Source organism: Wolffia australiana, chromosome 19 (assembly GCF_029677425.1).
Source record: "Wolffia australiana isolate 7733 chromosome 19, ASM2967742v1".
Taxonomy (NCBI): Eukaryota; Viridiplantae; Streptophyta; class Magnoliopsida; order Alismatales; family Araceae; genus Wolffia; species Wolffia australiana.
In genome coordinates, this window is record NC_135853.1 from 7,303,361 (window position 1) to 7,374,545 (window position 71,185).

Consider the following 71,185-nt stretch of genomic DNA (forward strand, 5'->3'; position numbering starts at 1 on the left):
AAGTGTTTCCGACATCTAGTGTCGCCAACACTTAGGAGGACATCATGGAAAATCCTGCACTGTGGTTCCTCAACTACGGCATTGGTTCTGAGTTTCAATTATCAGTTCGTCGGCAATTGACATGGGGACTGGGCTATGAGTCTCCTCCTCTGTCAATCATTGTTGGGAACAAGTCGTAGGGCGGTAATGTCAAGAACCAGGGCAGTTATCAGTTCAAGAATGGCCCCTAGGGAACATACTTTATGACCATCCCTCTCTCTCTTTGTTGGATTCTGTCTTGGTTCAATCATGGAAAGCATGGTTTCAATGATGTGAAAGCGTGAAATCAATTCTTAATCAATCAAGAAAACAATACATCAAATGTGTCTTTTGTGGAACTTGTTCCACCCTTGACCCGCTCACGTTGAGAGCATTCTAAAGCAGTTCATGTGTCCGGCCTCTAGAAGTATCCACGCAATCATTTGACGCTTGGATCCCCACATCTTTTTCTTCAACTTTCCTTGAAAATCTTGAAGATCTTCTCACCACGAAGACAAAGTGGAGAAAGGGGGCTTTCAAATCTGGCTGGCTTAGGTGCTTGAAATGAGTGCTCCTTCCCTATTTATTTTTTATCTAAGTTTTTCTTAAAAACCCATAAAGTGAAATATATTCACCAATGCCCTTATGATCTTATGGGTGTGACCCTCTACGCCAATGTATCATTCTAGTTAATAACTTTACTGTCCCAATAATAATTATTGGCCAACCTTATTAATTAATTATATGAACATATATATTAATTAACTAAGGATCAATTTAACCTAATGGATAGGTTAAGTTTTCAGCCTGTGAGGTCCCAAGCCACACCTCATGCTCTAGAAGATGTCGAGTAGTGTTTGAACTCTCTCATTGAACCTTTATCATCCTCAGTTACCGTTTATGTATAATCCATCATGTGCACGAGACTCTCGAACGACTTAAGGTATGGTTGATCATCAAACCCTAATCCATCATTCCATTAGTACTGATGCATAATGTGGATCATTGGATAACTCCTCCAATATCTTCTTTACCCTGTATATGGATTTTCTGCATCGTCTTCCTTAAAACAATCTCCTCTTATATCAAGGGCAGATGACACCCGTCTTGACCACTCAATCATCTCCATGAGCTTCTCACTACATCCGAGCTATGAATTGTTTGAATCCCATGATTAGATGCTCATAAGTCGTTGTCAAAATGTAGTTTTCTATCCACAAGATGTCCTTGGTGTCTCAGTTCAATGGATCACTTATACAACCGTGACATGAATCAACCTGATTGACGTTTAGGTATAATACCATTTAGGGATTCTTATGGATCAATTTAGTGAACTCTTTCTCCTAAAAGCACTCACTATCTGCCCTTAGCTTTGCCACACTAATAGCCATAAGATCAGCTATACTTATCGTATAAGTAGGATAAGTTAGTGTTATTGTATCTGGATAATTCGATGTCCATCTCGACTATCCATCGAATAGGAATATTTGGAATACATGTTTAAAGACTAGTGATCATTGTATTATGATCTCATCATAATTCACTAGGTCACTGCATGTATTCATGGACTTCATTATAATCATCACACTGGAATAATAATGAACATAACATTTAATTTAATGAACTTAAATAAACATGGTAGTGTGATTGCCGTAACGACCACATAATATCCATCACTCCCCCATGCATTCCCTTTCACACTTCTTATCGAAGGTCTCTCCGATGCAGAACAATGGGTCGAGATCGAATGACTCTTCTGGCGTCAATTGGAGGTGTAATGCATGTGGATGCTGATGCGGACACGTGTGTCAAATTAACAAGAATCACAAGCAGCTCATTGATGACACCGACGACCAATCTATCACAATAAGAGGATCATGTGTATGCCACTAGGCTCCTAATGACCTAGATGTCGGGTTGAAGACCGACAGTGTGAGAACGTCTATTGCCCGCTAGAGCACCCACCCTCGACGGGTCCAACCAAGGATGTACCGTTAGAAAACCCTAGCTCTCTAGTGGTACCCTATTTATCCCTAACCTAACCTAGGTGGTGGAGACAAGTTCAAGAGGCATTGAAGGAAATAATGAATGGATAAATTGGGAGGGTGAGAGCGTATCAGATTAGATGAAACCCAGTCATCTGTGTTAGTGACAACGGGGGGCTAGCGGGCCACTCACCGGTGATGTGGACGGTGTTCATCGACAACGTGGGCGGTGCATGCAAAGCTAGTGGTGACAACGTGGATGATGACACACATATTGGGTAGAGGTTTCACGACGACGACGTTGGCCGAAGTATGGCCAATGGCTCATGAGGTAGCCAGATGGAAGCAAAGATGTTGATGTCAATAGCATAACGACACGAGCAAAAAGGTGGTGATGGCACAATTGACGGTGATGTAGCCAGTGACAATGGCGATATGGATAGCATTGACCAGGCGATGGGACCACGCACGAAGACATCAAGGGCGATGTGCAACGATGGGAGCATCGGCGGGCAACATGGGTGGAGCAGGCGCCGACGATGCGTGCAGTGGGAGAGGTGCACACATGGATGTCAACGATGACAAGGATGGCACGGCATGTGTGGGTGGTGACCAACGACGCAGTGGCAATTGCAACATCGGTAGTGGCAGCGGTGGTATTAACAGCGTCCGCCGTGGTAATGGGCACGATGTTGGCAATGACCATGATGACAACAACAAAGGCGCGATACGTGGTGGCTTGTGAGGGCACGACGTTAGCCTGTGCAAGCAAGTGGCGGCACGTTATGTGAAGCCTGAGTGAGCCTAGAAAATGGCTTGTGCGAGCGGGGCTGCGGGCGAGGGCGGTGGCATGTGCAAGCAGGTGGTGGTGCGATACGCAGCAGCATGAGCAGGCGCACATGGTGGCTTCTACAGGCACGAGTGGTAACCTGTACAAGCAGGGAGCAGTGCGATATGTGGTGGCTTGAAAATGTGCGTAGAGCAGCCTATGTAGGAGTGGGGGGTAGCATGTGCTAGTAGGTGGTGATGCAATACATGACGGCCTAAACAGGTGCAGATGGCGGCATGTGCGAGAGCTAGTGGTGACCTGTGCAAGCGGGCAGCAGCACGATACGCAGTGACCTGAGTGGACGCGGACGGTGGCAGCGAGAACGGGCTAGAGTTTCACAAAGGAAAACCCAAACTCATAATGGAAAAATCATAAATATGCCTAAAGATGAAACTGATAATAAAAATAAAAACAGTTTTTTTCCCATCCTTTTATTCTCATCTAACGAGGGTACCACCCACCCCCCTCCCTTACAAGATAAGGGCCCCCCTTTAGGAAAAAGGGAGAAGGCCCACATAAAGGGTCCTCAGGGCCCCCATAAGAGATAGGCCCACACATGGGCCCAAACACGTCTGCCCAAATACAATACTATGGCCCACCCACAAAGCCTACAAATGAAAAGAGGTCATAAAAGCACGACGAAGATAACATCAAAACGTCAACTTTGGGGGCCATTGACTAGGCCGCATACCTGAAGGTTGGGGCTTTCACCTCAGCCCTGGCTCCTCGAGCTTGTTGAGACCAGTATTTGGAGCTAGATGGTCCCCATCACTCCTTCCAATATACTAGTGGTCTATCACACCACCAGTACATTGATGCAACCATTGGGAGCTGTGATCACAAGCGATATCTCCAACTCATGTATTAATCTGATATATATAGTGTATCTTCCTAATCCAACCAACATATTTGAGGTGTACTTTTACTTTGTTAACAAAGATGTCCTGACAATGAAAAATAATTTATAGAGATGTGTGGGATCTACAAATGGCTATGGCATTTTCTATAACCTAATTATTTGTGTATTGAAGTAAGTGCATAAGATTATCGAGAAATTAATTTGGATTCCAGTTTGTGTCTACTGTATGTCGATCATTTATTTTAAGGTGTGGTGGTTTTGTGAGTATTTGAATTAAAAGTGCATTATCATCCATTTGTGTATGCGGCCTAAGAAATTCAGTTCAAACTTCACCCATTAAATTTCATTAGTATTAGAAAAATCTCTCTTGCCCTTTTATTTCCACTCCGTATTATGATAATATCAAATTTCCTAATTCATATTGTATATTCATGGACTTCGTTATATGTATCATAGGTACATTATAACATATGTATATCTATCAATGAATATTTAAAGAGATATGGACTTTGTGATTGGTTTGTTTTCCACATTTCCATCAGTTTTTAAACATTTATTCCAAATATTCCTATTCAAAGGATACTCATATCAAAACATTTATATATAATTGTATAATATAGTCCCAATCATATGATGTGTATGTTTGATCTTGAAGCCATTAGTGTGGAGGCATTAATGATGGATAGTTGGTGTTGTTTAAGGAAACAATTTATTGAATTGATCAGATTATGAATGTATTATTCCAAACCCTCAACTAAGTTGATTTTCATCAAGGTTGTGAAAGTAGTATTCAGATTTGAGACACCAATTTCTATGCTTTGATTATGACGTATGAGTTATTGTACAAATAATTCTTAACCATCTAATAAAATTTGAATGCAACAAGAAGTTCACAAAGATGATAGTGAAATCAACATGGAATTATATGCCCTCGGAATGAAAGGATACAAACTCAAGGTAGATGATGTGATGAAGTCCTTGGCCCAAGGTAGTGGAATATCAAAGAAGGGATCTTTGATGATTTCCCAATACATGAGTACTAAATGGGATGACATATCAGGGTTTGATAATTGACCATACCCTAACATGTCCTAGGGGTGGCAAGTAAACAAAGAACTAGCCATTGATAGCAAGGTAATATGAGAGAATTAAAATACCCATTTGTTTCTTCTGGAGCACGAGGTGTAGATTGGTAATCAACATGACGCAAACTTGACCTACAGATTGAACTAAATTGATCATTTAGTAATTAATTTATATATTTATGCGGATAATTAATTAGGCCAACCAATAAAGGTAGTTGGATGACTAGAGTCATTAACTAGACTAATACATGGGCCTAGAAAGTCACATGCAAATGGTCCTTTAGATGTCAAAAGATATAATTTGATTTTTATTTTTTAATAAAAAACCACATTAAATATAATTAGAAGAAGGCCCTAATTGGAATTCACCTAAGACAGAATTATTTAAATTTCCATCATACTCTTCATTTCTCCTGTTTGCTACACTCTCAAAGTGATTGGAATGACTTAACAACGACAAATAACTGATGAACTCAAATTTGGCTGACTAATATATCATTTTTATTTGAGTTATCAATAAAAATGTATAAACCTCCAAGGGGGAATAATTTGGAAGATAATTTGACTAGTTATGAGCAAGGTTCATCTCCATGAGGGTGTAAAATATGATTTAAAATGCATTTTGTATGGAGATTAAGGGATGAGATGATATATTTATAAACTAATAATATGATGAGATGAGGAAGATGATAAATAAATATATAAATGTGTAATAATGAATGAATCTAAATGAATGCAATAAAGTGGGCATGGTGAATGACACTAGTGTGTAAAATTTTAGATGAACAATGCATATGGATGTGATGGATGGGGTGGAAGTGATGGACTCAAATTGACAGACAATGTCTAAGAAGAAGATGAAAATGTAAGAGCAATAAGAATTACTGTAGATCCTAATATTTTTCCAGCATCAAGGTGATTTATGATAATAAGAGAGTCTCTCCATTTCTCTTTCGCCTTATAACTTTACTTGAAGACAAACACCAAGAAAACTCGATGGATCTTGAAATCACTTTATTTCAACCACTCTATTAAAGCATAAAAATTATTGAATTATTTTTACATTAATAGATGGGGTTATTTATATATCCAACCATAAGGATGGATAGAGGGGAGAGAGAGAGAGGAAGGTATGCTAAAAAATGCAACTATAAAATCCTTCTGGATCGTTAGCTATAGCAATGTCAAGTTAAATCATTCTTGGCCATCCAATTTTCCATCTTTTACTTAATTAATGTGGCAGATTGTTAGCATGCCACAATTTTTAAAAAAAATCTGGAAAAACTCATAAATCCAATTAATTCCAGAAAATATATTTTAACTCTTGAGAAATACTGAAGATATATAAATTGACTTAAAAGCAATATATTCCAGTATAGTTTGAAAAAATCTGCATATATTTGTTGACATAGAAAATTATTTTGTTACTAAATATTATGTCAAAAAATAAATAAATAACCTAAAAATAAAGAAAACCCATAGTCTCATTCCAAAAAGCAATAAGACCATTTTAAGCTTGATAAAAATTCACATGTAATAATTTTTAATGAAAATAGAAATGAAATTTTGATATTAATCCAATAATTAATATGTCATCGATTATGGAGATCATCAAGATGGAGTAGAATTGATGTGTTGGGGATGGAGTGAATATATGTAGAGACTACATATTTGAATAGCTCAACCCATCTCAACTGAGAAACAGAGAAATCACAGATCTGATCTATTTGCAAGGTGATTAGAACATCAAATTTTAAAGTACATAAAGATTTTATTTTAAGTCTCACACTATGAGAATTGTCTTAATTTCCTGTCAGTTGCGGCCCTAGGTACCAAAAATTTTCACTCCGATTTAAAACATCAAAGAGATAGTATAAATATGGAAATTTTACCCTAGTATCATTTCTCTGTGTCATTCAAATTCATTGAGATTTTTATCCATAGTTTCACACTATTAACACTCTGATTGGCATTGAAAATTAGTTCAGACTTTCACGGTAAAATAGAGCAACGCATTGAGGGAGAAAAAATGGTTAAATGGATGCCACACAGTGTACCTTGACATTCACTATTTAAATAATGCTTAAACTTTATGGGTAATATTATTATAATACACATTTTAGTCCTTCCTGTTTATTCATAACTCATACACATATGCACATAAACAAATTCAGAGGCAAAAATGTACAAATTTGCGTAAATTTCTAATTTATCTCTCTCCAGTCTATGAATGGATATTTTTATGACTAACTAGAAACAAGTCTTTTGAATTATTAAGACAGGGTGCCTTTGGTAAGCATAACCCAGTATTTCTTTTGGCATTTTCTTATAGAATACAGAAGAACTTGTCGTTAATTTCCACAACAAAGGGCGCAAGCTATATCAGAGGAATCCTTGTTATCATGTATGGATTTTATAACTTTCACAAATGATGGATAAAATATAATTTTTCCTTGATCTTATTTACTCAACACATCCTATGAACTATTGAACACAACTTATGTTATGTTCCCAACATTGGTAGAATCCTTTGTTTCTTGCTTTGCCATGTGACCAGGTCCTTGGAAAGGAAGGTAAGCTATCAATGATTTACTTATGGCCAAATAAATAATGAATGTAATTAGAGTCAATAATTGTGTATACTTGATCCAAGTATCTTATATATGGGGATCTATATCATAGTTCCATTTAAATACCCATAGTTGATACCCGCCTACAACTGAGTAATTTTAAGGAAAACATCAAAATTATTGATGAATATAAATAGTGATATATTTTGATAAAATCATTGGCATAAAAAAGAATTACTTACTTTTGGAACTACATATTGAATAGTATCAGAATAGTGAAATAGTTATAGTAAGTGAATATTATACATATTGTTTCACTTAATTGTATCCAAATTTTATAGAATAATTTTATGTATTTTAATGAATTTCATAATGAGAAAGTGTTATTTATAACTTACTTGCATTAACATGCTCTCCAATTATGCCAGTGGACAGGGGAGTTGAGGCGAGTGTATGCAACATTAGTGAGTGAAGTGATTTTAGTGTCATGATTTGTGGCATAGATGATAGCATACACACCAAAGAGTTCCAGAGTTGGTGGGAGATACATGAAAGTGATCATCTGAGTTGTTAGAGGAAAGCGTGATGGTGAAAGCCTTGGATATCCTAGATGGCGATAACCTCGGAAAAAAGACAAAAATGTGATTCTGAAGAAGATGAAGATTATACTAACCATGTTGTCATGTGTCCAATATGCTGAGTGGTGCTCTCTTCAAAAACCCTGAGTAGAGCATTGGTCCTTCAATTCTTTGCTCCTCAGACTCATGGGCATACCAAAAATATACTTTAGATGAGTAAATCACTATTTGAATCTGTCTTATGAATAAAATCAAATAGTTCCTTCTTACAAAGATGATGGTGTCTGATAGACCCAAAATGTGGCATGTAAACGTACACATTTTAAGGTCATTTTGGGTACATATCATGTGTATTATCTTCAATTTCACAAGATTTTTGCATTTCATGCTCTCAATAGAGCAAATGATAAAATAGTGCATTTTAATGTCATTTTTATGCATGTTTTACAACTTTAAATATTTCTTAGTAAAAATGTATTCACGACATTTTTTAATTTTCTAATGCATCTATGGTATTGCAGTGGTGAAGCCAATATAGACATTGAAGAAAGAAATAAAAAAATAAGAAGAAAACAAATTAAATGCATATATATAAATATAAAAAAGGGTCTATTGGGCCGGCTAAGAACCCGACCAGGCGCTTAAAGCCCAAGCCAGTGGCAGGCCAACGAGTGCAAGGCTCAAGCCAGTCCACATCCGACAAGGGGCAGCGCCTGGCAGGCACGCCCAGCCAGCCACAAGGAGAACATGCCAACAGAGAAGCCTACACAAGTCAAGTCGCGCGCATGAGAGGTATGGCTTTGTTTTTTATTCAGTTGATAATACAATCTGACATTTATATAGCTCTTCACGGTATGGGATTTACAGCCCATAGTCTATTTTATCGCCGCTCGGGCCGGGCCACCGGGTGACCAAGCGATCGCAACCCGATGGGCTGCGATATCAAGAAACAAAATAAAAAAAGGAGAGCGGGCTTCGAGCCAGCCTGGCCCAAAGACCGAGCTTCGAGTATTTTATATAGACTTAACCACAGCCATTGGACATTTATAAAGAGGATCAAACGGCCAGGGGCAGTTTCATCCATTCGTGCCCCTGTCTGTCGATGCCGCCGGTCAGAGACAGTTGTAGGCCGGTGAGGGGGACCGCTAAGCAATCTAATGGCCTGGGAGGACCCTCAAGGTTATCCCCCGCCATCAGACAGCCTGGGAGGCCCCTCCTAGGCCATTAAAAAGGGCCGAGAACCCCCAATTTGAGATTTCTTTCGACCGAGGTTCTTAGAGACGGTGGAAGACCCGTCTAAGGCTGGTGGAGCAAGAGGAAGGGTGTGACAACCCCCTGATAGCTCCTAGAGCTCAGAAGGCGCTAGACGATCTGAAGAAGATGAAGACTTAGAGAAGCAAGGGAGAATTTGCATACTGAAGCTAGGCGGCGGCGATCGGTGCCACCTCCCCCTTATCTTTGATTCAGGGTGAGTTTGTAATTTTCTTTCGCTTTATCTGGATGAGAAACGGTTATGGTTTTGTTAATTTGAATATTTCTAGTTTAATGTAGATATTGCTGAAGTTTCATATCAAAAATTCGTATTGCAATTTGGTTTGGGCATTTCATCGAACACCTCATGTGTTCAATGAACATTATTCGAACTATATAAGTTCGATTTCATCAACTTTATATAAATTGAAAAAAAAATATAAAGATAGATAACCCGACCTCTTTCGGGCATTCTGTCGAACACCTCACGGTTGTTCGGCAGAAATACCCCTTACCTTCGATTTTCCTTTATAAAAACCTATATAAAATACTCATAAAAATTATATTATAGTTAATTAGACTATACATCTATCTTATTCCGACAATCTCTTGGGAATTTGGTCGAACACCTCTCGGCTGTTCGACTAAACCACCCTTTTATTTCATTGAATCAACTATAACTATATATATATAACATATAAAAATACATATACTAATTCTATGGAGTATTCGATACCTAGAATTCTTTTTATATTACTATAAGTACTTATTAATTTCTATTACTCCTTCTTTACTCCTTAATATTTCTCTATACTTATACTTAGTATATTATACTTAAATAATTACTTAATACTCTCTCTTTACCTATCTTCTTAGTATATAAATACTACTCTAACCCTTTCTTTCTCTCTTAATATATCTATCTGGCTACTTAATCATGTCATTATTAGGTAATTATTAAGTCTTTCCCTATCTATCTAACTTCTTCTTCTTCTTCTAATTTACTCTTTTTAAACTACTTATTCTTATTAAATTCTTATCTATCTTTTAACTAGCTATATTACTATCATTCTTAAATATAATATCTAATATATTAAGTCTTTATTATTCTTAGTATCTCTACTACATATATAAATAATCTCATATATTTTCTCTTTAAACTAATATTCTCTATACTTTCTTATTACTTGTCTCTTCTTCTTATTATTATCTTTAGTATTATTACTATATCTTAATAAATAACAACTCGATTATTGAATATATACCTAAACTCCAGTCCCTGTGGAGACTACCTTACGCTATACACTTGAGTAAGTTTATATATTGTATCAAATTTATTTGATTTAGGCAAATTAATTTACAACGACATTTAAAATTAACACACAATTTGCCTCCGTCAATGTCTATTTATTGATCAAAGGAAATGGATTGTTTGAGGGGATGGAGACAAAGGTGTCCTTTAAATTTCAGCTTGACACCCTTCCAGATGTTAGATATTGTGATTTGAAGTTGGATCATTCTAAACCATATAATTTTTTTTCTCTTCTCCTATTCCATGCAAAGGATACTAGCGCAAGATAAAATTTTTGGAAGACTGTAAAAAAAAGTACCGAAAAATATTTCTAAAAATCCAAAATTCTATATTCATACTTAAAAAAATCTTATTCATGAATTTAATTTAAGAAAATTCCATATAATGCCACAAAACTGAAAAATCAGAATATTGTTTTAAACATATAATAAAGTATTTTTAGCTTAAATTACACACATTTATGTTCATTTCAAATAAAATAAACATATAAATTACATAAATTGGTATCAAAATAACAGTTTATTTGTGATTATCAACATATAACTAAGATTCATGCTCTATTCTGTACTCTTTGAGAAAAGGTCTCATAATTCCAAAATAAAAAAAAATATTAAAAGTATCTTCAGACTATCAGATACAAAAAACGTTTTCAATATGCAAACATCCCTTCATTCATTTTTTTTGTACAATGTGAGAAAGTGGACCAGCATTTAGCTGTCCCAAATAAAAGTGTGGACATAAGTAAAATACCAAATTCGAGGTATCTTCTGACTTTTGGAAGATATAAAGTTTTATCTTATAAACATTGCCATCATTTTTGTACAATGTAAATGATAGAGATGAAAAAAACAATGATAGAGATGAAAAAAATATTTTGAGGTCTCTTCTGACTTTAGGAAGAAATAAACACTTAACTTTGCTTATCTCCGAAATTTTGGCAGTTGCCAAGCACCGCAACCTACATAGCCCGTTAGCAATAAACATCTACATTGAGACGCTCTTGCGATGACCTTTGACAAAGGTGATGACAGCCCCTACTCTCATCCATGCACCAACGCCGTCCAGGGACAACAACCCAGTTTTGGCATCTGACGCATACTCAACGGTCTGTCAAGGTACAACTGTTGTCTGCTGATAGGATTCCCTTGGGACGGCAGCCGACATCTGCACCTCACACGTCACGGTGACGGCAACATGACAGATGACGTGATGGTGACGGTAACAAAATTAGGGGGCCTGTGACGGTGGCGGTGACGGTGATGGTGACGGTGACGGATGACAAACTGGGCGTGACGGTGACGTGACGGGACGTCCGTCACGGCCATCAGCTCTGACGGATTTAAAAAATGACCCAAAAAGCTTTAAATTGTTAGATTTAAGCTTTTGGACGGCTGAGATTTTGCCATGTGGTGTCGCTAACTAGATTTCTTGGCATTTTGCAGAAAAGTCCCTACATTAATTCACCCGCGGAAAAGGATGTTGCCCAAAGATAATTAGAGATATGCCCCTCCAATTCTCTCTCCTCCACATGTTTTTTTCCCATCACACGTGACGGTGATGCCGTCCGGTGACGGGGACGTGACGGGGACGCCGCAAACCATGAAGGTGACGCAAACGTGATGGATTTTTCCGAATCCTAAGACGTGTGACGGGACGGTGACATGACGAAACTTTCATCATGTCACCATCCGCCAGGGATCATCATCTGTCCCATCACATCCGGGGCGTCACATCCCAGACATGCCGTTCCCTACCCTGAGCCCTCATTGGGGGTATTTTTGTCTTTTTTCTTTTAATGGTAGCCAGGCCCCTCCCCTCCATGTTTCCTTTAAATAGCACAACCCTCCTAGGAGGGCAGACTGGAAGTTGTTTCTTAAGTGACTGTTAGTTTTCCCTCCCCTCTCGTCTCTTCTTATATCCATGCTCTGTCTCCCTTTACGATCCCCGTCCTCATGATCGTCTCTACATCACCGTGTCTTCAGGTGGCTCGTCACGGGCTGATCCCTACCCCCTCTGCACAGCCTCCTCTCGGATCCTTCCTGTTTCACCTCTCCTACCCCAGGAACGTGTACCTCGCCTCGCCCTCTACCCTCCTTCCATCACGAACCTAGATCAAGGTTCGTATCATCTGCCTTTCCTTAGTGTCTCGGTGGGCAGGATGAGTGGGATCCATGTGTATATTGGGATATTTACGCTCACTCAAGCCTACAAACTCTTGCAAACAGTAAATCTTAACATAGTGGACGAGCCCAGGGTCGGTCGTGTCCGACACTAGGGAACGACATGTTTGGGACGTGACGCGATGGATGACAATCCGTGACGGAAGGTGACGTGACAAAAGTTTTGTCACATCACTATCCCGTCACACGTCCTACGATTTCTGAAAAATCCGTCACGTTTGTGTCACCGTCATGGTTTGCAACATCCCCGTCAAGTCCCCGTCACCGGACGGCGTCACTGTCACGTGTGACGGGAATAACAACCATGCGGAGGAGAGAGAATTAGAGGGCATATCTCTAATTATCTATGAACATCATCCTTTTGCGCGCGCAAATTAATGCAGGGACTTTTCTGCAAAATGCCAAGAAATCGAGTCAGCGACACCACATGGCGAAATCTCGGTCGTCGAAACGCTTAAATCTAACGATTTTTAAGCTTTTTTGGTCATTTTTAAAAATCCATCACGGCCGCCATCCGTGACGGCCATCCCGTCACGTCACGATCACCCCCAGTTCATCATCAGTCACCGTCACCGTCACGGGGCCCAAATTCCGTCACTGTCACCGTCACATCATCCACCACGTTGCCGTCACCGTGACGTGTGACGTAACGACGGCTGCCGTTCCCTCGCGGCACCGTGTTTTTGCCAACAAAAAATAAATAAATTAAATGCCAATTTTTTTTTATACGAGTGGATTATTGATATGGTAAGATTGCTGACGTGGCGCGGTTGGGGATGTATTCGCACGGGAAGCGTGGAAAGCGAAGAACACTTGAGGGCTTTGTACTGAGATAGCCTCCTTCATCAGCAACTCCGCCGGTTCTTCATCGGCCTCTCCGCCATCTCCTCCGACGCCTGCCGAGCTCCTCCGCGTATAAAGAGTAAGCTTCAGATCTCTCTCGCTTGTTCAGCGCCTTCAGCATTCGGGTAATGGCGGCGGCGGCGGCGTCGATCGTACTGAATCCGGGGTCCGGCAAGGCGCATGTTGTTGCCAATGGTAATCTTTGAGCTTTTTTCTTGAAATTCAGATCATGATTTTTTTGGTGTTTTTTTTCGCCTGATTTGAGTTTGGGTTTTATTTTGCTTCTTGCGTGGTTGGTGCTGGTTTCGCTGTTTGTGAAGAGTGTGATTTTATTCTCGTGAAGCTGTTGGTATTGGTCATCTCTGGCTTTTTCTTTTCATATTAGATCCTGAATTTACCTAAAGTCGTTCATTTTTTATGTTCTTTTGCCGGATTCGAGTTCTGAGATGTTTTGATGGTTTTTATGTTATTTTTTGTGCTATTTGAGTTTGGATTTTATTTTGCTCCTTGCCTGGTTGGTGCTGTTTTCGCTGTTTGGAAAGAGTGTGATTTTAGTCCCTTGAAGCTGTTGGTATTGGTCATCTCTAGCTTTTTCCTTTCACATTAGATCTTTAATTCACCTAAAGTCGTTCATTTTTTATGTTCTTTTGCCTGATTCGAGTTCTGAGATGTTATGATGGTTTTTATGTTATTTTCGTGTTTTTGTCGCCTGATTTGAGTTTAGATTTCATTTTGCCCGCTCCCTAGTCGGTGCTGGTTTCGCGCTGTTTGGTTAAAGTGTGATTTAGTCCCTTGAAACTGTTGGGATTAGTAATCTCTGATTTTTTCCTTTCACATTAGATCTTTAATTCACCTAAAGTTGTTCATTTCTTAATTTCTTTCGCCTGATTTGAGTTCTGAGATGTTATGTTGGCTTTTATGTTATTTTGGCATTTTTGTCGCCTGATTTGAGTTCTGAGATCTCATGTTGGGTTTATTTTGCTCGTAATTGCTGGTTTCTCTGTTTGGAAAAGGGTGATAGGAGTCCCTTGAAGCTGTTGGTATTGGTCATCTCTGATTTCTTTTCTTTTACACGGGATCCTTATTTTACTTGAATTTGTTCAATTTGAGTTCTGCGATCTCATGTTGGTTTTTCTTTTGTTCGTTTGTGCTGTTTTCTCAATTTGGGACTTTTTTTGCTGTTTTTAATCAAATGGCGGCATCTTGACGAGATTTTTCTTCTTCCTTGGATCATAATTTTACCTAAATCCGTTCATTTTTTTTGGTGCTTTTCTTGCCTGATTTGAGTTTTGAGATCTCATGTTGGCTTTTATTTTGTTGGTTTGTGCTGGTTTCTCTCTTTTGGGAGAAGTGTTGCTGTCGTCCCTTGAAGCTGTTTTATTCAAATTAGTGATGTCTTGATGAGATTTTTTGGCAGTGTTCTCTTGCAAAACTGTTACCCCCGTCCCTTTAAGATGTTTTTGTTCAAATTTGTGACTTCACGATCCTTTTGTCTGTGATAATTTCTTATCCTTGCGTCTACATCATATTCGTATGTACCAATATCCCTTCGTTTCGTGCGTTATTACGTTATTTTTCTCAGGCTGATCACTGTTCTCCGGTGATCTTCCTGTTTTTTAAAAAAATTGTGTTATTTTTCTCGTCAGATTTGAGTTCTGAGAACTCGTGTCTTCTTTTATTTTGTTTGTTGGTGCTGGTTTCTCTCCTTGGGAAAAGTGTCAGTGTTGTTCTATGAAGCTGTTTTATTCAAATTTGTGGTGTCTTGACAAGATTTTTCGACGGTGTTCTCTTGATTGTAACCCCCACCCCATGAAGCTGGTTTTGTTCAAATTTGCAACTTCATGATGATATTTTTTGTGTTTATTTTGCAATTTGCATGTGGATGTAGGGAGGCTCGGATCTATGAAGGCACTCAGATCCGACTCTATGTTGAATTTTCGGGTGGACCAAAGGAAGATCCGTGCTGGCACAGTATTCGCTCTTCGTGCTGTCACGGTAGGTTTAAATATTTATAATATTCGAATTTCTTTTTTTTCCGGCGCTTCACCTTCTTCCATCCAGTGATTATGTTGCATTCGACAACTATTTCTTCTATGGATTTTTTTTCTACTCTGAATACGGATGGTTATCCTTTCTCAGGGCAATGCAGAGTCAACCACAGCTCCTGCCTCATCTAAACCAGGGTGATGTTCTATTTGCCTCCAACATTTTTTAGTTATCATAGTGAAATTTCTCTTTATCAGAGTGAAAAAATTGACCCATATTTTTGTATGTTTGCGAATACGCTTCTGGAAACTTCAATCTAATCTTATATTTGGTCACTTCACCCCATAATTTCCATGATTTTTATGATGCACCTAGTTGGTTTGATGGGATTCTTCTAAGATGAGTTCATAATCTCTTTTTGTCTTTCTTCAGAAAAAATATATCTTTTATCTTAGCGTGTTGTAAGACTTGTACACTTGAATTTATTTCCGGATTGATTGGCTAGAGGATTACAAAATTACAACCGATTATTGGAGCAACTGTTCTTTTCGCTAAATTGGTTAGGGTTTTCTCAATAATCTCTCTTGGGAATAGATTCCAGAACTATCTGATCAACTTTCTGATAATCTATTTGGGCTCTTGACCCTCTCTGAAGAGTCCGTATAAACTCATGCAGTTCATTGTTTCTTGCACACTAGGTGGACCACCGGTTTCCGGGTGGTCTGCCCTACTTTTCTTTCAAAAAAAATTTTGTTTCTTGCACACTGTAATCTTGAGCAACTGTTTTTGGCATATTGGACTGAAGAAGCTCTGAAGGGAAATGGAGCTTCGAGTAGAGAGAAGATGACAGTGAAAAGAATAGTTCTCCCTCAATTTAGCTTCTTGCGAGAAGATACATATATAGGAGAGATACAAAAAAGGATATAAAAAAAGAAAGAAAAAGGATATAAAAGTAACGCATTCAACAGTCGCCCTCAAACTGGTGAGTGGATATTATCCATTCCCAGTTTGCCACATAATTCTCGAAAACGTGGGACAGATAGTCCTTTGGTGAGAATATCAGGTCGTTGATGGGCGGATGGAATGTATGAAAGGCAAAAATGTCCTGACTCCAGCTTTTCTTTTATAAAGTGTCGATCAACTTCAACATGTTTAGTGCGGTCGTGTTGCACTGGATCATGGGCGATGCTGATAGCCGACTTATTATCACAAAACATTTGAGTTGGCTGAGGACACGATAGTTTCAGCTCTGTAAGGAGATTAGTGATCCATAATGCCTCGCAGAGACCTTGTGCCAGGGCACGAAATTCAGCTTCGGCACTGGATCGAGATACGACAGCTTGCGTCTTACTGCGCCATGTAATAAGATTGCCACCAAGAAAAGTACAGTAGCCCGTTGTTGAGCGACGATCAACGTGAGAACCAGCATAATCAGCATCTGTGTAGACATCAAGTTGAAGACCACCTTTACGCTTGAACTGAAGACCAAGTCCAACAGTACCCTTGAGATAGTGAAGTACACGATTGACAGCATGCATATGACACACCTTTGGACAGTGCATAAATTGACTCAACACGCCCACTGTATAAGCAATATCAGGGCAAGTGTGAGTGAGATATATCAGTTTACCCACTAATCTTTGGTACCTTCCTTGATCAACAGCCTCCTCATGCTCTGCCAGGGATAATCGATGATTCACTTCAACAAGAGTAGATAGAGGTTGTGAGTCTTCCTTACCAAGTTCTTGAAGGAGATCAACAACATATTTCCGTTGACAAAGGAAAATACCAGCTGCAGAATATGCCACTTCAATTCCAAGGAAGTAGCGAAGTAAGCCAAGATGTTTAATAACGAATTCCCTGGCAAGATGAGATGCCAATTTTGCCGCTGCCTGGGAATCATTCCCTGTAATAATAATGTCATCCACGTACACAAGAAGTAGGGTGACTCCCCCGGACGTGGAATGATGGTAGAAAAGGGTATGGTCTCCATTGCACTGAGAGTAGCCAAATAATTTCATCCAGTGCGTGAAGCGACCAAACCAAGCGCGAGGAGACTGCTTTAAACCATAAAGAGATTTCTTAAGGCGACATACCAAGGGAAGCGCCGAAGAAGAAGCCACATAACCAGGAGGCAGGGCCATATAAACCTCTTCATGGAGATCACCATGAAGAAAGGCATTCTTGACGTCAAATTGTTGAAGAGGCCAGTCATGATGAGCAGCAAGTGCGATAAGAAGACGCACAATGTTCATTTTTGCAACTGGGGCAAACGTCTTTAGATAGTCAACACCGAATTGTTGAGTATAGCCTTTAGCAAAAGACGGGCTTTATACCGCTCGAGGGAGCCATCAGACTGGTGTTTGACAGTATAGACCCACCGACAGCCAACTAAATATTTCCCCGAAGGTAAAGGAACAAGATCCCATGTCTAATTTTTATCCAAGGCAGCCAACTCCTCTTCCATAGCACGTCGCCATTCAGGGGAACCTAATGCTTCAGCCACAGTCTTCGGTATGACAATAGAATCAAGTCGGGTGAAAAGGGCACGGTAAGACGAGGAGAGCCGATGGGAGGAAAGGTAATTTGCCAAAGGGTACAAGGGGGTGGAAGTGCAAGAACGAGGGGCTTTCCGGAGAGCAATAGGGAGGTCGTCATGGGATGAAAGGAGGGGTGGTGTTGTAGGTTGTGGTGCGGAGACAATTAGAGTAGGGCGTGGACGGCGATGATACGTGGTCCCATCAAATCTTTGTGGAGGAGCCAAGGAAGTCGGAATGGGTGAAGGAGACAACGATGGGGTCGTAAGTGGAACCAAGAAATCAAGGGACTCATCAAGTGAAGTAGAGGAGGAAGGGGTGGACAATGATTCAACGGGATAAAATGGAGTGGACTCGTCAAATGTGACATTTTTACTGACAATGAAGCGGTGAGTAGAAGGGTGGTAGCATTTATAACCTTTTTGGTGAGAGGAGTAACCGACAAAGACACATCGGAGTGCTTTAGCATCAAGTTTGTCTCGAGAAGGATGATGTTTAGTTACGTAGCAGATGCAACCAAAGACACGGGGAGTGAGATTAGTTTTCAGGGAAACCATGGGGTAGGCCTTATGGAGAGCGTCAAGAGGGGAAAGGTGGAATAGAACTCGAGAGGGAAGTCGGTTGATGAGATGGATTGCGGTGAGAGTGGCTTCCCCCCAGAAGTATTTTGGCATGTTCATATGAAGAAGAAGAGAGCGTGTGGTGTCAAAGATGTGACGAAACTTGCGTTCTGCAAGGCCATTTTGTTGGGGTGTGTATGGACAGGATGTTTCATGAACAATGCCATGAGAGGTGAAGAAGGTAGAAATGGTAGGATTGATATAGATATACGGGCATTATCGGAGCGGAAGCGTTTGAGGGAGGTAGCAAACTGATTTTGGATAAGCGAATAAAATGAAATTATTATTTGGGAAAGGTCTGATTTGGGCTTGAGGAGATAGGCCCATGTAACACGTATAAAATCATCGACGAAGATCACTAACCATCGGGCACCCGACGCTCTATGAACAGGAGCAGGTCCCCATATATCACTATGAATGAGAGAGAAAGGGGAGGAGGGACGAGAAGAGGGATCAGAAAGAGGATACGTTGTCCGAGTATGTTTAGCTAACTGACATGGTTCACAAACAAACCCTTCCACAGGACGTCCATGAAACAAACGAGGGAACATGAATTTCAAAGTAGAGAAAGAAGGATGTCCCAAGCGACGGTGAAGAAGCCAAAGAGGGCCCGGCGCCACAGTGGAGAGAGCAATGCCGAGAGCAGGGGCCAAAGGAGAGACGGATGTAGAACGGTGAAGGATGTAAAGGCCCCCTCGTTCCTCAGAAAGTGTAGTCATCTGCCCCGACACCTTATCACAATAGAAGCAAGAATTAGGGGTAAAAAATACGTCTTGACCAAGGTCTTGAACGAGGTGATGGAGGGAGAGGAGACTCAGGGTGAGACTGGGACATGAAGAACATGGGTGAGAGTGAGATTGGGGGTGATTTGAATAGATCCCATACCGGCCACGGGAATGAAGTCCCCAGCGGCAGTGCTAACTGTATGAGAACTAGGAGAAGGGGCGTAGGTAAGGAAGCATTGGGATATAGGAGTCATATGGGCTGTGGCACCTGAGTCAACTATCCATTGCATAGTGGAAGAGTAGGAGGGTGTACCTTGATGAACGAAGGAGGTAGAGTCCACCAATTTTGACTGTAGAAGCTGCCTGAGTTGGTCAATTTCATCACGTCGAAGCTGGTCTCCTAGTGAAGATGTGGCTTCGGCAATTGGTTGAGATGGCTCAGGAAGAGACATAGGAGTAGTCATGGATGGCCCGCCGGCAGATGAAATATGAGTCACCAAGTGACTTTGATGAGCATTTTTCCTCAGTAACTTGTAGCAAGTCTCCTTGGTATGACCTCGTTTCTTGCAATAGTTGCAGACAAGAGAAGAATCAACATGTGAGCCTCCCACGGCGGGCGCCACTTTTGATGCCGTGGGTTGCATGTGAGGTGGCTTCATATTATGAGAGGGCATATGAGGCAATCCACCCCGAGCAGATGTAGGTCGTGGGTTTCCCAGCTGTTGAACCGCCATCACAGAAACCGGCTCAGAGTGGAATACCCCAAGACGAGTTTCCTCCATCTGAACGGCCACAAGGGCTTCTTTCAAGGTAGGGACCTTCTCGCGGTGAAGAAGTTGCCCACGCAAAGACTCGTACTCTGGATTCAATCCCATGAGGAATTTAAACACTCGGAGTTGGAGAACATACCCACGATCGACTGAGTGAGGGTCGGGTGGCATGTAGTGGTCCAACTCAGCCCAGAGAGACAAAAATTCCAGGTGGTAAGCTCGAACAGATCGTTGCCCCTGGACCAAATTAGTAGAGCGAGTAACAAGTTCATAGATAATCGCCAGATTATTTCGCTTGGAGTGAGATTCTTGAGCTGCATCCCATATTTCCTTGGCAGAATTGAGAGATAAGAACTCAGCTGCATACGATGGACTGATACTGTCAAGTAGCCACCGGTGAGCCACACCTTCAACATCAAGCCAGTGTTCGTAATGAGGAGCTGTAGGAGATGGCGGCTCATCAACAAGGTGCTTCCCCTTCAAGGTAATTTGAACATATTGACGCCATTGAAGAAGATTCAACCCAGTGAATCGAAACTCAGAAGGCATTCGTGGCAATGAGTAATGCCAAGAGCTCAATTCGGATGAGTGAAGGTTGAGCCCTGGTGGCTGAATGGCAGCGGAAGTAGAGGAGTCTGTAGAGGCCATATTATCGATGCAATGGAATCAATAAACTTCAATAGCAGCCAAGGAATAAAGAAAAAAGGCGTGACGGATTGGGCTCTGTTGACGTCAAGTAACTGATTCGAGAATCTCTTAAACATCGGTGGGTCAAACAGGTCTTACGACCTCAGTTGCCTGAATGAGTGGATCTGCCAAGGAACGTGAAAGTTGCTCACGCCAACACCGAGATCTGGAATGAGGAAGATGTCTCACGATGCAGATCTGGAGACGTCGTCGCCGAGAATTAGCCGAATCGACAATCTGGAGAGTCGTCGATTTGGAGAATCTGGAAAGTTGGCGATCTGAAGAATTGACGATCTGGAGAGTCGACGATCTGAAGAATTTGGAAACTCGACGATCTGGAGAATCGACGCCGAGAATACCAAAGAGCTGAAGAATCGACGACTATCCGGAGAGTCGCCGCCGAGAACGCCGAGAACACAGATAATGCCGAGAGCGCCAAAGATTTGGAAAACTCGACGGCTATCTGGAGAGTCGGCGCCGAGAACACCGAGAATGCCGAAGATTTGAAGAATCGAGTCCGTTAGACGGTGAAGATCTGAAGAATCAACGCCGAAGGAATGTTCGAAGATTTGACGCCATTTGATGGCGATGATCTGAAGAACCGACGCCAACTTCGTCGACGATCTGAAGAACGAGAACGAGAATGGGGATGATCTGAGAAACGAATTAAGCCAGTGTTGGCTCTGATACCATGAAGAAGCTCTGAAGGGAAACGGAGCTTCGAGTAGAGAGAAGATGACAGTGAAAAGAATAGTTCTCCCTCAATTTAGCTTCTTGCGAGAAGATACATATATAGGAGAGATACAAAAAAGGATATAAAAAAAGAAAGAAAAAGGATATAAAAGTAACGCATTCAACATGGACCATAAAGCTAAGTTTCAGCGTCAATAAGTGATTCAGAAAAAAAGATGATGTTTATACCATATTTTTAGTGCAGTAAATGAGTTGATTCCCCTGTTGCAGCTTCGAGATCTCTCCAACATTATTAAATCATGGTTTTCCCTTTAGATTTTTGCAAATTTTCAACATGTGGAAATTATATTTTTCCCAATAGATATAATTCTTAAACATCAATAAGTTATCATTATCTCGTTGGTATTTTCCTTTGAAGGAACGGGACTATTCACCTTTCTGTCATCATGTGATGGCTTCTGGCAGTTGGGTCATGGTGGTGAGACCCACCGTTCATATCATGGAAATTGATTCTTTGCCATCAATAAAATGTCTACTTTTGTTTGCGGAGTATGCTTAATCATATTAAAATGTTCGATTCTACTTAATTGACCATTTTCCAGGACAACAAGTTCTTTTTTTTCTGACTATCTGGGTTATCCATGGCGTGTATTTCTGCGATATCTACTGGTCGTAGTTCATTTAATTTATTTTTTTGCCGAAAGATGAGTGTAAGAGGTAAGTTCTACTGATTTCGAGGAAGATGACATTGATGAAGTCTAAAATAAAATCAAATCGTATACTTGTTGATCGGTTCTCTAGGAATTGGCGTCTTCTATGACTTTCGTTGTCTCTGGCATGATCTTTATCTTCAACGCCATCCAGATTATGGAGCGTTTAATCATGTCATCATCATTAGCCCAAGCCACACTTGGATGAAGATGATGAATTAAGAATATTACTCCAAGAATAATGATAGGACGGCTTACACGATTACTTGCATGTATTTTGGTGATTTTTACACGACTCGACGAGTGGTGTAAAAATCTGGATCTGTTTAAACGTCATCATCATCAGCCCAAACCACACAAGGATGAAGATGATGAATTAAGAATCGTACTCCGAGAATAACAATAGGACGGCTTACACGATTACGTGCATGTATTTTGGTGGTTTTTTTAGCATGGCCCATGACTTGACGAGTCACATCGGTTGCAGGCACGAGCTGCTGCTTTTCGAGGCGCTGCGGGAGGGGTTGGAGGAGGAGATGGAGCGGGACCCGCGGGTCTGCGTGATGGGCGAGGACGTGGGCCACTACGGAGGCTCTTATAAGGTGACCAAGGGCCTGGCGAACAAGTACGGAGACCTCCGTGTCCTGGACACGCCCATCGCCGAGAACTCCTTCATGGGCATGGCGGTGGGGGCCGCCATGACCGGCCTCCGTCCCGTGGTGGAGGGAATGAACATGGGCTTCCTCCTCCTCGCCTACAACCAAATCTCCAACAACTGCGGCATGCTCCACTACACCTCCGGCGGGCAGTTCCGGATCCCCGTCGTCATCCGCGGGCCCGGCGGCGTCGGCCGGCAGCTCGGCGCCGAGCACTCCCAGCGGCTCGAATCCTACTTCCAGTCCATCCCGGGCCTCCAAATGGTGGCCTGCTCCACACCGTACAACGCCAAGGGCCTGATGAAGGCTGCCATCCGCAGCGAGAACCCGGTCGTGCTGTTCGAGCACGTCCTGCTGTACAATCTAAAGGAGCGCATCCCTGACGAGGAGTACGTCCTGTGCCTGGAGGAAGCCGAGATGGTGCGGCCCGGGGAGCAGGTGACGATTCTAACGTACTCTCGGATGAGGTATCATGTGATGCAGGCGGCGAAGACGCTGGTGAGCCGCGGGTACGACCCGGAGGTGATCGACATCCGGTCGTTGAAGCCGTTTGATCTGTTCACCATTGGGAATTCAGTGAAGAAGACTCACAGGGTGCTGATTGTGGAGGAGTGCATGAGGACAGGGGGGATTGGCGCGAGTCTCCGGTCCGCCATCATCGACAACTTCTGGGACTATTTGGATGCGCCGGTCACGTGTCTCTCGTCCCAGGACGTGCCCACCCCCTACGCCGGAGGCCTCGAGGAGTGGACCGTCGTCCAGCCCGCGCAGATCGTCACTGCTGTCGAGCAGCTCTGCAAGTAGGCCTCCCTTCTTCATCCTCTCTCCCTCTCTTTCTACCTGTTTGTCTGTCTAATTTTCTATCCCATTCCTCTGAAATTGTTGGGTCAGTCTATTGTTTTGATCTTGGGACTTTAACGAATTTTGTTTTATTTTATTTTATGATGATACATTGGTTGAAATATTGCTACACATGACCTGACTTGTTCATGCATCTCTCTCTCTCTTTCTACCTGTTTGTCTGTCTGTCTGTCTATCTATCTACCAGTCTAATTTTCTGTTCCCTTCCTCTGAAATCGTTGGGTTAGTCTATTGTTTTGATGGCGGGACTTTAACTAATTTTGGGTTTTTATATGATGATGCATTGGTAAAATATTGCTACACATGGCCTGACTTGTTCATGCATCTCTCTCTCTCACTTTACTATTCTGTCTGTCTAATATGTGCCAGTCTATCTTATGTTTTCTTACCCTTCCTAAAAAATTGTTTTGGTGATAACTTAGTACTTTTGGTATTCTCTGATGATAGATTAGTTGAGAGAAACTGAGACAGAGAATCAGTGGGAAAGCGACAGGAGAGGAGAAAGAGAGAAAGGAGAGATCTAGAGAGAGGAAAGACAGAAAGAGAAGAGAGAGTGTGTGAGAGAGAAAGAGAATGAAAGGGAGAGAGGAGATAGAAATAGAGGAAGGAGAGAGAGAGGAGAGAGAGTGTGTGTGAGAGAGGAAATAGAATGAAAGGGTGAGAGGAGATAGAAATAGAGGAAAGAGAGAGAGAGGAGAGAGTGTTTGTGAGAGAGGAAATATAATGAAAGGGAGAGAGAGGAGAGGAGAGGGAGGAAAGACAATGAAAGGGAGAGAGGAGATAGAAATATAGGAGAGAGAGAGTGTGTGTGTGTGAGTGAGAGGAAAGAGACAGAAAAAGAGAATGAAAGAGAGAGAGCGAGAGAGGGAAGAGACAGATAAAGAGAATGAAAGAGAGAGAGAGAGGAGAAAAGGGTTGAGAGAGTGATGAGAGAGAGCAGAGAGAGGGACAGAAGAGAGAGAAGGGAGAGATGAAAGAGAGGAGAGAACGAGAAAGAGAGGAGAGAATGAGAAAGAGAGGAGAGAAAGAGAATGTGTATGTATGAGTGTGAGAGAGGAGAAAAACTGACAGACAAAGAGAGGGAGAGAGAGATGAAAGAGAGGAGAGAACGAGAAAGAGAGGAGAGAATGAGAAAGAGAGGAGAGAAAGAGAATGAGAGGGAGAGAATGTGTATGTATGAGTGTGAGAGGAGAAAGACTGACAGACAGAAAGAGGGAGAGAGAGATGAAAGAGAGAAAGAGAAAGGGAGAAAGAGAGGGAGAGTGAGAGACACAGAGAGAAAGAGAATGGGAAAGAGACAGAGAGAGAGAGGGAGAGAGAGAGAAAGGGAAAGAGACAGAGTGAGAGAGAGAGAGAAGAGAGAGGGAGAGATAGAGAGGAGAGAGAGTCATAGAGAGAGAGAGGGAGAGAGGGGAGAAAGAGAGAGTCAGAGAGAGAGACAGAGACAGAGAGAGGATAGAGGGAAAGAGAGAGAGAAAGTGAGATAGGAGAGAGAGAGAGAGAGGATAGAGAGAGTGAGATAGGAGAGAGAGGATAGAGAGAGTGAGATAGGAGAGAGAGAGAGAGGATAGAGAGAGTGAGATAGGAGAGAGAGAGAGAGGATAGAGAGAGTGAGATAGGAGAGAGAGAGAGAGGATAGAGAGAGTGAGATAGGAGAGAGAGAGGATAGAGAGAGTGAGATAGGAGAGAGAGAGAGGATAGAGAGAGTGAGATAGGAGAGAGAGAGGATAGAGAGAGTGAGATAGGAGAGAGAGAGAGTGTGTGTGTGATAAGAGACAGAGAGAGGATAGAGAGATAGGCTTCGGGGATTCGGACAGATCGTTCAAATGTTCGATCGGATCGGGCATTCGAACGATCGAATCCGAACACCGATCTGCCCCGTTCAAATCCGATCCGAACCCGAACTGAGCATCTGTTCGGATCGGATTGTTCGAACAAGGTGGCTATTCGGATCGAATGTTCGAATAAGATCCGATTCAAACACATTCGCATCGGATTGAATCAAATGTTCGAATCCGGCGGCGCCAGCACCGCCCAGCTGTGCCCAGCGCCGGCCTGTGGTGGCCCAGCCCGACCAGCGGCTGCCCAGCACCAGCCAGCGACCATCCAGCGGCCGCCAAACACTGCCAGTGGTCGCTAGCGCCGGCCAGCGGCCGCCAGCGCCGACCAGCGGCCACCAGCGCTTGCCGGATCGAATTGTTCGCGATTGTTAGAACTTGTTCGAACAAGGTCGAACAAATGGCAATCGAACACGAACGAACCAAATTGTTCGTTCTAAACTTTCGATCGAACACGAACAAAGGGTCTGTTCGATTGAAAGATTCGAACAAATTGTTCGAATCGGCTTTTGTTCGTTCGAATCTGTTGATCAAGATTCGAACGATCCGATCCGATCCGATCCGGCAAGCGCTGGCGGCCGCTTGCCAGCTTTGGCCGCCGCTGGCCGGCGCTAGCGGCTGCTGGATGGTCGCTGGCTGGTGCTGCGCGGCCGCTGGTCGGGCTGGGCCGCCACTGGCCGGCGCTGGGCGCAGCTGGGCGCCGCTGGCCACCGCTGGGCGGCGCTGGCGCCACCGGATTCGAACATTCGATTCGATCCGATTCGATCCGATTCGATCCGATTCGAACAACATATTCAAATTGGATCTTATTCGAACATTCGATCCGAACAGCCGCCTTGATCGAACAATCCGATCCGAACAGATGCTCCAGTTCGGGTTCGGATCGGATTTGAACAGGGCAGATCGTTATTCGGATTCGATCGTTCGAATGCCCGATCCGATCGAACATTCGAACGATCTGTCCGAATCCCCGAAGCTTATGTGTGAGATAGGAGAGAGAGAGAGAGGATAGAGAGAGAGTGAGATAGGAGAGAGTGAGAGGATAGAGAGAGTGTGAGATAGGAGAGAGAGAGAGAGTGTGTGTGTGTGTGAGATAAGAGAGAGAGAATAGAGAGAGTGAATAGGAGAGAGAGAGAGAGTGAGTGAGATGGGAGAGAGAGAGAGAGAGTGTGTGTGTGAGATAGGAGAGAGAGTGTGTGTGAGATAGGAGAGAGAGAGAGAGAGAGAGAGAGATAGACAGACTCCCACCACTCTCTCTCCCTCCTCCGACTCCCTTAATCAGCTCAGCTCTTCAGCTCCTATAAATCCAAAATCCCAAAACCCCCCCCCCTCTCCACAACTCTCTACCCACTCTCTCTACAAATCTCTTCAAATTTCTATCCATTCTCTCCACAAATCGCTACAAATCTCTTTACAAATTTCTACGAATCGCTAAAAATCGCTACAAATCTCTACACAAATCTCCACAGCGCGGCGAGGCAAGATGAAATCCCTCTCCCGGCCGATCTTCCCCAAATCCCTCCCCTTCCCCTTCCTGCAATCCCAGCAATCCCAATTCCAATCTCTCCTCCCATGGCGCGGCTCAATCCGCCCTTCTTCAGCGGCGCCCATCTCGGCCCGATCCTCGTCGCTCTACTCGCGCCCCAGCCTGCGCGAGCTCCAATCCGACAAGGCCGCCAACCGCGCGCTCGTCTACGACTTCCTCCGCTCCGCCGGCATCGTCCCCGACGAGCTCGACGGCCTCGAACTCCCCGTCACCGTCCCCGTCATCCGCGAGCGCCTCGACTTCCTCCGCTCGCTCGGCCTCTCCGTCAACGACGTCAACCGCTACCCCCTCGTCCTCGGCTGCAGCGTCAAGAAGAACATGCTCCCCGTCCTCGACTACCTCGGCAACATCGGCGTCCGCCAGTCCGCCATCGCCGACCTCCTCCGAAGGTCTTTTTCGTTTTTCTTCTCCTTTTCTTTTCGTTTTTTTCTCTCCGATGACGTTGACGATGACGGTTAATAGTGTCACTGTACCTAGACAGATGCTGAAACCGGAAATGGGCTTTTATCCCATGTTCAGTCTTTGAGATTGGCGTTGCCTGTTCCGTATTGCAAGTGTCACGACATCGGGACAGATGCTGAACCGGGCATCGGAAATGGGCTTATTTCCCAAATCTCCAGTCTTTGAGATCATATATCTATATCCGTCCCGATTTTGTTGACGATGACGGTTAAAAGTGTCACAGTATCTAGACAGATCTGAAACGGGTATCGGAAATGGGCTTATATCCCATATCCAGTCTTTGAGATTGGGTGCTTTTTTGGTCCCGAGTCGTTGCCTGTTCCGTATTGCGAGTGTCACGATATCGGGACGGATGCTGAACCGAGTATCGGAAATGGGCTTATATCCCATATCCAGTCTTTGAGATTGGGTGCTTTTTCGGTCCCGATGTCGTTGCCTGTTCCGTAGTGCGAGTGTCACGATATCGGGACGGATGCTGAACCGAGTATCGGAAATGGGCTTATATCCCATATCCAGTCTTTGAGATTGGGTGCTTTTTCGGTCCCGATGTCGTTGCCTGTTCCGTAGTGCGAGTGTCACGATATCGGGACGGATGCTGAACCGAGTATCGGAAATGGTCTTATATCCCATATCCAGTCTTTGAGATTGGGTGCTTTTTCGGTCCCGATGTCGTTGCCTGTTCCGTTGGGCGAGTGTCACGCGATATCGGACGGATGCTGAACCAGTATCGGAAATGGGCTTATATCCCATATCCAGTCTTTGAGATTGGGTGCTTTTTCGGTCCCGATGTCGTTGCCTGTTCCGTAGTGCGAGTGTCACGATATCGGGACGGATGCTGAACCAAGTATCGGAAATGGGCTTATATCCCATATCCAGTCTTTGAGATTGGGTGCTTTTTTGGTCCCGAGTCGTTGCCTGTTCCGTATTGCGAGTGTCACGATATCGGACGGATGCTGAACCGAGTATCGGAAATGGGCTTATATCCCATATCCAGTCTTTGAGATTGGGTGCTTTTTCGGTCCCGATGTCGTTGCCTGTTCCGTAGTGCGAGTGTCACGATATCGGGACGGATGCTGAACCAAGTATCGGAAATGGGCTTATATCCCATATCCAGTCTTTGAGATTGGGTGCTTTCGGTCCGATGTCGTTGCCTGTTCCGTGTGCGAGTGTCGCGATATCGGGGCGGATGCTGAACGAGTATCGGAAATGGTCTTATATCCCATATCCAGTCTTTGAGATTGGGTGCTTTTTCGTCCCGGCGTCGCTGTTCCGTTCCGTGCGAGTGTCACGATATCGGGACGGATGCTGAACCGAGTATCGGAAATGGGCTTATATCCCATATCCAGTCTTTGAGATTGGGTGCTTTTTCGGTCCCGATGTCGTTGCCTGTTCCGTAGTGCGAGTGTCACGATATCGGGACGGATGCTGAACCAAGTATCGGAAATGGGCTTATATCCCATATCCAGTCTTTGAGATTGGGTGCTTTTTTGGTCCCGAGTCGTTGCCTGTTCCGTATTGCGAGTGTCACGATATCGGGACGGATGCTGAACCGAGTATCGGAAATGGACTTATTTCCCAAATCTCCAGTCTTTGAGATCAGATATCTTTATCCGTCCCGATTGAGTTGACGATGACGGACCCACGGACAGTTCTCCGATCCGTGTGGCTAGTAAACTGTAGGATATCGGGATGACAATATCGGGACATATGCTGAAGGGGATATCGGGAATGAGATATATCCCATATCCAGTATTTGAGATCCGATATTGGTTGCTGCAGTACTGATATTTGATACTGTTATCCGTTTCGCATTGTTAAGTGTCACAATATCGGGACAGATGCTGAACTGGGTATTTGAAATGGGCATATATTCCATATCCAGTCTTTGAGATCAGATATTGGTTGATACAGTACTGATGTTAGTTAGATACATTCATACTTTTGTACTGTCTCGCAAGTGAATCCTTTGTAGTCTGAAGGGCTATGATACCAGATGATAAGATCAGGTGTCAGTTGCTGCAGTATTGATATAGGCATCCGTCTTCGTCTCAAGGGTTGGATGATGACATAAAATGACTAGATCAGGTGTCGGTTGCTGCAGTACTGGTATAGGCATCCATCTTTATCTCAAGGGTTGGATGATTGTATAGGATGTCTAGATTGGTTATCGGTTGCTACAGTATCGATATCAGCATCTGTCTTTGTCTGAAGGGTTGGATGATGATATCGGATATCTGTGTAGGATATTGGTTTTCTTGATATTCTACATAGAAGCAGAAATATAATTTGACGAGTTTATCATGTTCTAGGAACCATATAAATGCATAGTTTAGATGTAGGAGGTATATATATGCACTGTTTGTGTAGAATTTATCGTTAGTCAATGGATTTTATCATTTTCTAGGAACCAAATAAATGCATTATTTAGCTGGAGGAGATATATATGTACTCTGTTTGAGTAGTATTAATTTTTGTTAATGGATTTCATAAAAATTCAATTCAGTTAGACGGGTTGAAATAATAGTTAATAATTAGTCTGGGCCCACCGAAAATGGAGCTGGTACTTTGGAAACCAAAGGCAGTCAACTGTATTTATCTCAGGATGGATAGAGCGCAGTGTTTGCATACAGATTTTCTGTACGGATTTTGATATCCAACATCTGGTGCAGGCGACTGTCATGTCCTGACCCCTAAGATTATTCCCCCGATATCCAGTATCGGGTGGATATTCGATATCCGGTATCTGAAATTTTCTCGATTTCATTCTGATATCAGAGGTGCGAACACAAATAGAAGGCCCATTCGTCCCATCCTGTCCTGTCTGTCATCAAACTTATTAGCTGGCCCAAGGAGCAATTTGGTTTTGCCGCCTCCGATGTCAAAAAGGATTTCGTTCTCGTGTGGATGACGATGACGTCGTTCCCTACATTTCAATGACAGATGACGGACAGCACTGACGGAAACCCTTTATAGGTTCCCAGCCTGTTTTGTGACAGAATGCGAGACCCAGTCAGTCCAGTTCCGTTACTATGACGGTGATGATGATGATGATGATTATGACAATCAGAATGGCAATGATGATCACGATGATACTGATGATGATAATGATGATGATGACTTTGATGATGATGAGGATGAGGATAATGACGACGGCCATGATGAGGATAATGATAATGATGATGATTATTATTATGACAATGCCAATGACGATGACAATGATAATGATGATGACGACAATGATAATAATGTTTATTAAAATGATGATGATGATGACAATGACAGTGACGATGATAATAATGATGATTACAATGATTATGATGATGATGACGATGATTACAATGGTGGTGATGATGATGATGGTGACTATGACAATGACAATGATGATGATGATGACGATGATGATGATGCAGGTACCCACAAGTCCTCCACGCGAGCGTCGTCGTGGACCTGGCGCCAGTGGTCAAGTACCTGCGTGGCATGGACGTGCCGGCTCAGGCCATCCCTCGCGTGCTGGAGAGGTACCCCGAGCTGCTAGGCTTCAAGCTGGAGGGCACGATGAGCACCTCAGTCGCCTACCTTGTCGGCATCGGCGTCAGCAGACGCGAGATTGGCGGAATTCTCAGCAAATTTCCAGAGATTTTGGGAATGCGAGTCGCCAGAACGATCAAACCTCTGATTGAACGCCTCGAATCCCTCGGTCTGTCCAAGCGATCCGTCGCCAAATTGATCGAGGAGAAGCCCCAAATCCTCGGATTCAGCCTGGAAGATCAAGTAAACCCCAATTTGCAGGCCATCGAGGAATTCGGCATCGGCGTTTCTGCCATTGCCAAGCATCCTGAGCTCCTCGGCCTCGATCTGCGCGAGAAGCTCCTCTCCCAGAAGAATCTCCTCCAGTCGGTGATTTTCCTGGACGACGGAGAATTCAGAGATCTGATCGAGAAGATGCCGATCGCCGTCGGCCTGGCGCGATCCACGGTGGTCAAGCATGTCGATTTCTACAGGAAGAGCGGGTTCTCCATCGATCAGGTGAGGAAGATGGTGGTGGATTGCCCGCAGATCTTGGCCTTGAATCTGAAGATCATGGAGACGAGTTTGGAGTATTTCTTGCGGGAGATGGACGGCGATTTGGAGGAGCTGGTGGCGTTCCCTGCGTTCTTCACCTACGGGCTCGACTCGACAATCAAACCGAGACATTTGATGGTGACGAAGAAGGAGCTCAAGTGCTCTCTCGCGTGGCTGCTGACCTGCTCCGATTCCAAGTTTCAGGAGCGAATGAGCTTCGATTCCATCTCCGTGGATGATTTTGACGAGGAAGATGAAGAAGAAGATGATGATGATTCTGAATCATCTGATGATTATGATGATGATGATGATGACGATGATGATGATTATGTTTAGTGGTGATGCATTCTTTTTTCTATTGTTCATCTTCTTGTATTGATTATCAGTAGGTTTTGATCATCATCAACATTTGATGATCATGAAGTTTTTCTTACTGTCAATTTTGATGTTAAATGTCTGGGTGTGTTGTAGGGGCATTATAGGGAGAGGTTCATTTTTCGCCTTGTCGTCCTGTGACGTTGGCCGGTTAGGGATGGTTTTTGTCCTCGTCTTGTGTAACCGTCCCGGCCGGAAACTGTCCTGCTGTTAGTGTTCCCATGCCTTTGTTGCTATGGCTCATTGAGACAGTACCCAAACTCTTGAGAAAATTAGATTAGTTTTGAAATTTTGGGACAGGAAATTCCAGATTTTTTTTGGTCAAAAAGGGAATTTTTGTTGTCGATAGCTGTTGAACGCCAGGGGACGGGACGGTTGGATGAAAATTAAGAAGGATAAGAGGCAATGAAAATATTCGATATCCGGGCAGCAGGGACATTATTATAAATGAGTGAAGATTTAGTTATGTTATTTGGCCAGTGGCGACTATGTTGGGGGGGGGAGACCTTTCTCTTTCAGTAAAAATCACCCCGAATCCAAAGACTAAAAATAGACAAGATTCTATTTTAAGTTTATTATTTTAACTCTTTGGGTTATTAACAATCTTAAACAACTTTCCAACCCCATATCAAAATTCAGTGAAAAATTAAGGTTTGACAACCGGCTTCCATCACGTAACAAAGGCAAAAATGTGGCAACAGATGGGTCTGGGAGACCATCATGGTGACAGGAGATGTGACAGATGACGAGGGCTCCTGCCAGGCAGTATGATGGGATGTGGCATCTCCATGACGGCGGGGACGACTTTTTTGTGTATGATGTGTATGAGAGAGCAGAACAAAATTATTTTTATTTGTTTAAATGTCTTTAGGTGTTAGTCAGTGTCGCCATTCAGATGGCTTGGTGTGGTCCCATGAGACGTGTGAACTGAGACAGATTTTCTAAAATCAGAGGTGCGATGAGACTGGGGCAATGTGACGGTCACACTCCGTTCAGCCACCAGTCATCATCTGTCCTGTCTATAGTGCAGGGACGCGGACGGGACGGTTTTTCATCCCAGGATGAAAAAACCGTCCCGTCCGCGAGATTGGACAAAAACCAGGACGTAAATTCATCCCGGGACGAACGGAGGGACAGTTTTTCTATCATCGGACAAAAAAAACCGTCCCATCCGGATGTCTCAGACGATGAACTATAAGAGATGGACGAAATTCCGTCTGATTCGCTTCTGACCGTTGAGATCTTGTCACCTGGCATAGCTTTATAAATTCCTTGACATTTTGCATCAAAGCCCCGGCTTTTGTTCATGTGCAAAAACTGACGCCACCCAAAAGTAATTGTACATATGTCCCTGCTAGACGTGGTAGTTCAGTTCTTTTTGTGCGAATTGTTCGTTCTGGTTGGTTTTCCGTACAGAACAAAATATCGCACAGACCCGTGTGCGGTTCAGATTGTGCGAATTGCGCAAATTTTTTTAGTCATTTTTTTAAAAAAGACGACATGATTTTCCCCTCTCCCTACTCCCTCGGTGCTCTCCCAGTCCCCTCTCTCTGTCTCTCTATTGTGTCGCGGCCATCCGTCTCGCTGCTCCGCGATCGGAGGAGGAGCAGAGCGGAGGCAGAAATAGGATGCGGAAGATTATCAGATTTATAAGGTTGTTGGTACGTTTTTTTCTTTTTGATTTTAGTTCGTGTTCATACCATACACGATTCAGATATTTCTGTCATCAGCAAATGAGAGAGATGATTGAAAACTATCTGTTTCGTTTCATTTCCTTTCTCGGTAGATACCCCTTCCCTTTCGTTTCTCTACTACTGGGAGAAGATAAAACTAGTCGTGTTAATAGCACTGTACATCCCAAACCATGTCCAAAGTCTGCGTGTTAACCTTAGCTTTTTTTTTGGCACGGTATATCCCAAACTCACAACGTCGTCTGCGATATATCCCGGTGATGACATGGAGTCCATCGTGGCTGCCAGGTGGATCTCCGACCAGATTTTTACCTGGCGGAACCCACCTGGCCGTCACGCTGGATTCCACGTCATCACCGTGATATGTCTACCTGCCAAGAGAGCGAGAGAGAGAGAGAGAGAGAGTTCTAGAGAGAAGGAGAGAGATAGAGGTTCTAGAGAGAGAGAGAGGTGTTCTAGAGAGAGAGGCATTGTTCTCTAGAACACCTCTCTTTCTCTCTCTAGAACACCTCTCTTTCTCTCTCTAGAACACATCTCTTTCTCTCTCTAGGACATCTCTCTCCTTCTCTCTCTCTCTAGCATGCCTCTCTCTCTCCCTCTCTCTCTCTCTAGCATGCCTCTCTCTCCCTCTCTCTCTCTCTCTCTAGCATGCCTCTCTCTCCCGCTCTCTCTCTCTAGCATGCCTCTCTCTCCCTCTCTCTCTCTCTCTCTCTCTCTCTAGAATGCCTCTCTCTCTCTCTCTCTCTCTCTCTCTCTCTCTCTCTCTCTTTAAGCTAAACCTTGGCTGGTCGACATATCACGGTGATGACGTGGAATCCAGCGTGGCGGCCAGGTGGGTTCCGCCAGGTAAAAATCTGGCCGGAGATCCACCTGGCAGCCACGATGGACTCCACGTCATCACCGGGATATATCGCAGACGACTTAGTGAGTTTGGGATATACTGTGCCAAAAAAAAAGCTAAGGTTAACTCGTAGACTTTGGACATGGTTTGGGATATACCGTGCTATTAACCCAAACTAGTCCACTATCATGCCCGATGCTTACAGAACGTAAATCCAACAAGAACGCTGTAATACAGAACAGGGAAATAGCGACAACATCATTGCCCCAACTACGGCGATCACATTGCTGTTTAAAATAAAATGACACAAAAAGAGAACAGAACAAAGAACAAGGCCATGTGCAGCTTTTTTGTGCGAATTTTTTGTTCATTTCAAACGAACAGAAAAGAACAACTATGTCTAGTCCCTGCACTTTCTCTCTGCTCCATATTTCCCTTAAAAACTTAGAAAAGTATATTAAAAATAAAAAATGTGATTTTTTTTCGTCTGGGACAAGGAACGGGCGGTTTTTCTCCAGAGGGGACGAAACTGGCAAAGTCAGGACGCGGCCGATTTTTTTCTTCAATGGACGAATCCCTGGACGGGACGGTTTGGACGAAGTTGAAATATCCAGATGTCAAACGGGACGATCTACGTCCCGTTCCGTCCATTGTCCACGTCCCGGACGACTGGAACTATAGTCCTGTCACATCCTGACCGTCTCATCCAGGACATGCCAAACACAAGTATAGATTGGATTCAGTAACAGATGATGCTTCGTCATCCAGTCTTTTTTAGGCTCCGTCTAGCCCATACCGTCACCTAGTAGTGGAGGTTTTCTCTAGGTTACAACCGTCCTCATCCGTTTCGTCACGTCGCGACCGTCTCATCTAGGACATGCTAAACACACATGTAGATTTGACTCGTTAACGGATAACGCTTCGTTATCCCATCTGTTACATTCCACCAGCTCCATACCATCATCTAATAGTAGTGATTTTCTCTATGTTAAAACCGTCATCCGTCCATTACGTCATCCACTCCGTCTACCTCTTAGACAGGGATATAACAAAACTGCAGACTATGTGACGGACGACGGGCGAAATTCCGTCCCGTCCGTCATATCCGTCATCAACCATCCGTCGTCCGTCCACTTTAGACACGCTTCCTCGTGACTGTTTGAATGAATCTCAGGGCTAACGAGCGCCGTTAGATGCAGATAGGGAGATCGGACGGTGGAGATCGTCTGAAGATTCAAATTCTCGTCGATTCGTTCGACCGTTCAACGGCTCCTCTTTTCAAAATCTATCCTTCTTTCCATTTTCACACTCTCGTCTCTTCTTCTTCTTCTTCTTCTTCTTCCTCCTCTCTCTCTCTTGTTCTTGCCGGTTCTCTTGTAATCTGCTGATCATCCAACTCGCGCATTGTGAAGAGAATTCGTCGACAAGGTTAGTTCTTGATTAAATTAGGCTTTTTAGTTTTTATTTCTGGAGATCATCGTCAGGTTTTGACAATTTTTCAAACCTTATTCTGTCTAATCACGATTGGTTTCATCGGAATCAACCGCTCGCCGTAGTGTACGCTTCCTCGTCAGATCTTGACGGTCTATGTAAAATTTTCTCTCTTTGTTGAATTGCGATTGCGTTGAGAAGCTGAACAAAGAAATATCCGAAGTTGTCTGGCGGAGAAGAAGAAGGCGGAATTAAAGAACAAAATGAAACGGAGAAACTTAGTTTAAGATCTTGGGATTTATAAGTACAAAACGTCGGATTGACGGGACTATCCTCTTGCAGATCCTTGATTTTCGAGTATAGGAATTTGATGGTGCCTTCAGTGTTCTTGAATGCCTCCTGCATCGATTCATCCTAGTTAGGGTTTAAAATTTTAATTGAACAATTCATGTTCCTGCCACAAAACGTTATGATCCAATACCGGGTGCTCCTAAAGTCTGAAATTATATACTATATGAACGACTTTGAGTTCCTGGTTCTCCCCTTCATCTTTTCTCACAACTTTCCATTCTCACTCTTCGTGTTGGGGAAGGAGACTGAATTAAGATTATCAACCAAAAAAATCAATATAAAATATCATTTTGTTCTGATTTTGAAGTCTTTAAAGTGAGAAAACGTGCGCAAACTTGCAGATTGTGCAGAAAACTTGCCTGTGGTTGTGGCTGGCAGAGTGTTCTTATCAACACCTCAGATGTCGTCTCTTCAAGAGTTATTCGATGATGCTGAGCACTGGCAAGGAGGAGAGAGTCTCCAACTAGGTCCATTCTTGACCAAATTAAGGTTTATATGATTACTCTCATGTATAGATTGTTTGAAACCTTCTTCTTTGCCATGCTTTCAGAAGAAAATGAGAAGAAATCCGCCACGTTACTTGATTGTGATGAACAGTCGCTCGTAGCTGCTGGTGGAACTTCATCATTGCTTGAAGATCATCAAAGCGAGGAGAAAACCCAAGAAGGTCTGTTTTTTTTTACTGAATGAAGCCTTCTGTGATTATTCTAGCAGAGGCATTTTGCAAGAGTTGTTCCATAAATTTTCAGGCGAAGGCGAGAAGACATCGACTGCCCACTCTCATGAACAAGACAGGATCAGCTCCATGATACAGGTTTGCGAGTCAATAATCCTTGATCTTTAGAATTATACTTGATTCTTTTACAAAAGTACTAGTATAATTCTGATAACTTCTTGTCTGTAGATGCTGAATGATGGCAACTTCATTCAACTGGAACTGTTTGATGTTTCCCAGGAAGCTTGTAATCCTTCCTCTCACTTGTCTCATCTACATCTTCTAGGTGAGTTTCTTTTCTCCTTCATTACACTCTCATCATGGAACGCTCTCGCTCTCTCTCTTATGCATTTTATTTCTTGAAAATTCCAGGCACGAAGTACAATGCTCTCGTCCAGAAGTGGCAGAAAGAGAAGGCTTTGAAAGAATCCCTTGAGGCCAAGAATGAAATTCTGCTGAGAAGGAACATAGAGATTTGGGCAGAGAGGAAACGATTATACAATGAAATAATTGAGATGAAGGGAAATATTAGGGTTTTCTGCAGATGCAGGCCTATAAGCTCCGAAGAGCTCGCCAAGGGAAGTTCCATGGTGGTTGAATTTGATCCAGCTCAGGATGCAGAGCTGCAGATTATCTCATCTGAAAACTTGAAGAAGCAATTTAAGTTCGATCATGTCTTCAGTCCTCAGGCGACCCAAGGTATGAACTTCTATTTCCAAAATACTCAATAGTTCCTCAAAGTTCAATTCAATAATATGAAGGAGTCACCTATACTAATATTATTTTTTATAGAGAATATATTTGCGGAAGTAAAGCCTGTGGTGAAGTCTGCATTGGATGGCTTCAATGTATGCATTTTTGCATATGGCCAGACGGGCACTGGAAAAACATTTACAATGGAGGGGACTCCCAATAACAGAGGAGTGAATTACAGGACCTTGGAAGAGCTATTTAAAGTTTCAGAGGAGAGGAGCTCAATGATGAGATATGAGTTCTTAGTAAGCATGCTTGAGGTCTACAACGAACGGATTCGGGATCTATTGACAGACAACTCCAATCTTCACCCCAAGAAGTGAGCAAAAACCTAGGAAAATCATCCCAGAAGTTGCTTTATTTTTTTGGTTTCTTTGATTTTGGCTTTAATGTAACATGTTTCATCATCTTATTTATTTGATTTTTCAGGTTGGAGGTGAAGCAAGCTGCCGAAGGAACACAAGAGGTCCCTGGTCTAGTCGAAGCCCAAGCTTCTACCATTGATGGAATTTGGGAATTACTTAAAACTGGGGCAAGGAACAGATCAGTTGGATCTACTGCTGCTAATGAGTTAAGCAGTAGATCTCACAGGTGATCTTTGACCGCTGTTCTTCATTCTCTTCTTATTCCTGTTATTTTTTCCTTATTTGCCTCTTTTTTTCTGTCACAGCCTGGTTCGCCTCACAGTAAAAGCAGAGAATTTGACAAATGGCACACGCACAAGGAGCCATTTGTGGCTTGTGGACTTGGCAGGAAGCGAGAGGGTCGGAAAAATTGAGGTTGAAGGAGAAAGACTAAAAGAGTCTCAGTTCATCAACAAGTCTCTCTCAGCTCTGGGAGATGTCATTGCAGCTCTTGCCTCAAAGAATCCTCACATTCCATACAGGCACAGAAACTACTCTCCCCTCTCTCTCTATCTCTATATCTCTCTCCTTTCTCTTTCTCTAACTTGTAGCATGGTTAATATCTCAGGAACTCAAAGCTGACCCACTTGCTTCAGAGCTCTCTGGGTATGACATTATATGATTATTCTTCTCTGGATATGACATTTTTAAAGAATTAGATCAAATATTTATCTGTTCTTCAGGGGGAGACTGTAAAACTCTCATGATTGTCCAAATCAGCCCTTCTTCAGCTGACGTGGGGGAGACTCTCTGTTCTCTTAACTTTGCTACAAGGGTCAGAGGTATAGAGCAGGGACCGGCCCGCAAACAAGTAGACCCAGCTGAATCCTTCAAGCTTAAACAGATGGTACTCTTTCTCCTTTTCCAGTTATTCTCTCTGTATATCCCTCTCAAATTTGAGTTTACTGATGCTAATGATTATATCACGTTTGAAGGCTGAGAAGTTCAGGTTGGAGGAGAAAGAGAGAGCTCGGCTCAAAGAAAGCTTACATGTGATGCTCATCAAGTTTGGAAGCCGGGAGAACATCTTTACAGAGAAGGTAATTATAAGATTGAGTCATAAACCAAAATACATTCTTTAAGTGCAAAGTCTCCATCTTTTTTTCTGCTGTGTTAGTTGAGAGAAAGTGCGTTAAGGTTTTTATACCGGCTACAGATCCTAAATTAGAGATAACTTGAAATTATCCACCAATCTGGCATCTTTTGGAAGACAGGGTGTAAGAATTATAGAGGAGCTCAGCTTTTATAATTGGCATGAGATGCTCAATTAGAGTTTAATTTCGAATTTAGGGAGAATTTTTTTTAGAGTTATGGAGGAATTAATTGGAGTTAAGTTTGAAATTATCCATTGTTTTCGTGTCTTGAAATGGAAGTAAAGTTACAATTGGAGAGTTTTAAAGGAAAGACTCCTGATTTTACTTTAATCTGGTGTCCTTGACAAGTTAAGTAATGGTTAGAAAGGATCATCAACTCTTTGATAGGGCAAAGCTCCGTCATAAGTCGTAAATTAAATTTAGAAATGATTAAATCTTATTTCTTCAGGAATTGAACTTTTTTCAAATATATTTTTCTTTTGTTTTCTTCCACAGATAAAGGAGCTGGAAAACCAGCTGGCAGAGGAGAGAAGAGCAAGGCAACGGGTGGATAATAATAATAATAATAACAAACAGGAGGATGCTGACATCAGAGCCTACATCAGCAAGCCGCCCCTCCCTCCACCTGCCACGTGGCGGCGGCCGCCTCTGGCCCGCCTCTCCGACAACCTTCCGCCAGCGGCGCCGCCGAAAGGCGGCGGCGCAAAGGCGGAGGAGAAAGAGAATATCACCACGTGTCAGCCAATGAGGGCCCGTCGGATACTGCTGATGCCAGTGGTGAGGCCTTCGCAGGCTGCCACGTGTCAGCCCAGGAGGAGGGCCTCCATTGCTGCCATGTGTCAGGCGGCCCCGCCGTCCGTACTCCGACTGCCAGCGAGGAGGTCGTCGGTGGCCATGGCGTTGACCACTCCCAAGGGAAAAGTCAACCTTAGAAGAAGTCAATTTGCGAGCCCGGCCCCAGCCCAACAAGCTCAACAGGCCCAACAGGCCCAATTAGGGAAGTCTAGAATTCCGGGGGTGAAGCTGTGTTACAGTATACAGAAGCGGCTCGTGGTGGGCTCTCCGGGTGTGAAGTCAATGGGCCGGCAGGAGATTTGGGCTGGACACGGCCCATTAATGTCCCAGCCCAAAGAGATTGTGGCCAAGTTTGGGGGGGCAAGGAGGGTTCCTGTTTCGGATAGGAGGAGGTCTGTTTTGTGACAGGGCATCAAATTTGGGGATTAATTTTTCTTTTTTTTATTGGTTGGGTGTTATTACATGTATGTTTATGGCTGCTCCTCTCTCTCTATCTAAAACAAAGAAATCAAAGAATATTTGGTGCGGATAGGTCTGTTTTGTCCTGGGGATGTTGTGATCCCAAATCCCTAAATATTTAATCTATCACTAAATCCCTAAATAAAGTTGTTCCATTATGTTAACTTTCCGATTATCTAAATAATTCTGATAGGAGGTCTGTTTTGTGACAGGGCATCAAATTTGGGGATAAATTTTTCTTTTTTCTTTTTTTTATTGGTTGGGTGTTATTATGTGTATGTTTATGGCTGCTCATCTCTCTCTATCTAAAACAAAGAAATCAAAGAATATTTGGTGTGGATAGGTCTGTTTTGTCCTGGGGATGTTGTGATCCCAATAAAGTTTTATTGAATATTTAATCTATCACTAAATCCCTAAATAAAGTGATTCCATTATGTTAACTTTCCGATTATCTAAATAATTCTGATAGGAGGTCCGTTTTGTGACAGGGAATCAAATTTGGGGATTAGTCTTTCTTTTTACTTTTTTTTATTGGTTGGGTGTTATTATGTTTATGTGTATGGCTGCTCCTCTCTCTCTCTCTCCAAAACAAAGAAATCAAAGAATGTCTGGTGTGGATAAGTCTGTTTTATCATGGGGATATTGTGATCCCAAGGAAGTTTTATTGAATATTTAATCTGTCATTTGATCCCTAAATAAAGTGATTCCATTATGTCAACTTTCTGATTATCTTAATAATTGTGTGGATTAATTTTGAGACTGTCTGTCTTGAATATAAGGATGGGATACTTTATTACAGACTAAATAAGATAAGCTTGCTCATCTATGCCTATAAATGACCATTCCTTGGGTCATGAGAGAGTCTTTTCTTTGAAGGCTTCACATTGCACTGAAGACCAAGGGGACTACTTGTTGACTCAAAAGGCTACTCCTCTGGATCAATATAGCAATGGACTCAGGTACGTTTTCTTAACTTCATCATTTTTTTATTCATATAGATATATGATCTGTTCACTCTCTTCTATTACTTCATTGATTCATCCCAAAGAATAAATGAAAGAGATCTTTAAGATTCATACATCTGGTATCAGAGCATCTTGCAGTGATTCTTTTAGATGATCATTTTTTAAAAATTTCCTGGGCTTGTAATTGAACACGCCTTTACTATTAAAGCCTACTTCTATGGTTTGAAAAAAGACTCGGGTTAAAGTACTGCTCTTTAAGTAAAATCTACTCTCTTTTTTAGTGTTGTTGCGTCAATTTTTTCCTCTGGCATGATGATCCATAATTTTGGTTACTTGGACTATGAGAGTCACATTTGTGACTTCCCTCAACCGACACCTTTCTGATGTAAGGTGGAAATCACTCTTCCTGTCCCCTAGTTTAGGACATGCCCTACTTTCTGATGTTGTTTCCAATCAAAGACAGCATTGGTAGTGATCCCTTCTCTAGGGAAAACCAAAACAGCAAAACTGTCAAACCGATGGTATAATCATCCCGCTTGATCAGGCACAGGGCACACTCAGTGAGATCACTATACATGTCATTTGTTAGATCACTATACATGATCATCGTTTGGGTTGAATTACACTTTAATGCAATGAAAGCCCATTTGGTTCTATGATGATTCTATAATGGATGAGATTGGTCAAAATGTCTTTTAATGATAACATGAAAAATTATTCATGACAAACTATCATGTTACATATTTTTTGTCCAAGTGGGAGACTGTTGAATTTTAATTTCCTTTATGGATAAACATATGTATTATTGTATATTTAAGCTATCATTTAAATCCCATAATAAAGTGATTCCATTATATAAACTGTGGGATTAATTTTGGGGATTAATCAATGGGTGGAGGATAACTATGCCTCAAATATAACGATGGGTAAATTCAATTTAGACTAAACAAGATAAGGTCGCTCCTCTTGCCTATAAATAGGGGTCATTCCTTGGGCCACAACTGAGACTTTTCTTTGAGACTTCCTATTACTCCCAAGAGATTGAGATAGATCTCTTTCTAATATCAATTTTCAAATATTCATAAATGGCTTGGCTCTCTCTTTCTGCTTCCTCCTAAAATCGCAACAACACGAAAAATGGACGTTAATGTATATATAAGGTTCCTCACAGAATATAAGTATAAATATTGAGTTCCTTGGACTTACATTGATCCTGGCAGAATATAATGATCTACATCTATAGTAAATGCACCCATCCATATTCATCCATCCATCCATCAATATCTATCAATCCAAATCCATCTATATGTATCCACCCATCCATATGTAGTAATCCACATCCATCTATCCATCCTCATCAATAATTATTTATCACCTTTTATCTCACCATCATGTTTGTCTCCATTAATACATTCCTCATCCATATCTAATAATATTTTTAAAGGTTTAAGGTTTTATATAAATTTATTGATTAACTCAATTATCAACTACAAGTTAAAACCCTACAATTTGAAAACCCCAACAATACATGCCTAGCCCTTATCTGTGGAAATAATATGTTTTTTCTTTGAAAAATATCTGAAGCAAGAGAAGAAGCTGAGAGTAACGGGTCATCAGAGCATGACCAAAAACCCAACAAGTGATGAGCTAGCTTTTATATCGTATACATAATTTAATTCTCTCTCTCTGTCCTCTCTCTAATCAACATCTACTTCTAGCAAAGCAGACAGCCATTTTAACAGGTATGAGTCAACAAAGTGGAGAAAGTGAAGCATCATCTCTCATGATTAATACACACTAATGATAAATGGAGAAAGAATGGAGAGGAAAAAGGAAGGGAGGGAAGGAGAGCTTAAGAGCTACCGACGGTAATGGTGAAGAAATAGAGCTTGAGAACGACTGCGAGAGCGAGCTGGAGGAAGAAGATGGCAATGACAATGAGGAACCATCTCTCCCCCGCAGACATGATGTGGCTTCGCAGATTGAGAGCAACAAAGGCCGCAGACATAAAGCCGGACACTCCTGCAACCACCCACCTGAATATCTCCACAGGCACCACCGACAGACACTGCCCAATAATTATTAGAGCACACACCATTTAGAAACATATAAGTAAGAAAGAGATTAAAGAGAGAGAGAGAGAGATGGATAGAGAGAGAGAAGAATAGAAACAAGAGAGAACCGAGAAGAGATAGAAACAGACACTGGGAGCGTGAGAGAGAAACTATTTAAGACCCATATAAGAGAGAGAGAGGGGCAGAGAGTATATAACATAGAGCGTGAGAGAAATAGACAAACAATTCAGAAATCCATGTGAGAGAGAAGAAGGAAGAATGGGAGGAAGAGAGAGTGAGAGAGTAAGTGCACGAGTAAGAGAGATAGACACAATTTAGGGACACATAAAAGAGAGTAATATATATAGATTGAAGAAAAGTGAGTAAGCAAGGAGAGAGGAAGAGGGAGAGTGAGAGAGAGGATGGAAAGAGTGGGAGAAGGAGAGAGGGAGAGAGGGAGAAAGAAAGTGAGAGAATGGAGGGAGGGATTGAGAGAGATATAGAGGAGATAGAGAGAGAAAGTGAGGAAGAAGGAAAGCCAGGGAGGGAGGGATGAAGCTGAAGAGAGAAAGTGGCTTACAGAGGCAGGGATGAAGACAAAGAGAGAATAGCCGTAAAGGCACCAGAGCTGGACCAGGCCGGATGGGGCTGAAAAATATTTGAGGACGACGTAGAGGCCAAGAGGGACCAGGAAGACATATCCATAGAAGAGGCCTGCCGACCAAGTGACCACGTTGATGTCGTAGTTCCAATCCTTCTTGTCCCATTTATGCGCCAGGTAGGCCACAAACGCGCTTATTGCAGCTGCCACAAATATCAGAGTTGAGCAGATCCAGAATGGCCCGTACCTGCATGACCACAGCCAAAGTAAAGAAATTGTCCCTTAACAAGAAATTAACCCTGAGCCCTAGACTATGTCAAATACACACACAGAGTATCTTATTTTTCTCCAAATGTATTGTGATAGTTCCCACAAGACCAAGATAGAAACTGAATTTTAAGGATTCCTGATCCATGAACACAAAATAATGCATCAAAGACTTTTTTTTCAGTTTATATCAAAACCGTCAACTTTTTGTCCTCACCATCTCTTTGAAGCTGTTGTGGAGATATGATTCATAGTTCACAATCGATAAAGATAACCAAAAGATGTAAATCTAGTTCACAACCCAGCCAACCCCAAAGAAATCCTGCAAGTAACATAGAACTGGGCTCAAGTCAAGCTTGGGCAACTGAATAAGCAAGAGAATCTGCCGTCCACTCATTCAACAATAAAAGGAACAGCAGCAAAGAAAGAGATGTCGATAGCAAAATCCAAGTCGCCTCCATAGACCATGTCCGTCTCCTGTCCTCCAGCGGCGAGTAGCCTTGGCCGGCCCATTCCGGGTCCTCTTCCCTCATCCCTTTCAATCTGTGCCTGAATGAATACCTTTAATGCTGCATCACCGAATACCTTTAATTAACCTCAGCACATGCCTCTGTCATTGGCCTGCTTCAAACATTGTGCTTCCAGCGCGAGTGTATAATCTATTTTCTATCAGGATCCACTTTTACAAGGTGATTCAAAGGGCGAAAATAGATCAAGCGTTACAGATAATGAGGGAACTAGTAAATTGATCACAAGCGTTACAGGGAATCTAGGGTTTAGTAGTGACTAAGGGTATCTCTGTGATTTTCCTTATGGATGTTTTCTTCAAAAAAAGTCCATTATCACATTATTTGGGTTTTCTTAATTCTAAGAGACCATTCAGATATGAAACTATTACGATACCTTGGATTAGGTATAAAAGAAAGAAGAAAGGAGGACAGAGAGAAGAGAATGTGAATGAATCTGCACGTGGGACCACACTTGGGTCCACACGTGTGGAGACAGTATAGTCCAAGATCGTAACTGCCCCGGTTAGTAACTAATTGCCCGGGGTAGGAGCAAGGACTTCTTGCTCCTATATAAGGAAGCCCCCTCTGGAAGGGAGGGAATCGGTCATTTGGGGAAGAGCCTGGGGATCTGGAGGCGTTGCTGAGCTCAAGCTGCATCCGGCTGAAGAGTTCGAGTCGGCGCTACGGGTCCGAAGATTTTCCTCTTTGTCTGAAGAATTGTCATTTCTGCAACTCTCATTGAGAGTAAATTCTTTCTTTTTCAAGAATTTGTTTCTTGAGTTAGTTTGAATTTTATCAGAAACATTTATTCTGCGCTCCTCTATGATGTGCTCCTGTTGGGAGAAAATAGGTTCAACTATTCTTATTTTCTGCTAAGGTCAAAACTGTAATCATGAAAAGGAAAAAAACTGCTGAAATTTTGTTGGCCGGAAAATGCATGATAGATGGAGTGGAACTAGGGCTCACCATCAACAATGACAATGATGAGTAGACAATAGCAAAACATCATTGTCAACGTCATCTGGCTCTAGGGCAGTCAATGGCATCCATCTGTTGATGACAAACTGTCATAATCATTGTCATCCAGTTTCCAAGAGTCATCATTGTCATCCTCACGGTTATTTTGATCCATCAGTTTTCCATGCTAAGAAAGGGAAAGTAATCATGTTCTCAACTGATTTCCAATCCGTCGAGTTAGTCATAATCATCGTGATATTCATTCATCTACGCATGGATAATGTTGAAATTTAGGGATGACAATGACCCTGAAAAATTCATCATCGGCTGCCAACAGTATGTGGAACAAAGCCCGGACAGATGCTGATCATGATAAAAATTATGCTTACCGATTTCTCTATTCAGGAGAGAAATTTTTCTCCAGTAAATCATCTTTTTCTTTCACGAATCAGGTTGAGACAACTAAGCCTCTCTGCTTCTTTGTTAAGAATTCCACAACATGAAATAATATTTCAAGGAGCCGTATGCCATCTTAGGGAAGGATACCGAAGCTTTTCTCCACAGGAATACAGAATTCAGGAAACTTCAAAATACTAGATTCTCATTTTTGGCCTTCCTAGAGAGTGGTTAACAAACACGGCCAGAAATAAAAAGAGAATGAACAGTATTCTTATCTGCATGGTATTCGCAAAATAACATTGAAGATGTCAAGTAAGAATGAGGAATATCATTTCCCCAGGTTTAAAGATAAAATACCTCTATAATTACATTTATAATCCACATAATGGGCCCGGAGAAACTATGGAACAAGTAGAAATAAACTCGCAATTCAAGAGTGTTATGACATCTGTCCTTACTACACAAAAATCAAAGTGATTGAAACAAATTTCCAAACTAGGCTAAGCATTGATACTGACAAACAACATCACAAAGACTTTGGTTTGGAGTGTTCCCTAATAGGAACAGCAACTTCAGGTAATGTTAAATCCCTTACCAAAAGACATTGCGGTTACATTTAAGGTACCAACAATCCGATCTTCAAAAAAGTACCACCCTCATACATTAAGGTTCTACGATGCAAAGAGAGAAGCAGTACAGCTGGAATCAATTATTTGGCATCATCAGGAACATTCAAATATTATTTCAAGGTTGTGAAATATTCATATATGCAAATTTCGTTTACTAATTCCAATAAAAAAGATCTCGCTAAATTCGAATCAAGAAAAGGCTCTGATACAAGTAGATAGGAGGAATGTCATTAATGATTCCCAATTGAAACGGAATAGAATCAGACATCTTGCTATATTCATATAAAGATATCCCTTTAAATAGTTCCAAGATCCAAGATATGGAAAAGAGATCAAGAAAAACAGTGAAAAAGGAATAGAATCCAGGATAGGACGATGGAAAGGATAGCTGGAGATCCCCCTTATGGACAGCAGGCTCAATCCTGCTTACCAGCCACCAGGTTGCTCCCTGAAACCACTTCACGAAGAACATTCTGATATGTTCTTCACACGAAAGTATCAGAGACGACGCAAAAGACAGAGAAAGTCAGTTACAGACACAAGCGGGGCTCGCACGTGAGAGACCCTTTAAATGAGCAAGTTGAGCAGGAAACAAGAAGGTGCTGGTCTTTCAAGATTATGACAGTCGTAGAGACCAGAGGCCAGAGCAGCGGGCGTCCGGGGCCAGAGGAGGAGGGGATCGACCTGGAGGGAGATCCTTTTCCATGCGTCTTATTATCGTTTCTCTTTTTCTTCTGTTTGAGTGACATAGGTTTCATCCGCTTTCATTCTGGGATTCTAATATTGATCACGTTCTACAGGAATTGCAATTCAAGAGTAATTCAATACTGTCGTTGAGCATCGATACACTGTTGGTGTATCACATTCCCATTGCCTTCCTCCTTCCCAGTGTTTATTTTTATGTTCCCACACGTGCTGTATTAAGACGCACATTTCTTCTATTGGTTAGCTTTCCATTTCCTTCTTTGGTAACTTTTGCGTTGGCCCCATGAAGTTGTGTATCAATACTTCCACTATGAAGTTGAAGTTTGTCCTCAAGCTCATAAGCTTCAATCAATGGAAAACGGTGATCCAAGAGGGGGAGGAAGAGAGGAGAAACTACTAACACTAAATACTCTTAAATACTATAGAAAAAACTTTCAACTCCACATCATTCTCTGCTCTCTTATGAAAATGCAAGCAACTCTGGGTTCTAGGAAATGTACGGGGATCATACCAGGTTTCAAGGAAATTCAAGCAAAATAAAACGCAAGATTGAAAAACAAATTAGATTAACAAAGTGAAAATCGAAATCCGACAATGGAAGAAATTCTGGAATAGCTTGGGGATTTCTTACAAGTCAGGGTTATTGGCCGTCTTCTCTGTGAAGGTTGCTTTGAATGGGAAGAGAGACTCTTTAATCCTCTCCAACACATCAGCAGTGTCGACATCAAAATAAGGCTTGTAAGCTCCAACGGTGAGCTTGTTCACCCATCCGCTAGCCTGAGGCGCGTCTGAAGAAGCTCCAGGGGCTGGCTTGGAGAATGTATCTGCAAGAATTTATATTAAAAAAATAAGAATTGTAATTGAAGGTGGGTTAAGGTTTGATTTCTGATCGAACCGTCTGCATCCGAAGGAGGACGAAATCCGCCAGAAATCTTCCCCTGGGTCTCTGAAGGGGGAAAAGTTCGTAGATTGGACTCTAAAATCAGAAAAATTTGAAATCAAAATCACAACTAGAATAACGGAAGTAGAATTTCAGCATCAGGGCTAACCAGAGAACTTAACGCCGATGTGTTCTCCACCAGAGACCGCGGCCTACAGAGAATTCAAAGCGTATTTTTTTAGGAATGGGAGGAAATTAAGAGAAAAGAAGGGGAATTTCGACGTTACAGGAACAGATCCAGAGATCTTCTGGTCTTCAATTGTAGAGTAGCCACCGCTAGAGGACATCATCTTGCTCGATCTTTTCCACCCTTCCTCTTCCCTCGAATTGCTTCACCGATCTGCCCCAGAAGAGATTCAAGAAGGAAGAATCAAGCCAGATCTGAAGATGGGTGTCCCCAAAATCAAAACTTGAACATCTTCCTCGAAGATTCAAGCCCCCAGAATGAACATCTAAGCGACCAGAGCCCGGCCCAGCCCATGTAAGGGATGGGGGACGGACGACGGGTGACATAATAAACGAACGGGACGGATATTTGGTCCGTCATCCGTCCATATATGGTGTAGTAACAGTGCAGGGACGCAGACGGGACGGTTTTTCGTCCCAAGACGAAAAAAATCATCCCGTCCGTGAGGTTGGACAAAAACCATGACGGAAATTTGTCCCGAGACGAACGGACGGGATGGTTTTCGTCCACTTGGCCAAAAAAACCGTCCCGTCCGCATCCCTGCACTGATTCCGGATGTCTTCATCCACAACGCGGACGATCCACAAGACTATTAGTTTCTTGCCTGAGGGTACGTGTGAGGCCCCAATTTGATTGGGTTTTTCAAATTGTCCACGGACACCCGACAATTTGAAAACCCCCTACGCTACGCTATACCAGTGTGTAGTGGATGTGCACTCGACAGTATACCAGCGCTACGGTCGCCTGGGGAAAGCCCGTGGCGCACGCCATGGGGACATTGCGCATGGTAGCAAGGCGACATCTAGGTACGCTCCTGGCGAGGTCCCATACAAACCAATTTTCCTGCTACTAGTTCGCGAGAGCAAAAATGTTACATGCGCTCTTGGCAGCAACGAGGATCAACGTTATGTAGTATGGGTGGCAAGGCCGTGCTCGTACCCAATTTGAGCCAGTAATGGCAGACTCACCACAATTGATGGAGGTATGTGTGGAAGCCACATGCTTCCTGCACACAACATTTGGATGGTGACTCCCTCTCTAGTCCAAGATGACATGCAGAGTTGAGCCGGTCGTTACGTGAAGCATGGGTGCCCAGGTGTGGTACCATCACAAGGTAGGGCGACCTCTTGCTTCGTACCAAAGCCTTTGAATGTTGCACATACTATGTCATACGCAGAGGAGGCATTGAATTGCATCTTTTGCATTCATAGGGGCGTGGTGCGCCTGGCTGCATCAACTACACGATAGTGCACTGCAACAAAGGAGCGGAATAATCGACATTCCAGCTTCAAGTCCAACGAAGGTGGCCTCGACAAGCTGTAGTGTGGCGCCTACTTTCCCACTACCATGCTGACTAATAATATCATTTTAGGGTTTTAACTCGTTGTTGGTAATTGAGATTGTTCTATAAATATATACCAGTACTTACCTATGAATAGTTTGTTAGTGATGAGTATGGATCGTCTCCACACAGAATGAAGATTAAGGATTCAATTGTATTGTTAATGTTTATCAATATGAGAATAGATAAAGAGGAGAGTTTACTAAGAGAGAGAGTGATATCGAGTGAAAAGCTATTATTCAAACTTACAATTAGCAAAAAAAAAGGAACTGAAAGTAGAATTACGTAACCCTCGCATGAACGAGGAAGAAAATGCGGCACTTGCTGAAAAAAATGATCCGCTCGGATCACGGCGATTTACAAGTGCCGGTAAGCTCCCCCTATTCTCTAATTCTACTTCTCACACACCCAAGACACCAAGAAAACACTTGATGGATCTCAAAATTCACTATCTTTCAATCACCCCACATGAGTAGGAATCAAGTTCAAGATAAATTTCATAGTAATCCAGGCCTCTATTTATAGATCAGAATGTATAGACCGAAAGAGGAGGGGAAGACGAAGCAACATTGCAAATTTCAACTCAATCAGAACTGTGGATCGTCAGGTATTGCAATTTGAATATGGAGTAATCCTAGCCCTTATTTTTCTCTCTCATAGTCATCGGCTCTAATGCTTCCTCTTTTTTCATTTTTTTGAACTGTCAAATCGTAGAGATTCCTCGTCCTCTTGTCTTCGGTGTGTGCCCTTTTCAAAGCTGCCACATGTATATGCAAGGAAAAAGACAAAAAAAGAGAATAATAATACTAAATTATATTTAAATATAATATCAAGTAACTAGCTCCTGAACTGATGTGGCATCCATCACCACCCGCTATGTGAGCTCCTTTTCATCCAATCAATGGCTGACACATTAGTCCATGTGTACACTTGTGCGCCACATGTACACATGCGTGCCATATCACGTGCCACGTTGGCACTCACCACAATAGTTGACCGGTCAGCTGAATATAAAAATATAAACTTTAAAGGTCGTGCCTCGGTCGTTGTGCTGCATTTATAAAAAAAGAACTTTTTTTATTTGTCCACGCCACCTTGGGCCTGAAAAAGTGAAAAACAATTTCATTATTCATTAAATGCAATTACGACATTACTAATCATGATGCCATAACTAATTAAAATGATTGGCTGGCGTCAATCATTATTGCTGGCTATGATTCATCGGTGTTCGATAAATTGAATGGTGACATGTGGCGACACAAAATAAGATATTCAAAATAAGTTCTAAAATCCATATTCAATAAAATAAAGGTCCAAATTACATATAATTATATATATATATTGACTTAGAAAAATAATCTTTCCAAATTTAATGTCAAAAAAGTCTAGAAAAATCATATTCTAACTCAAAAAATTATATGCTTTCAGAATCCACTGCCAGAAAAATCCCCAGAATACATAAAAATGCTGAAAATTCAGAATATCATTCTAAAAATAAATTTTATCATTCTAAGCTTGATAACATGCATATATAGTTTCATTAATGTAAATATGGTCAGATTAAGGTAATAAAAATGCATGTTATCGGTCAATTTTTCAGAGAGACTTAGGGGCACACCTCTGTGGAGGTCCCGAGTGCATGTAGTGTGCAAGGATGGGATCAACTGTGGGCATGTCAGCGTTGTGGGCGAACTGGGCAAAGTTGACTCTCTAGCCGAAGGTTAGGAGAGACGATCAAATAGAACGAGATGTGGTGCTTCTGTGTCACCACTTATCTACGCCCTCATGAAAATATATGTGGCCGGCAAGCCAATCGCACCTTCCACATCTCGTTCCATGTTCATTAATACAACATATTCATTATGGTGCACGTGTGATGCTTATAATGAAGTCCATGAATACATGATCCGACTTAGTGAATTATGATGAGATCGTAATACATAGATCACTAGTCTTTAAGCATGTGTTCTAAACATTCCTATTCGAAAGATACGCGAGAAGGATATCAAAGTATCCGAATAGAATAGCACTATCTAGCCTCACTCATATGATGAGTATGGTCGGTCCCGTAGTCATTAGTGTGGAGACATTAAGGATAGATAGTGGGTGTCCTTTAGTGGAAAGAGTTCACTGAATTGCTCCGTACAAATCCCTGAATGGTATTATACCAAACTATCAATCAGGTAGATTCACATCACAGTTGTGTAAGTGGTCCTTAGACCTGAGACACCAAAGACATCTTATGGACGGACGGTTGTGCTTTGACTATGGCCAATGAGTCTCTAATCATGGGATTCTAAGTGGTTTTAGTTCGGTTACATCAAGAAGCTCACGAAGACAATTGGGTGGTCAAGAGGGGATTGTCCACCCTCAAAAGACAATGCGATGAATTCCTTAGCCAAGGCAGTAAAATATCAGAGAAGAGTTCTCCAATGATTTCTGAATGCATCAGCACTAACTCGGATGACCGATTAGGGTTTGATAGTTGACCATACCCTAAGTCGTTCAAGGAACGTCAAGTGGATGAGGGATTTTACATACATGGTAACCAATGACGAACATGTTCCATGAGTTAGTAGATACACACTCATTTGTATCTTCTAGAATACGAGGTGTAGCTTGGCACCCCACGTGTTGGAGACTCGACCTATCGATTGGGTTAAATTGGTTCGACATTAATTAATATATTTGATGATATAGTTAATTAATTTAGAAGGCCAATAAAGGTTATTGGGCCACTGGAGTCATTAACTAGACTAATGCATGGGCCTAGAGGGTTACACGCAAATGGTCTTTTGGACGTCGGAAGATATACTTGAGTTTTGGGGGTTTTTATGAAAAATACCCACTTAGTATAAATAGGGTAAGGCACTGAAAGAAATTCACCCAGGCCAGAATTTTTCAAGGGCCTTTTTCCTTCTTCTTCCTTCTCTCTACATCCCTCTCCATGATCGATGTGATCAGAACGGTGTAACGATAACGGTGGAGGTAGAACGGGGCTCGTGATGTAACACGACCGTCGGAAATGACATTTTGTATTACGTTTGATGGTTAAACTCTAGATGCAATGTTAATGATGTGGAATAATGTATATGATTGGAGCAAATATAAACGAGTAGTACGTCGATCGTCGAATGACCTGAGACGTAGCTCAATTAGACGACACGTGACGGGTTTTGTCATGATCAAGCTCCCAATGACCCTTGTAATTGGCTCGAAGGGGTCGACGTGGTGGGGGATGAGCTTAGTCCACTAGGGTCCACACCGTCGACATGAACGAATGGATCCAGTATTGTGAAAGAGAATTTCCAAACGCGATGGCAGTGGCTAAGTCCTATATCAATTTTTAAACTCTCTCGTGACAATGAGAAATTTAGAGATTGGCAGTGAAAGAGATAAATAACACTGTAAAAGCAGGAGAAGAAAACGGATGACCTGAGTAAGAGACGGTTGGAAGTCCAGAACCAGCACACACGACCAAGCGGCAACTCGGTGACTGTATCAATAATTCACAGGTTTTTGCACCGGGTGTTCACACGGATTGACTAAAGCTGGTTGTAGGGTCCATTATGGGACAATGCTGTCAATCACCTAAGGAGAGGTGGAAGGTGAATCGGCTGACTTCCACGAGTCATATTAATTCGGCCAAGTAGTGGAGAATGTTGCCGGTGACAGTAAAGTACGTGGTTGAAGTGTCAATACAAAGATTGTGGCTAAGTTTTTGGTCGGAAAAGCGGAAACCACAACCACAACAGGGTCTATGACCAAAGCAAGAGGGAGAGACCACGTGGTGCCTGCAACTGGAGGGAATAGTGATCGGAGATCACAAAAAAAAAAGTCCCCTTGGCAGATAGGTGTTTCTGAGAAGTTTTGGAACTTATCAGAAAAAGTCACCCTGGCAGATATGCGCTTTCAAGAAGTTCTGGAACTGATCAGAAAAAAGTCGCCCTGGCAGATATGCGCTTTCGAGAAGTTCTGGAACTGACCAGAACGATTGATAGATGGTATCAAATGATCTGGCAGGGTGTGCGACCGTCTTGAGAGAAAAAAATCCACGGTGAATCGCCCTCCGACAACAACCGTTCAATAGCAAGGCATTACCATCATCAAGGTTGAAATTTGAAGAGGCATTCATTTTTTTTCTTTTTTTTCTGCAGACGATCGGCCGATGGATGATGAGATGAAGCATGACTCCTCCACCAGAAGTTGGAATGCCCGTTCCTTTGATCTGGCTTCCTTTCTTTTTTTTCACTTCTTCGACGGTTCAGTCAATTTTCCAGACGATGTCACAGTCTTCAGCCAATTGCGCAAGACTTCAGGCAGCGGAGGACCTTGTCGGCCGATCGACAATATTTCCAAACGACTAAAATCTTCTTCAATGAGGGAAGAAAATCATCTAAGATGACAAGAGGACGCACTTCAAGAACCTGCTGAACAAAGCAAATTCACTTCTTCTTCTACGATATCTTCTTCTTCTTTCAGAAAAAAGAAAACAAGCACGATGAAACAATAACCGTCAAAATAAACTTCAGATATGGAATTTTCAAATGATCAAGCCTCACATCCCACGTCCTTTTCTCCCCCTCTTATAAAAGGGAAGTGGCAGTTGTGGGCGGCCCAATTGGGCCCCCTTTTCAGGTCAAAGCCTATTGGGATTCCCCTTAAAAGGGCTCTTTAGGATAAGAAGAAAGTCCAACCTGGATTTCCTCCCCCCTAAAGATGGCACTAAATAAAATAAAATAAAAATGCACAGGAGGCAGGTACTCACGCATAAGGGGCCTCCCGACAATCCTACATCGACAAAAATGAAAATTACATAAAGACACATGACACGAAGCGAAACGACAAAGATGCTTCTCAAACCTGATAGTGGAACTGTAGATTCTTCATGTCAGCTCGGGCTCCGCGATGTGGCTGACGACGGGTCAGGGCACGATCGACTGGATGGTCTTCCATCATCTCGTCAACAACAAGGAGGAGTTTCAACGTGCCGAGGATCACATGGATACATCTAGAGGCTGCAAACTTGAGCAGCTCGACTCGTCTCTCTTCGGGATCCAAGAAGTCACAAATATGATTCGTGCAAAGGTACTTTGTTTCATAGTTTTAATGATGTCGTTCAATGTTGTTCGAGTCTCCCACTGCAGAATATTTTGATTTATTCATCCATTTAAAGACCTCTAGAACCCAACAAGGCCACGTGCCATTTATCCAAGATGCTCACTTGCCCATTCTCTCTCTCTCTCTCTCTCTCTCTCTCTCTCTCTCTCTCTCTCTCTCTCTCTCTCTCTCTCTCTCTCTCTCTCTCTCTCTCTCTCTCTCTCTCTCTCTCTCTCTCTCTCTCTCTCTCTCTCTCTCTCTCTCTCTCTCTCTCTCTCTCTCTCTCTCTCTCTCTCTCTCTCTCTCTCTCTCTCTCTCTCTCTCTCTCTCTCTCTCTCTCTCTCTCTCTCTCTCTCTCTCTCTCTCTCTCTCTCTCTCTCTCTCTCTCTCTCTCTCTCTCTCTCTCTCTCTCTCTCTCTCTCTCTCTCTCTCTCTCTCTCTCTCTCTCTCTCTCTCTCTCTCTCTCTCTCTCTCTCTCTCTCTCTCTCTCTCTCTCTCTCTCTCTCTCTCTCTCTCGTGCACTCAGATTCACTCTCCCTTGCACACTCTGGCTCTCTCCCCTTGTGCTCTCTAGCTCCCTCTCTCTTGCGCTCTCTCTCTCTCTTGCTCTCTCTTGCACCCTCTGGCTCTCTCTCTTACTCTCTTGCATGCTCTAACTCTCTCTCTCTCTCGGTCTCTCTTACACTCTCTAACTCTCTCTCACTTACTCTCTCTATCTATCTATATATATCTCTCTCAACTTTTTTCTCTCTTGCTCGCTATCTCTCTCATTTCATTTATTATTAATATTTGATTTTTTTAATTCATCTAAATTTTTTTTATCGATACGGTCCAACCCGGTTGGTTTGAAGGGAAACGATTGGGGTTAATAAATCCAAACATTGGGCTAGATTATTTAATCGGATCCAACTTATGAAGGCAAATTACATGTTTAGGTTTTAATGTTTTATAATTTTAATTTGCCTAAAATCACATACATTTGATAAAAATAGAAACTCACTCAAATGTATATGGGAGTGAGGTCCTATCCACAAGGACTAGCCTTTAGATGTGAATTTAATAATGGAGTTATAGCTAAGGAGTGATAATAGTAATATAGATAATGAATTAAGTAAGTGATAAGTAGTTAGTAAGTGAGGAAATATTGAATGGATGAGAGAACTAGATGTGAAAGAGAATGTCAGATATTATATATATATATATATTTATGTAGACTAGAAAAGTGTTAAGAGATTTGAAATGGATGAATAATTAAAGGTGATGTTAATATTAGGTGGTGGAAGAAGTGAATAAGATTCATGAGATAAATAAAATAGAAAAAATACTATGAATAGGAGCTATGAGGTTATTTAATTAATTAGTAAAGCTATAAGGAAAATAGAAAGTGGAGGTAATGATAATGTGTATTAAGATTTTAGTTAGTGAGTGAATAAGGTATTATGGTAATAAAAAGTTGTTAGTTATAGAAGTATCTAGTTTAGTAAAAGATAGGAAAAAGAATAAAAGAGAGAGAAGTATTGCATAAGATAGGAGAAATAAGGAATTATACATTTATTAAGATACAGATTAGAGGGATAAAGAAATACTTAAATATATATGTCTCCTAAGGTTTAAGCTCAACAGTGTTTGGTAAGAGAATAGGGGTTGCCTAGTTTATAATATAAGTAGGTAACCAAATAGACAGAAAGATAGATTAAGAGAAAATAGAGAGTCTAATAAGAGTATTAAGAATGAATATATATTTATATATATATATATATTATTGATAGGTTGATTATAATACTAGAGTATTACTTATATAGGTTTAGTAATTATTATATATTTATATATATATTTATGTATTTTGAATGGGAGAAAATCGAGAGAAAAGAGGGTAATTTTGACACCTACAAGTTTTTGACAGAATGCCCCAAAGAATCAGAAAGAGGGGAATGGGTTGATGGATATTATGTGGCGTTCAAGCCAATGACACCATCATATTTATTTAAGTTCATTAAATAAAATATTATGTTCATTATTATTTTATTATGATGATTATAATGAAGTCCATGAATATGTGCAATGACCTAGTGAATTATCATGAGATCATAATACTGTGATCACTAGTCTTTAAACAAGTATTTAAAATATTTTTATTCGATGGATAATCGAGATGGACATCGAATTATCCAGATAGAATAGCACTAACTGAGCCTACTTATACGATAAGTATAGCTGATCATGTGGCTTAGTGTGGAAACACCAAAGAAAAATAGTGGGTGCACTTTGGAGAAAGAGTTCACTGAATTAATCAATATGAAACTATGAATGGTCTTGTACCTAAATGTCAATCATGTTGATTCATGTCTTGGTTGTATAAGTGATCCACTGACCTGAGACACCAAGGACATCTCGTGAATGGACAACTACATTTTGACTATTACTTACGTGCCTCTTATCATGGGATTCAAACAAGTAATATCTCGGATGTAGTAATAAGCTCAAGGAGATGATTGAGTCGTCAAGATGGGATCATCCGCCCTCGGTATAAGAGGAGATTGACTCAATGAAGACGATGTCGAAAATCTCTGGCCAGGGTAATGAGGATATTGGAGAAGGAGTTTTCTAATGATCCCCATTACGCCTCAATACTGATCGAATGACAGATTAGGGTTTGCCGATAAACCATACCCTAAGTCATTCGAGAGTCTTACGTGAATGATGGACTATACATATACGGTAACCGATGGCGATAAGGTTCCATGAAAGAGTTCAAACACTACTCAGTATCTTCTAGAGCACGAGGTGTAGCTTGACATCCCACTGGCTGGAAAATTAACCTATCGATTGGGTTGAATATATCCTTAGGTAATTAATAAGGTTGGTCAATAATTGTTATTGGGAAGTTAAGGTTATTAACTAGAATGATATACAGGCATAGAGGGTCACACGCATAAGATCATAAGGGCATTGGTGAATATATTTTACTTTGTGAGATTTTTGAGAAAAACTTAAGTAAAATATAAATAGGGAAGGGGTACTCATTTCAAGCATCCAAGTCAGCCAGATTTGAGAGCCCCCCCATTTCTCCACTATGTTCTCTTTTCTACTCAACCAAGGAGAGTGTCTTTAAAGAGAGTTGAAGAAGAAGAAGAACTGGAGATCCAAGCACCAAGTGATTGCGTGGATATTTCTAGAGGATGGGCATGTGAACGACTTTGGAACAATCTCAAAGTGAGCATGTCAAGGGTGGAATAAATTCCCCACAAGGTACATTTGACGTATTGATTTTAAAGATCAATTATGAATCGATCCATACGCTTGCGCATCATAGAAACCATGTCTTTCATGGCCAAACCAAGGCACATAAGCCAACATAGGTTTACTATGTATTTCTAATATTTAAATATGCATATTATAAGATCAATCGGATGAACATTTCTCAAATACACACTAGATGTTCAATGAAATGCCACAATGAAACCGCGGTAAAATTTTTTGATGAAACTCAATCAATCTCTAAGCTGAATCAAAATCATCAAAAATAATGAAGTTCCTAACTGTTTATTATCCAGATGAAGTGAAGAAGAGTACCAATTCTGAGATCAGGGGATGGGAACGCCGATCGCCACCCCCTATCGTTAGTTTGTGGTTTCTCCCTTTCTTCTCTTCAGTGCTGGCACAGCTCTTCATCTTATTCGGCCTCCTCTGGCTCCTTCCTAAGCGCTAAGACTGTCAGAGGGGTGTCATGCCCCTCCTCTTGCTCGTATTGCCACTAGAAGGGTCCTTCACGGTCGCTTGAAATCCAAATCGGAAGATGCTGAAATTGGGGCTATGGAGCCCCTCTGTCTAGTTGCCTAGGAAGGACCTCCCATGGTCGTTGATTGAGGGGGACGGCCCTGGGGTCCTTTCCGGTCGTAAGATTGCCTGATGTGGCTCCCCTTTGCCTGGAAATCATCGCCAACTAGACAGAGACGACGGCCAGGGGCGAAGGTGGATGGATTTACCCTAGGCTATCCAATCTCCTTAAGAGTAAGACCAACGACTATGACTAAATTGTAGTTGTGGTCCAATCTAAAATGGTGCACCTGCCCCCCCCCCACCTCAATTGGCCACGTCTATGGCCTTCTTCCCGATTAGCTAGCTCGGGTGGCCCCGTCGTCCGCATAAACGATTGAAACCAATGAGAACTCTATGAAAGAGAAAGAATATTAAAAATTATTTGTCTTAAGTCTCATCACCCAATCTTTTTTAAGAAGATTGGATGGCTGAGATTATGTCAAAGTGTTTCAGAAAGCATGTTATGACTCGGGCTTTGGGCCAGGTCTGCTTGAGTCCCAGTCAATATTTATTTCTATTAGTCTTAAGATCACTCCCCGTTGGGCTGTGATCCATCTCATCGCTTGTTAGCGCCGCCGGGTACAGAGTTTAAAGAGAGAGTAAAATAAAATCCCATATTGGAAAATTCTAGGAATAATAACGATATATTAATTCCACCCAATATTATAGATTGAAATAAATAAATGACTTCCCTCTTGGTGCATGCATGGATCCCTCTATGGGCCTCTCTAGATCTGTTGTAGGCTCCTTGGTGGGTTTGTTGGGGCTTGTGCTGGTTGCGGCCTCTTGTTGGCTCCAGATGGGCTTGAGCGACCTGCATTTGTTCGCCCGTGCCTGGCTTGGGCGCTGTCGAACCCTAGCTCAGTCCTAGCTGTTGCCTAAAACCATTTTTATCTATTCTATATAATATATATATATCCTTTACTCCTCTATCCTTCTCTCTATTTATTTCATCAACTTTGACTTCTTCCCTGAAAAAGCATAGATTGACATATTAGAGGGAGCATTAATCCCATTAAAATTAACAATCTCTTAAACACATTTTTACTAAGAAATACCTGGACTTGTAAAAAAGTAAAAATTACATTAAAAAATATTTTTTATCACTTGCTCTATTTAATGCATGAGATGAAAATTCTTTTAAATTTGAAGGTAATACACATAAAATGATCCTTAAATGACTTTACAATGTGTATAATTTTATGCCATATTTTAAGTTTATCACCAACCCAATTGGTTAGATCGAGTCGGACTCAAATATCTTGCCTGTGTAATCAAGTTTTGGATTTGATTGGTCAAATGCTTGATCTTACTAACAAAATTTATCATTAATTTTGATAACACCATAATTTATGTGCTTAATTCATGTAATTAGCATAATTTTATGCATTTAAAGAGTTTAAAATAGGGTTTTTATCATATATTTACATGTTAATTACTTTTCCAAGTGAATTCTGATTTTTCACTAATTTTATGTTAATTTATGGAATTATAAGAATTTACCTAATCTTGGAATAACTCTATTCAAAGGAAAGTGGAAGGCTTAAAAACTAAATTTAATGCTAATTAATGTGGGGATGAATTACTGAATTTTATAGAATTTAATTGAATTTTTGGGAATTTATCCAAAGAAGAAATGAATTTTTAATAGAAAAAGGATATAATTATAAGAAAAATAGTAGTTTAAATCAATTTCTAAAGTCAGAGGGACTTTTCTGAAATTTTGGTCACAAATATGCCCTTAAAACAGCTCTCGGTCATGTGTTGCATGCATAAAAATCTAAGAAAAACATTTTGGGGTTTCATTGAATTAATTGGAATTTTTCTATGATTTTTCTATGTTTTTTTAGAGGAATATGGAGGAGAGAGAAAGTGAAGGGGTACGTCTCCAATTATTTTTTGGTGGCGTCCGTTAGTGCGCGAGAATTAAATCAGGTACTTTTGCACAAAAATCCAAGAACTTGATTTTATGGATGCCATGTGGCCAAATCTCGGCAGTCGGAAGAAAATCCGACAGCTTAAATGTGATCTGTACATGCCTCTTCTAAGGGCGGTAAGTACACAGCCCGTGCTGCGCAAACAAAGCGCACACACAGGAGGTTACATGGCGACTTGTGATTGGGTGAACCTAGAAAAATGCACAGGTAAGTGTGTTATAAAACGTATTTCGTTTATTTTGTCTCATTGTTTTAATTTCAGGACAGGGGCATGTGGCGCGACGAAAGAGGAGGCCCCAAAGCGTCTATAAAATTCACCAACCAATCTGGGATCGACAGGACATGGCGTGTGATGTAAAATTTAAATTAAATAAATGAATATTGATCCAACAACTCTGATTGGTCAATATTCATTTATTCATAACTTTTAGTCCTGAAGTCAGATTGAGCTCAAATTTTATGAGTTTTCTCATCTCGACCTCCTCTTTCTATCTGTATGGTTGGATCATTTAGATCAAGCATAGATCAATGGAAAAAATTAATTACTTATTGGGGGTAAAATGGTATTTTTAAAATTTTAACCTAATTATAAAATCAGAAATTCAAGTTGGGGAGGTCATTCTGGAGGGGGCTCTTTCACAACTCCAAGATAAAGAGGAGAACCAGCCTGAATTTGGTGAATTTGGTATTTTTACTTCATCATATTTGAATTTTAGTGTAATTTGCATTATTTGTTAGTGAAATTTGTGATTTTCTTGTTTATCTTAGTCTGAATTTCTAAATCGCTTGGCTTGAGTGGCATGTACAGGCCCTTACTAGGATTGAGAGGAGAGATTATTAAATTGATCTAACTATTCCACTTGCAAAATTAAGAAAAAAAAGATAATAAAAATTTTTAATTTATTGGAAAGATTGAATTATAGTTATGAGATAGTAGTTAGTAGTTTGGATTCCAGTCTCCAGAAAACAAATTAAAACAAAATTTTCTTCTTAATCCCTCTACTTGACTCATTTGATCCTTTTTATTGGATCAAAGAAGTCAATTTAGAGATCCCTAATTCTTATTCCAATCTCTTCTACCATCCTTTCTAAATTCTTCATATAATTAGGTTAATTTGATCTTCATTGAAGATTGTATTAACCCTATCTAGGATCAGATAACTCAATTGGATAAGTAATTGAACTGTCTTACAAGATTCCCTTGGATGATACCCATTCTTATTACTATACATCTTAAGTTAGGGTTTTATAAATTTTATTGTATAAGCTAAAATTAACAACAATAAGGGATTCTAATTGGATAATTTACCCCTATTTTCGGCTTATCACATTTCATCATCAAATGTTTTAAAAGTAGGTTCTGAAAGAATACATATTGAATGTAAACGCCCAGGCATCCACATCACATGTTGTTTATCTTTTGTAGAGATAGAATTTGAAGTTAATAATGAGCATTTGATATTTTTTGACGTGAAAAATTCTAGCAAAAGATCAACGGGAGAGATTTAAGACTTCAACTGTAACAGATCAGGAGAAAGGGAACTCTTTGTTTAATCAATTTCATAATAAATAATTATTTTGGAAGCATATAGATTCCTGTATCTTATCAAACAAGGTTTTTTGCCTCCTTATTAATCACCCTGAAACCACCAGAGATGTTAATTTTGAAAGAAAAGCTACAATATATGTCGTGATAAAGCCTCATGGGTTTTATTTAACCTTCATCCCTGACCTGCTGATGCTGTCTTAGGTGTCAGGGATTATCACTATTTTAACACAGTAATTCATGGAAATTTAGATAAAAAAGGTAACCATGATGATTCAAGTTTCCCAATAATTTAATATTTAGAAAAGAATGAAATCTGCATAAAATGCTTAAATTACATGATTTTGAAAATCTTAATATATTTTAAGCATTGAGGCTATATATTAATGACAGAGTAGTAACCAAGGCAAACGAACGATGTCTACCCGCACAGTTTACACATACAATGTAGAAAAACAAAACATGTTAGACCATCATAAATTTTCTATAAGCTCATAAAATTTAGAATCCCACTTGAATGATAGCATTTAATATTTGTGGAATCAAATGCATCTTCAATGTTTACCCTGTTTTGGTGGGTATTATGGGAATTGGATAAAAGCCTTAAGAGTCCTTAAATATAGAAACAATCACAAGGTTACAAATAGACTGGACATCACAGCTTCCATCTGCACGAAAGACGGCCCTTTAAGGCTGATCAAGGGGCAATGAAATCTCCCAACTATTTTAGCTTTATGTTTTGTCTTGGTAGATTAATTTTATATCTATTTCTAGATCGGTGAAATGAGTTTTCATCAGATTGTTTTGGATCTTTCAAGTGGGCATTATCGTAAAAACTAAATGAGAAGGAGCCCAATCAAATGAGCTTTCCAAAAGGAAATCACCATAATAGTCGAATCAAAACAAAGTCAAATAAAAATATTTTGCTTTGACGCAAGGCCTAGCAGTCCCTGATTCCTTTCAAAGAGTTTTGGGCAGGCTTCAATCTCTCAGTGAATATGTCATAAATGGGCGTCTGCCAAAGAGCTTTAAAAAACATAGATACATATATAATGGTTGATACCTGTCCCCATATTTTCTGAGAGGGAACATATCCAAATGTGCTGTTGTTCCCATTAGACTTAGTGACAGGTAAATCAAGCAGACAATTTCGTAGAGATTTTGGGGTAGATTTTGAGGAAGGATCTTGGAAAGGAATATAATGAAAATGACAGAGTGAATATAGAATTGCTACAGGCCCAGATTCATGCCCATGGCCTCTTTGGGCAATCTCCAGCGCCAAATCGGCCAAATTCTACAACTTCTTGACTTCCCTCCAGATGGTGGGGGGGATACAGGTGTTTTAAGTTGAATTAACGAAAAGCCAATGACAGAAATATTCTGACAGGGTTGGGGACCCCATCACAATTGCTCTTGAATGCAACAAATTGGTAGTCCAAAATCTCTGATTTTCTTTCATAACGCATATTTCTTAAGCTCAACAGCCATAGAGTTAAAAACAGTGGCGAGATCAAAGAAGAGAGGGAACAAGGGTGAAAAACCAAGAGCTGTTACCAAAAGAAAAGGCACGCCTAGATGATCAAGTTAACTGCAAGGAATTTCAAATCTGATCCAGAATCACTTCAGCACCAGAAACCTTGAGATCCGAAGGAACCTCCTCTATATTCACGTTCTTGATCTTTCCATCAACCACATATGCTGACCACCTGCAGCAGAATGGCACCCAAAACAAAACAAAGAAACCCTTGAAAGGAATACATGAAAATGTTGCTTACAAACAATCATCTTTCAGATAACTACCAAGTGAGCAACATGGAAGACTTGCTATCTTAGAAAGGTTGAGAAACACACCTTTGAGAACGATGCCCAAGCAAAGCGGCTGAAAGATCCAATCCCAATTCCAATCTCTTGTGGAAACTCCCGTCAAAGTCACCATAGAAATCAATCTTGCGAATGAATAGAGGAAAAACGCCATTTATTCAGCAATATACTAATTTTTGTATTTTTGAAAATACAGTTATATACTAAAGTAAATATTGGACGGAATTACTTTATCATCCTTAAATGTTGAATTTAAAGTTGCACAATTTTCTTCCATGTACAGAAGATAATGCCTATGCTATAATATATCCGACCCAACATTTTCTACAGTACATCGAATTTCAGAAAGATATCCTAAAAATTGATCTTACATTTATGTTGCACATTGTCTTACAAAGATTGAGCGGCTAGAGCACTAAAAAATCAATCTCGCAACTCTATGGTGTCAAGCAGATATTTGTGCAATCTAAAAATAAACTGTGCGGGAAAAAGTTATAATTGAGAACGCAATCATTTTTCTGGGTTTTTTTAGATTGCACAAATATTTGCCTGACATCATAGAATGTTTTTTTTCCAATTTTTTCCTTTCCCAGATTGGCAAGATAATGGACTTTCAATGGCTAATTCGTAACGCAAATATGAAATAATAATTTCTTTCACTTAATGCGTTATATGTGATAACATAACCATATATCAAGGATAATGAATTAAGCCAGAATAATAAACTAATTAATTACTTTTTTTGGATAAATTAATTAGATACTTATTAGAAACTAGACTATATTAACATACGAATAAGAATTTTATGGTTGATTTCGAATAGGCTAATCAATCCTAGAAAGTTCAAGATGCTCACGTCGTCTTTCGCTTGAAGTTTCTCAGCCCATGCGCTCATGACATATGGATCATTAACGGAAACACAAATGACAGAATCAACCCCCTTAGCCTTGAACTTGTCAATGTTACTCTTATAGCCCGGAACATGCTGCTTCGAGCAGACACCAGTGTAAGCACCCTGTTGTAAAGAAGCTTCAGACGTTTAGTAATTTTAATTATATCATAAAAACAATACATTCTACGGAAGTTAAAACATCCCAATTTTTAATAAGGGAATTTATCATAGCGTTATTTATGTTCTAAGCCAACCAGGTACGGTAAAAATCATTCTTCTCATAAGAGGCAATGAGGTCATTTTTTCACTCGTATTTTTCTGGCATTTTCTGACTAACTGACAAGGAGTTTATCAGGGAAAGTGCAAGTAAAAAGAGTTTTATCACGAGATAAATCATCCAAGATTTACGTTTTGGAATCATTTTCCTCGCACAAATTCAACGATAAAGCAACCAAAAACAAAGAAGTCTACTTATAATTCCACAGAAGTAGAACTCACCGGTAAGCCGAATATGACAACTTTCTTGCCCTGCCCACAAATTCGAGATAGAACAACACCAAAGAAAACAAATGAGAAACCCAAAACCCAACATTCCAATGAAAATATGAAACGAAAAAAGCATTAAAAAATCAACATAAACCTTGAAGATTTCCTCGAGAGGAGTGGTTGAGAACTTGGAAGAGACACCCTCGTCCCAAGACCGCGCCTTTTGCAAGGAAACACCCGAAGCAGCCTCCAAAATGTCGCTTCCAGCAGAAACAGCGAAACCCCTCGTAACCATCAATCCCACGTCCAGGTTGGGAAGATTACCTCGGATTGATCTCAGAGAAGAACGCCTGATCATCGCCGCCATTGCTGCCATCTCTTTCCCTGGCTTCTGTGATTTTCCTCCAATTCTAGCTCCTCTCCACGAATTTAGGAAGCTTCAATCTAAACCCCCAGTTGGTGATAATAAGGCTAATTGGTACATGGTAAGTAATTGGTTTACCTGAAGTTAAATCTGGAAAAGTAAATTGTAGATTCTCAGAATTCTTAAACTTCTATTCTGACAAGATAGCTTATTATTTAACCTTATCAATCATAAGTTTTCTAACCAATCATAGAATATCTAATAAATTTTGAATTATCTTATCATTAATAAGTTATCTTATCAATCATAAGTTATCCTGTCAATCATGAATTATCTTATCAATCATAAGTTATCTTGTCAATCATGAATTATCTTACCAATCATAAGTTATATTGACAATCATGAATTATCTTATCTATCATAAGTGATCTTATCAGTCATAAATTATATTGTCAATCATAAATCAGTACCAATCATAAATTATATTATCACATCATGTCACTAGATTAAGGCTCTTGATGGATGAGGACAATGTATTAGGACTGATGGAAGGGGGGGACAGCATTTAGATCAGACATTCATCACAGAGGCTGCAGTTGTGTCAGCACAGGACGAGAAGACGGAGCTGATAGAGGAAGTTTGCAAATTTAGTGTAAATAACCTGCATTCGATGACGGGATGGGACATGATGGGATGGTTTGGAAGGCATGAAGGTCTTCGTTTTGTTCTGAGGTCGGGGCAGATGAGTAATGTGGACAAGAGATGGGACGGATGACGACCATCATCCCTCCATTAGCCTTAAATGATGTTGTCATTGTGTTCTTACTACATTCCTTTCACTTGAGTTTGGGGAACAGATAATGATCCGTCATCCGTCATCTGTCATCCGCCCTCGACCTCAGAACATAAAACTGAAAAAAAGCAGGGTAGGGAGACCTTGTGCTTAGCATCACAGCCTACGGATGTTGCACATGGAGTGACAGATCCAGAGGGGCGCACGGAGTGCATCTTGTGCCTAGAAGCCACATGGCTTGGTTCTACTAGACTTGAATCATGGCCCTTTCGAGATTAGGCATTGTTCAGAAGTTTTCTTAAGTTGAATATAATTGTCAGTGTGGGTTCCTTGTCTTTAATTACAGTAGAACAAATGATGCATTAAATTATTCCCAGAAAACACATTTTTTTTCTGGAAGTTGTGAGAGAATGGACATATCTCACCCATTTTCAATCGTGTGGCCTCAACTTAGAAGACTCGCAACCAATTTTGGATAACATTGGGAGACAAATAAATTTTCAATTGAGCTACTTTGAAGCATACTAATACCATTTTTTTTTTACCCAATGACAAGCAGAATGTTCATTTAGTGCAAAACACTGATTGTTCCTAAGTGTCACGCGGTCAAATGCCAAGCTATGTCAATCGCTCGAATCTGGCGTGTGCCGGCCTCAATGTTTGGAGCAGAACGCTGAGCAGCCTTGATCTCTTACAGCAGAAGTCTTTTGCAATAGCTTAAGATTGCATAGAAGGGGTTAGAGGAAAGGGTAGGGACGCAGCCACGTCGAGGAATATTGTCATTGCATTAATATCATAAAAGGTTACATCGTAGTCATGATCATTCTATGGGGGAAGACCAGGGATGATACCAAGTAACGAGACGAGGCGCATCGCGCCAGGATAGTGTCGCCTCTCTGCCTCAAGGCCCGCCGCTCCACGTGCGTACGCCTGCCAGCCATGTCGCTACACGTGTGCCCCCGGGCTGGGCGCCGCACGCCCCCGTGCGTGGCGATCACACACACCACCAGCACCCGCGTTGACACCTATCACGCAGACTACGCGATGCCGCCGCATTCGGCGCCTTAAGCCAGGCGTTGCGCGCCCAGCACTACCCGCGGGGGCACAACGCCACAATGCTGCCTCGGCGCTCATTGTGCGCCACTACCTTAGTATCTTGGCGGGATGTCTCCCGCCCCATGTCCCGCACACGTGAGGCCCGCACGGCCGCCGCCAGTTTCCCGTGCAACTCCACGCGCTGCCCCGCGGCACTGCCGCTCGGCCTGCGCGTCCCGTGCCCACTCACGGCGCTTGGCATTCACGCAAAGCGTTGGTGCCCGCGCGTGGCGCTTGGCACCCGCCCACTCACACCTGTCAGCCCGCATGCCCAGAACGCGCGAACTTCACTTGATCCGTTCTACCTAGGCACGAACGGGCACGCGCACCGTCCGCAGTGAATCACCACTAAGGGGGCGATGGCCTGAAAGATCAGGTTTGGGCATCGTAGCACTAAATATGGCTCAGTCATTACAGGTCGTGAGTATATCGCGTACACGCCCTCCCAGTAAGCACGCAGGCCTCTGGGAAAGGAATGCCGCCTAGTCAGGGGCCTAACACTAAGTGATAGGTAGAAGACGGATCTATAGAATAGAGGATGTTGAAGGACTGGGTGCAATCAATTTAGTGTTGTCATTTACTAGACCCTACTTAAGAAATCCAAGAAAAGATAAGTGTACTTGGAATAGAGTAAGATCTTCGTGCACTGAATATGTTTTTCTTCCTGGTTATTAATACATCAGTATTAAATCACTTTTAATCAATGGATGCAATGTGGTGCACCAAAGGCACACCATCAAGTTTGTGATTTAATTTTAGGCCTTGATGTGAGTAAGTGAAATCAAACGGCCACAGAGCTATACACTCGTAAAGAGTTGTGGCTTCAACAAATGCATCAGATGAAGATATAAGAGTCTAGACTTATTTTAATGAGGATAACATTATGGGCTCAATGATGTGCACAACATGGCGCCATCCAGAATCAATGATGTTCATAAGAATATTTTTAACTCACTCTTCTTTCATTCTCTCTTTTGACTGCAAACCAATCAGAGAAAACCTTGATATATCTCCATGCAGTCATTTTCTAAGCATTAGCTTTGAAAATTCATAGTAACTCCACATGTTATCTAAAGATTATAATCTATATATGATACTTATCCTTTCTTTTTCGAGTTTCTAAAAAATTGTAAAAGTCAATGGGTAAGTCAAAGTTAATGATTCCAATTGATCGTTGGTGTTCTTCATATTTAAAATTACAAAATGAAAAAAATAATTAATATTGTTATACTTATAGCATCATATTTCTAAAATATAATTTTTTAAATTTATAATAAAAAATTAGTAAGTTGACTTGGCCAACACATTTTCCTGAGTTGATTTTCTTGCTGATTTTTCCACATATTTTTTAATAATCTGTTGTCTATGTGGGATTTAATGGATTATTTTATTTCCTATCTATGACTCTATAACCTGTTCTAATGATTCTTACTTAGTTCTTCATCTAACTTTGTGCAGTTGACCAAGTCGAATATTTTAAAACTCAACCCTTGTCCTATGTATACTCATCATATCACTCTAGTTTATAACCTTAGTGAGTTTGGAACTTTATTATTGATCGAAGGGTTAAAATGAGACAGCATGGTTTGGGCCCCCTAATAGATGTAAAAGATTTACCCATTGTATTGTCAATTATTGATGATGAAATTATTTTAAAATTTTGAAATGTTAATTAGTAATAAATATATTAGATATTATTACTATTTAAAATGAATACGAGGTGATAACACATATTATTGTCAATATTAGTCCCTCAATGTTTTTGAAAACTGATTACACACACAGCTATAATGTGTTTACATACAATGCATCATTATTTTATGCATTTTGTCAATAGAAAAAAAACACATGTTATCGTGTATTTATAGTTATTCAAAGTATTATGCATAAGAATATGGTTTTTTATTTTATTATATTTCAATAGAGTTTAGAAGATGATTTTGATAACAGTGGGAACAGAAAAATAAATAAATGATGAGGAAATGTCATTCATGGTAGGAAAACTACAGCTGTTGAATCTGTCCAAGGGGATATTTGGTACCAAGAACCGATACATTAGGAGGGACATAAATAGAGTCAGGGGGATAGAGATCAGAGTACATGGTAAACATCAGCCATTTCTTTGGATCAGTAATGGTGTGATCACCAATAAATATGTGAAGGAAAAGGCCTAAATGAGAAAAAAAATTCTCATCTTCCATCACCTCAGTACTTGTAAAGACCTCTGTGCTTGTAGCGGATGCATTGACTCTCATGGCATACTGAAGATTGAAGGCCATTTACTTCAAGTCAACTTATGGACTTTGATGAATTTACCTTATGAAGTCTACATGGAATTTGGTCAACCCCTGAAACTCGGTCAACCAATGACCATTATATTTTCAGAACAGTTGAAATCATGTCCATAGAGTTTTTGGATGAGTTGTAAATTGAAAAACATCTCATATATGTGCACATCACCTATGCTCATGGAATGCCCTGAGACAATCAACTTAGCGGCTCAAAAACCTCTACCAAGATATGACTTATGTTAACAGGTAACTTTTGGTGATTTAATTAAATATTTTCTACAGTAATATACATCGAATCAATGCTTCATTTTAAAATAAAAGTTTCTCTAATTTTTTTTTGAAGATAAAATTTGTCTCTAATATAAATGAGTAATCTAAATATTAATAAGATAATTTAATCAATATGTGTGTATTAAACTGAGGTAGATCAAATATCATCTAACTTATGCATCTGATTTTCGAGTCAACCATACATGAATTAGCTGTACAATTTTTTTGTGTTTGATAGATCAAACAAATAGAAATTGTCAAAAATAAAACATGTGAAAGTTTAAATATGCCTTGTAGAAATATTTTTAACAATTTCCTGACAATTATTGTAGAATACAGGTCTTGCACATCCAACGAACGAAAAGAAGTTGGCAGGTGACCATGCTACCTTGTCATTATTTTATAATATTTATTTATTCTTTAACGGGACCATATGATATCATTTTATGTATATCAGAGGTTCTCTAGAAGTCCCAAAATGCCCTTCCATGAAGTTGTACTAGTAAGAGAAAGAAAAGGGCAAGAAGCCTTAGTTTTTTGAAGTTGAAAGGTCTCTGCTCATGCTTCTCTCTGCAATCAAGAACTTCAAAGAAAGGAAGAGAAGGCCTTCAAGCTTTTTACTCCCATTGTAATCGACCCTCACA

General features: G+C 41.2%; 5 protein-coding genes across 6 annotated transcripts; 3 read left to right on the top strand and 2 right to left on the bottom strand.

The window, feature by feature from the left end:
• The first annotated feature begins 13,479 nt into the window (after positions 1-13,479).
• Positions 13,480-23,866, top strand: LOC144715544 (pyruvate dehydrogenase E1 component subunit beta-like). Its single transcript, XM_078590473.1, has 4 exons — positions 13,480-13,705; positions 15,399-15,505; positions 15,650-15,693; positions 22,726-23,866. Exons 1-4 carry the CDS (start codon positions 13,639-13,641, stop codon positions 23,696-23,698), a joined length of 1,191 nt encoding a protein of 396 aa, XP_078446599.1. The 5' UTR covers positions 13,480-13,638; the 3' UTR covers positions 23,699-23,866.
• Positions 23,867-26,847: 2,981 nt separating this feature from the next.
• Positions 26,848-32,021, top strand: BSM (Mitochondrial transcription termination factor family protein). Its single transcript, XM_078590472.1, has 2 exons — positions 26,848-27,528; positions 31,012-32,021. The coding sequence occupies exons 1-2, from the start codon at positions 27,077-27,079 to the stop codon at positions 31,997-31,999; spliced, it is 1,440 nt and encodes a 479-aa protein (XP_078446598.1). The 5' UTR covers positions 26,848-27,076; the 3' UTR covers positions 32,000-32,021.
• A 3,836-nt stretch (positions 32,022-35,857) lies between these two features.
• Positions 35,858-40,658, top strand: LOC144715850 (kinesin-like protein KIN-14S). The gene is made up of 13 exons (XM_078590853.1): positions 35,858-35,998; positions 36,694-36,819; positions 36,903-37,019; positions 37,102-37,166; positions 37,257-37,353; positions 37,440-37,766; positions 37,860-38,139; positions 38,250-38,411; positions 38,491-38,706; positions 38,793-38,830; positions 38,908-39,071; positions 39,160-39,264; positions 39,814-40,658. Exons 2-13 carry the CDS (start codon positions 36,753-36,755, stop codon positions 40,516-40,518), a joined length of 2,343 nt encoding a protein of 780 aa, XP_078446979.1. The 5' UTR covers positions 35,858-35,998; positions 36,694-36,752; the 3' UTR covers positions 40,519-40,658.
• Positions 40,659-43,249: 2,591 nt separating this feature from the next.
• On the bottom strand, positions 43,250-49,038 carry LOC144715628 (uncharacterized). 2 transcript variants are annotated; one of them, XM_078590580.1, is made up of 6 exons: positions 48,826-49,038; positions 48,708-48,750; positions 48,554-48,604; positions 48,290-48,482; positions 44,172-44,439; positions 43,250-43,605 (listed from the first exon to the last, which is right to left on the bottom strand). In XM_078590580.1, exons 1-6 carry the CDS (start codon positions 48,886-48,888, stop codon positions 43,390-43,392), a joined length of 834 nt encoding a protein of 277 aa, XP_078446706.1. In that variant the 5' UTR covers positions 48,889-49,038; the 3' UTR covers positions 43,250-43,389. The 2 variants fall into 2 exon arrangements, with proteins under 2 accessions (XP_078446706.1, XP_078446705.1); XM_078590579.1 differs by having other exon boundaries at positions 48,554-48,634.
• Positions 49,039-63,960: 14,922 nt separating this feature from the next.
• On the bottom strand, positions 63,961-66,176 carry PRXIIF (peroxiredoxin IIF). The gene is made up of 5 exons (XM_078590787.1): positions 65,883-66,176; positions 65,741-65,770; positions 65,207-65,365; positions 64,381-64,475; positions 63,961-64,235 (listed from the first exon to the last, which is right to left on the bottom strand). Exons 1-5 carry the CDS (start codon positions 66,102-66,104, stop codon positions 64,130-64,132), a joined length of 612 nt encoding a protein of 203 aa, XP_078446913.1. The 5' UTR covers positions 66,105-66,176; the 3' UTR covers positions 63,961-64,129.
• Positions 66,177-71,185: the final 5,009 nt, after the last annotated feature.

What these genes read in the sequence shown, in the direction of transcription:
- BSM (XM_078590472.1), top strand. Translation starts at nt 27,077, where the DNA reads ATGAAATCCCTCTCCCGGCCGATCTTCCCCAAATCCCTCCCCTTCCCC. An exon ending in ATCGCCGACCTCCTCCGAAG is followed by an intron (nt 27,529 to 31,011) that starts GTCTTTTTCGTT and finishes ATGATGATGCAG; the next exon opens with GTACCCACAAGTCCTCCACG.
- PRXIIF (XM_078590787.1), bottom strand. Translation starts at nt 66,104, where the DNA reads ATGGCAGCAATGGCGGCGATGATCAGGCGTTCTTCTCTGAGATCAATC. An exon ending in CTCTCGAGGAAATCTTCAAG is followed by an intron (nt 65,771 to 65,882) that starts GTTTATGTTGAT and finishes ATTTGTGGGCAG; the next exon opens with GGCAAGAAAGTTGTCATATT. An exon ending in TTGTCATATTCGGCTTACCG is followed by an intron (nt 65,366 to 65,740) that starts GTGAGTTCTACT and finishes TCTTTACAACAG; the next exon opens with GGTGCTTACACTGGTGTCTG.
- LOC144715850 (XM_078590853.1), top strand. Translation starts at nt 36,753, where the DNA reads ATGTCGTCTCTTCAAGAGTTATTCGATGATGCTGAGCACTGGCAAGGA. An exon ending in CTTGCTTCAGAGCTCTCTGG is followed by an intron (nt 38,831 to 38,907) that starts GTATGACATTAT and finishes TCTGTTCTTCAG; the next exon opens with GGGGAGACTGTAAAACTCTC. An exon ending in AGAACATCTTTACAGAGAAG is followed by an intron (nt 39,265 to 39,813) that starts GTAATTATAAGA and finishes TTTCTTCCACAG; the next exon opens with ATAAAGGAGCTGGAAAACCA.
- LOC144715628 (XM_078590579.1), bottom strand. Translation starts at nt 48,888, where the DNA reads ATGATGTCCTCTAGCGGTGGCTACTCTACAATTGAAGACCAGAAGATC. An exon ending in CATCGGCGTTAAGTTCTCTG is followed by an intron (nt 48,635 to 48,707) that starts GTTAGCCCTGAT and finishes TTCTGATTTTAG; the next exon opens with AGTCCAATCTACGAACTTTT. An exon ending in TCCTCCTTCGGATGCAGACG is followed by an intron (nt 48,483 to 48,553) that starts GTTCGATCAGAA and finishes AAATTCTTGCAG; the next exon opens with ATACATTCTCCAAGCCAGCC.
- LOC144715544 (XM_078590473.1), top strand. Translation starts at nt 13,639, where the DNA reads ATGGCGGCGGCGGCGGCGTCGATCGTACTGAATCCGGGGTCCGGCAAG. An exon ending in GGCGCATGTTGTTGCCAATG is followed by an intron (nt 13,706 to 15,398) that starts GTAATCTTTGAG and finishes ATGTGGATGTAG; the next exon opens with GGAGGCTCGGATCTATGAAG. An exon ending in CCTGCCTCATCTAAACCAGG is followed by an intron (nt 15,694 to 22,725) that starts GTGATGTTCTAT and finishes CATCGGTTGCAG; the next exon opens with GCACGAGCTGCTGCTTTTCG.